We start from the raw sequence: 72,089 nt of genomic DNA on the forward strand, positions 1-72,089 counted from the left end.
AACTCAGTCAGTATTAGAGAATTGTTTTTTCTTTTTATTTAAATTATTTGACAAGGTTGGGAAAAGCAGATACAGCTTCCAAATTTTGAAGAAAAGTAAACTTGATACATTAATGCTGCTGCTAAGTAGCTTCAGTCGTGTCCGACTCTGTGCGACCCCACAGATGGCAGCCCACCAGGCTCCCCTGTCCCTGGGATTCTCCAGGCACGAACACTGGAGTGGGTTGCCATTGCCTTCTCCAGTGCATGAAAGTGAACAGTGAAAGTGAAGTCGCTCAGTCGTGTCTGACTCTAGCGATCCCATGGACTGCAGCCCACCAGGCTGCCCCGTGCATGGGATTTTCCAGGCAAGAGTACTGGAGTGGGGTGCCATTGCCTTCTCCGTGATACATGAATACTACTTTCCAAATAACATTCGTTTTCTCCTTCTCTTCCTAAATCCTTCTTTTCCTTTTCATCTCACTGCGGTGAGAAGTTTGTGTCATTAGAATGAATGGGTTTATGGGGAGAAAATATACTCAGAGCAGCAATAAGTAACATTTATGGAACTCTTATTCACACTAGCCCTCTTTAAGCAATTTTTATGTTCTTAATAAATTAATCCTCATAACTTTAAGAATCTAAGTACTGCCATTTTGTCCCTTTCAAAGATGAGGAGACTGAGGCTTTACATAAGTGGGTATTTCATTCAGACTACACAAGCATAACATGACTCAAAGTGTCTCTGTTTTTAGAAATGGCTTCCGGAAATAGAAATTCAAAATTAGGTGTATATGTATAGCTATCCAAAGCTTCTTGGGGATATTATTAAAAATAACATCCCAAGCTTCCTTTCTCTGCTGTTTTTCTTTTTCTATTTGTGAAATTCTTATTATATTCCATAGACAGATAGTTCCCATATATTACCTCATTTGATAGGCATGAATAAATTATATCAGAACTACACCATTCACAGATAACTGAAACATGCCCAGGCTTATTAAGAGACAGTATCAGGAGGAACTTCCCTGGTGATTCAGTGGTTAGTACTCTGCACTCCCAATGCTGGAGGCCCAGGTTCAATCCCTGATCAGGGAACTGAATCCCACATGCTGCAACTAAGATCCTATGTGCTGTGATGAAGACCCATGGCAGCCAAATAAATAAATTATTTAAAAAAGAAAAAAAACCAATTATTTTTATAAAAAGATAGACAGTATCAGAATTCCTACAACATCTCCCTGCTTGCTGATGTTACCTGGTACATAAGTGAAGAATGAGATTGAAATGCTGTTCACTGTTCTTCCATGACATGACATTGGGGTACAATGGAGAAAACATTGCCAAATTCATTAATTCATGGAAAACAAAAGAGCATAGTAAGATGGGGGTTAAACTGGTGGTGGTGGTTTAGTCGATAACTTGTGTCCAACTCTTGAGATCCCGTGGACGATAGACTGAAATTAAAAGATGCTTGCTCCTTGGAAGAAAAACTATGCCAACTGTGTATTACAAAGCAGACATTACTTTGCCAACAAAGGTCTGTATAGTTGAAGCTATGGTTTTTCCAGTAGTCATGCCAGTGTGAGAGCTGGACAATAAAAAATGCTGAACACCGAAGAACTGATGCTTTCAAACTGTGGTGCTGGAGAAGACTCCTGAGAGTTCCTTGGACAGCAAGGAGATCAAACCAGTCAATCCTAAAGGAAATTAACCCTGAATGTTCATTGGAAGCACTGATGCTGAAGCTGAATCTCCAATACTTTGGCCACCTGATGCCAATTGCCAACTCATTGGAAAAGACCCTGATGCTGGGAAAGACTGGAGGCAGGAGAAGCGGGTAACACAGGTTGAGACGGTTGGATGGTATCATGGACTCAATGGACATGAATTTGAACAAACCCCACGAGATGATGAAGGACAGAAAAGCCTGGCATGATGCAGTCCATGGGGTTGCAAACAGTCGGACACGACTGAGCAACTGAACAACACAGTGGCTCCCCTGTCCTTGGGATTTCCCAGACAAGAATACTGTAACGGGTTGCCATTCCCTTTTCCATGGGATCTTAATCCAGGGATTGAACCCACATCTCTGGCATTGCAAGTGAATTATTTACCCCTGAGGCACCACAGAAGCCCGGTTAAATTGGTAGCTACTGTAATTGTTATTATAATTCTTATGCTAATTTCTAGGCCTGAAAACAATTACTTTTCCATCAAAATGCACCACTAGAGAAGCAGATTTAAGTGCCTAGTTTCATGTCTCTGCACAGTGTCACCTGTTTCTATCTCTGACTTTACCTTCCTTTTCTATTAGATTGGATTCAAATATTGCTACAGGGAGATAGATTCTCAGTGGCTTATTATCTTCCCTTTCTCCAATGCCCTTAAGGGTGCTGTGGAACAAGCCCTGCCACCTCCTCGTTACCTCCACAGGCCTTCTGTGATTAGGAGCTATAGCACATTCACATGCAACCTGCAGCACACACATCCACACACACACACACACTTGTGCATGCATTTGCTATTCTTTTTTTTTTTTAACTGGGCAAGATAACATAAAGAAATTTTACTTCTAAAAATGACTGCAGATTCCACTTTTATCATATAAAATGAAAGAAGAGATGTTTGATAAAACGTCTTCCTGTTTCCTTGGATTTTCTGTCATTTTCACCTTGACCTAAATTCTATAATCCTTTACCACTTGACTCATCCCTGTTGATATACTGTCTAGTAGATAATTCCCTCAAAAGTGTCAAAAATATCTAGTGCCTAGTGTTTTATTTCCTTGTTCTTGTCAAGAAAAACAAAGGTCACTCTTACTTACCACCAGATCTTATAACTCACATTTTATAGTCTGAAGCTTTATCAAATTTAGATTTCATTTTAGAGTCTTTACTACTGAGCTTAATAATTGCATTTAACATACTTAAAAGGTATTCCTTGTTTGTAAATGTCACATAATATCAATCGGCTTTCTGTTATAAAATATTAAAAAAAGAAATAATTAAATCCTCATATTTCTTACCGGATTCACTTTCCTAAGCTTGTCATTATAGTCTTCTAAATTTCTTATTTTAATCCTTTAAAAACAATTTAATTGTATTTGTCCATCAAATATGCTTGCACCACTTTAAATTGATTTGCAAAATTTAGATAAAATCTATTAATTGTATATTAGAAACCTACACACTATTCATACAAACTCATTAATTAATATTATCTCAAGTTTCACCTTTTAATTTTCTTTTTGGGTAGTTATCTTACTTGTGGTCATTGCAGTTTTCTGGCTAAATGTATTTCATATGACACAAGAATCTGTGATATAACTTTTTCCTGCCCCTTGGCCCAGTTATCCACAGGTCAAGTTTTCACTTAGAAAAATTTTACTCTTCTTTAGCAATTCTTGTTCTGCTCTATCCTTGAGATGGATGTGGAAACTATTTCACCCATGTTTATTCTTCATGGAATTTCCCAGACCTTATGTGAACCCCATAAAAACTTTAAATGGTTTGCAATTATAATTTTTATTACTAAAAATATCAGTAAAATTGTTGTGACTCTCGAATCCTAGAGCAGCTTATCCTTTATTGTATGTGTGTGTGTGTGAATGTGTGTGTCTTTAGTTGCTAAATCAGGTCCAACTTTTTACAACATCATAGACTGCAATATGCCAGGCCTCCCTGTCCTTCACTATCTCCCAGAGTTTGCTCAAATTCATATTCATTGAGTCCTTTACTAGACAGTTACTAGTTAGTATAATGTTTCTGATAAAAAATATTTTTAAAATTATCCATATGTTAATATGAGCAGACTATAAAATGGCAGTGCCTTTTCCTTACGTCTCTTAATTTGAGGCACTTAAATCAAAGCAAGTAAATGACAGGGTTTTTGAAATGGCTTATTGTTATTGCAATCTAATCCCAGAACTTATTTGGTTAGAAATTTTTGTTTCTATTTTGGGGAGTGTTTCATAGCAAATGCTCAATAAATCTCAGCTGTAATTTTTATCTTGGCAGAAGGAATAATTATGCTGCAATGAAAAATGCCACAATGGTGGGCAACATAGGGAACTTCCAAGCATTTTTCTGTGCTAACCAGATTATAGTTAGTCTTTCTCTACCAACAGAAAGGCAATGATTCATAATAAAGATTCAATCTTCACCTCACATAAGTGGAATGGTTGAATAGGTAATCTGGATAATCACTTCCCTCTCTTTTCATCAGAGGTAGAAGCTGATCTGAGTACTGTGTTAGACTCATTGGTCAAGTTTTCCCCAAATCATATCACCTTACCACATATATGTTTTAGAACTTTTGAAAAAGTGTCTAGCAAGATACTGAGTTGGTATAAATCAGTAGAGACAAGAAGTGTATCAGCAAGAAGGTTATACAGGTGTTTTCTATTTTGAACATATGTGTAGGGGTTTTACACTGTCAGTGTTTTCATTGATGATTAGGTTAGAGAGACTGCAATTTATACCAGGAATTGTACATGTTATTGGAAAGATGTAAGAAAGATGCTTCATACACTTTGTGAAACTTGGCCAGACACATTTTATCTCAGGATGCTAGAAATGATTATCATTTTCTGAATTTGCCTTTTGTGTAAAATGCAAGATGAAGTTCATTTCCCTACTATCTACAAGATACTGATAGATACAATTTGCCTTTCTAAACTGGGTATAAATTAACAAGGGTTCTTTTTTTAAGATGTATTACTCATTTAATATAGGCTCTTAAGTTGTATGACTTAGTGATTTTCTGTGGTGGGCAAAGCAAAGGGTCAGCAAACATCTATGCCTCTACTTACAAGAAAAGTATAAAAGCAAAATGCAAATAATTAGTCTTAAATTGATGTATTTCTTAGCCTGAATGTAAACAAAAGTAATATACTTCCATCAACATTTTTATCAAGATATATATAATGTGAAGCAGAATTTAAAAGTTAACAAACATATTTTAATAATTCTCTATGAATTTCTTATTAAAACAAAAAAAAATTACTGAACATAGAACTCCAAAATTATCCATTCCTATTATTTACACAAATTTTGAAGGCAGTATTAAATAAAATACATAAATGTCCAGAAAATAGTCTGATATTCAGTTTTGCCAAGAGCTATAAATTAATGCTACAGAAGGATAGACTTCTTTTTTTCCCCTTAGGTAAGAAAAGTAGGCCAGTGAGAAGATGTGAAAAACATGAACCAGGAAAACAAAACTTGAATATCTGACATATTTGGGACAAGGTATTCTTGATGGATCACTGTCTTGGCTTGCTTGCTGACCCACATAGTACCTAATATCAATCAGAGATAAAGTCATCTACTACAACCCCACTTACAAGCACTTCTCTCCAGTACTCTGGCAATGGTTAGGAAAGCTTTGATTTATTCACTCAGCATTATAGTCTATTCTATCATTCTTTCCCTGTTCAAATCATGTATTTGGTCTTCCCACAAACACAAATTTAAATTGCAAATAGGGACTTGAAAGTACTGGCCTGGATATGGGTATATATTCTGTATAGATCCAATCTACTGGCAAAAATTACAGTTTTCACAGGAATTCAGCATAAATATACCATAAACATAGATCTACATTAAGACATTCTGATACAAGACAGATCTCTAGTCACCTGATGCCAGCTAAACCTGTGAGATAATGAAACTGCTGACCCAACAGAGCATTTCAACATATTTAACCATTTAGTTTTAGCCAAATAATTGAAAAATTGTTTCTATTCATGTGGGAAATTTGATATCATTTGAATATATTCTATATTATAGTCAATTCTGAACATTGTCAAGGCTGTGTGGTACAAAAAGGTTCAGATAAAAATTTTAAAATATCAATAAATTACTAGATGTTTCATCTGCATAAATCTAAGAATGCTTATATTTATAAGTATTTGGTCAATAGTTCTATTTTTAAATTTTCATGTAGATATTTAATGTTAATTACTGAAACTTTAATCAAACATTCTATGCTAGGCTCTTTAAAAAGAGAAAATGGATTAAATAATAGTTATTTAGAACTATTTTCATTAAATACTTTTTATTTTAAATTACTTTGTATATTATTTGAAATGTTATAAATGAAGAGTAATTATTTTACCTTTAAATATATATCTTTCTGTAGACAAGTTTTTGTGTATTCATATTACTAGTAAAGATAATCCTGAAGGATGAATCTTTGGTTCCATGTATCATAGTTTTCCTTTAACTTCAATGTGAAAGACCAACACTGCATCTGTAATACAGGACCTGACAAGAAAAGATAAACTTGTACGATGATTTTATTTGTGATTCTATTTTCTAAATTGTGTTAGATGCAACATAAAACCACTTGTACAAAACATCAAAAGAACTTTAACAATTAAACTTTTAATGAAATAAAGCATTCCCAGAATGAAACCGGGTTGCATTTCCAACAAACTGTCTGTGTTTATTTTATCTACAAGAAACATTTGCATCTCTAGATTAAGTAGTTTTGCTAATCAGTTTACATCTCCAAGAAGGCTGCTGTTCCTTAAATATTTATATAGCTTTAATGTACATCATGCTGGTTTTATTAATTTTAACCCCAAAGCCTATTCTACCAATTACCACTTAATGACTACATCGCTTTTCCTTCTGATCGCCTTTGTTCTTTGGTAAGGTATCAAAGAGGGGGGCAGGGACATCAGACTGAAATAAAACAGCTAAATAAAATGTTACTCTGATTCACCATGAAGGACTTTGCTTCTCTGACTCACCTGTCTGTTTCAGACAAATTTCTTGTTTGGGGTTTGTTTTATTTTTCTTAATCCAGAGTCATATGCTTTCTTTTTATCCTAAGAAAACATTTAAAAAAAGCTTTCTGTTTGATGGAGTTGATTTTAGTCTTTATGTAGCTTGATAAAAGCATATTAAAGTCCTTGAATCATCCTATATCTTCTGACTGATCAGCAAAAGAAAACGTTTAAGCCCTTTAGGAGCTTAGTAAGATCATTCAGCCAAAACAATGTAAGATATTATCCTGGTGAAACTTACTTACTATTTTACTTTATGAAATATATTTGTCAAAGAGATTTTTTGTAAAATTTTTAGTAAAAACATTTCTTTGTGACCATTTTGGCAAAAGTTTAAACAAATAAACATATTAATTATATTTAGAGATACTATTCCATATATAGTTAGACGCTCTAAAATGAAATATACTTCTAATCATAACTGGGTGTTATTTTTTTGGACTTCCCTGGTGGCTCAGACGGTAAAGCGGTAAAGCGTCTGTCTACCCTGTGGGAGACCTGGGTTCGATCCCTGGGTCGGGAAGATCTGCTGGAGAAGGAAATGGCAATCCACTCCAGTACTATTGCCTAGAAAATTCCATGGACAGAGGAGCTTGGTAGGCTACAGTCCATGGGGTCACAAAGAGTCGGACACGACTGAGCGACTTCACTTTCACTTTTAGTGATGTTTCATATACTTATATAAATATATCAATTTTATCTTTCTCTCTCTTTATATTTTAATCTATGATGTGTGATATGTGGCATATACATATGACAATTTATATAAAATTTATATTTAAGTACTACTTTAAAATATTTCTTATATTTCTTATTTAACTGTGGCAGTGGAGGAACAGTCTGACATGGAAAAAATTGCAAACAGATCAATTTGTACTTTACTTTTTTAAATCTTGATTTATTATTCAACTTAACTGTGCTGTTAGGATTTACTGGTTGACATAGTTATCAGAGCTGTGAGACAATTTGTTTGCTTTCAAACTGATTTATACTCATTGTCCCTTCTATTATTTTAGTTCTTTATAATTGTAGCTATCTTTCTTTTGGGTGGTGGTTCTATTTAGCAGGCAACCAACTCAAAACTGGATGAAAAAACAAATTTATAAATTATATATAAGAAATCTACCTTAGGTTTAGTATTTAGTCCTAAAACTTCTAGAATATATATTTAAGTATTTACATTGTCTTTCAGAAATGGGGGGGGGGAAGCATTGCACACAATATGTACTATGTTTTTAACATAAACTTTTTAAATAGCTTTTAAATATAAACCTTACATAAAATTCGTATCAGTGCCTGACACATAGTAGACGCTAAAATATATGATGCACATATAAATAAATCAATAACTAAATTCCCTAGTATAAGTTTTCAGTTTATCTTGATCAACTAAGCACTGGGACAAATTTCAGTTTTAATACTGATAGATATGTTGCTAATATTTTCTCTTTCTAGTTATCTTGCTAGGATTTCTGTATTGTATTTTTCTTGTACTTAAGTTGTACACCAACCGCAGCCTGTTCAGCTTTCTAGTGTCACAGGGCATTCAGGACTCTTTCTAGTCTTTCCCAAATGAACTTTCTAACCCTTTCTTCCACCATCCCCTGGCCTAGGGCATGAACTCTCCTCATTCTTACAAGAATAATCAACCAGTGCTTCCTCAAACATATCTAATTTACTTTAAACTTTACGTCTTTGTTGCCACTGAAGCCATTATGCTCTGGCTTTTTACACAAATCATATGCATTCTTTAAGCCCCAAAACTAATCCTTCCACTCCCAGGAAGCTTTCTCAATCACTGTTTTCTTCACTTTTCTCTGAATTCCTGCACTATGCTATGAGGCAATCATTCCTTTGTTTGGAGCTGTGATACATGTTTCTCTTTTTCTCTCTGGAGACACAAACCCTGTATTATTGCAGAAAAACTACTTCAGTATTTGTATATAAATGTTTAGTACATTTTAGTGAGTCGAGCCAACTGGCTCTCTGAGTAATTAACTCATAATCCCTCACATCTCTACTTACTGAAGCAGAGTGAGGGACTATCATGTAAAAATTGCATAGACACTACAGAGATTTGATCTTGTCATACGAAGCAGAGCAATCTTTCCCCACTGCGTCAATCATTTCCAGACCCAGTTCCATGCCAAAGAAGATTCCTGAATTATCTTTTTGTGTCTTCAGAATTACAGGTGGCTGAACTCTACCTGGTCCCAATTAACCTAATGAGTGAATATACATCATTATACCAGCACCAAGCCACAACCTGCTAGGTTAATGTAAGATTTTAAAAAAACACATACAAAATAAAATGAAATGCAATTTGCTTTCTCTTTTCAGTTTTACTTTTTTTTTTTTTTTTTTTTTTAAGGCAGATATCGCCAGTGCAAGTGCTATTCTAGTCTGCATTTTGGAACCAAAAAAAATCAAGATTACATTATAAAAACTGTAAAGCACTTCTTATTTTGAAAACTGACAGTCTTAATTTCTTTACAAGGATTTCAAGAGATCAATCATCTATTTTTATATTCTAGAATTCTGCTGTACACAGAGGACCTCATTGCTTGAACTTTCCTTCCCTTTATACATAGGCATTTTTATAAAATATTCATAAGAAATTGTTGACTATAGAACTATGGCAATTCTCTTGAGTGATCCTGGGAGTTTTTCAGTCAATGAGCTCCATGTGGCTCTGGCAGCATGAGCCACGCTTCATAAATCAGACTAAAACCATTTTATGCTGCTTTTAAAATTACTGCTATCAACGAAACCCATGAGCCTGAATTACTTAATCTATGCAGATGTTGTTAACTGCATTAATTATTTAATTCTGACAATAAAACAGCAGTTCTATTTACCTTATACAGACGATTCACGCTGCTAATTTCTGAAAGGACATTTAACCACATGACCACTAGGTGGGAGTAGACAACTTTTTAAGCGTCATAAAGCAAGGGATGAAAATGGCAGCTGCTAAACTTAGATGTAAGGTAATTCTAGGTTACAGTACTGCATTTCTAACCAAAGCTCATGAAATACCTTTTGTTAACTAGTGCAGTTACATTAAAATTGAATTACTTTCCTGGAGAACCGAATTGATTCAAAGGAAGTTCCTTCTTTATTGCCAGCGGAGTCATCTTTATGATTTCATAAGAAATAAATTATATAGAAACTTTTCCTATATTTCTATTGATATAAAAACCAATTTTACATACCAGTTAGATAGCCACTAGCTTGATGAATTAAGTGGTCCCATTTGAAATAGGATTGTATTTTTTAATAATCATATTAACTAGAAATTAACAAAAAGGAATTGCATGGATTATTATCCTCTTTAGACTGCTGGTTAATTGATTACTTCTTGCACATGTGTTGAATATTAAGATTCCCCAATCAGACATGTGCATAAAGCAAAATTATCTTTTTTTTTTTTTTTTTCACCAGGACATAGTGAGCCGTGGCAGGTCAATGAAATTATAATTGGTTCTAATTAGCACTCTTCAAGCTGTTAATTTTTTTTTAAATCTGCATCTAAATCACACAAAAAGAAAGGTAAAAACTGTCTTAGGAAATCACAAAAGTGCCCCAAATACTTGGATCTTTCAATTTGAGTGACATCTCCAAAGCTTAGATTCTTTTTTTCTTTTTTGGTATGTCTTTTTGGTGATTTCTGGGGAAAAAAAAGTTCATTAAATTGCAATATTTTTTCCAAGAAAAAGCACATAAGGATGTCATTGTAACAGTCATGCTCTTTTTGTTATTGTTATTATTTATAGCTACACAGAAAGTGAGGTCATTAACTGGAGGCAAATGTCACATTTTTTATATAAGCTTTCAGCTTTTTTACTTTGCTTTGTTTCAAGGAATGTTGGAAATCTGATTCTAGTTCTAGTTGCCACACAAGGTAAACACAAACGAAACTGATTATGTTCTTTGTGCAATGCAACTTGACATAAAAAATTCAGATTTCTGCTCCTTTTACACATGTCAAATATAAAAAAAAAAAAGATGCACGGTCAGAATGTCTAATAAATTGAAATCTCTGTGAGTTTTTTCTATGTACTAAGGTTCACCTCTATTTTTAAATGTGAATGCTTCAATGTCAAAACTTTGCAAAATTTCTGAATAGATATGTGAATTGGAGCTGTTCTCTCAGGGTTATTTTCTCTCTAATGCCAATATACTTTTTAGAAATCACTTTTGAATCATTTATTTTTATATAATGTGTTTTATTTCCCATTGCTTCATACAGATTTCATCACAAAATTAGTTTCTAATAATGTCTTCTTTGATTAAGAAATTACTCATAAATTTAATCTTGCTCAATGTTTCTTCCATTTGATTCTTTAACCACAAATTTCCTATTTTAATTTTATATCACAGTTATCATTTTAATAAATTTACACTAAATCTGCAAAATAATTGTATTTGCAACAAATGTTAAATTTTATCATATTTACTATTTTTTCTAAGATTAAGTATCACATTTAAACTATAGGAAAATGCTTATATAATATATAAAAACCTGCTTTTATGGCAATTGTGGAAACAAATAATATTTGTAGTAACTATTAAATGTGTCTGTTATCCCCTTAACTAACAGTAATGTGTTTGTCAAATGATGAGCAAGACAATGTAGTCTTTGTAGTATAAGATACAATATGAGGCTTTAGAAAAATGTTCTAATCAGATTTCTCTAATATTTCACCTAATAAAGTTGAATTACGTGACATTTTTTAATAGCAAAATTAACACTATGTTTCTTCAACATGTTTTTAAAGTAAACATTTTTAATCATACATGTAATATAAAAATACATATTAAATCAGCTTAGACTATCAAATATGATTTCATTTTGGGTTTAAAACCTAATAAATTTATTTCAGAGAAACAAATGTAACATCATAAGACAAGCTAAAAAGAACATATCAGTTCCAAAACAGATCTGATATAATTTTCTTGTTTAAATGATCTTGATGTTATAATGGCTTGTGAAAATGTTAACCTACAACTAATAAACCTGAATAGAATAACTAGAAAGTGAAAGAATCCTATTAAATGATAATTTTTTCCTCTTAGTCTTTTCTTGCTTTACAAAAATTAAAGCAATTATATTTTCTTGTGAAGTCCTATTTGTGTAAATTTCCAATTTTGACATTTAAATTAACAATTTAAGCTATTTGAGTATTAGTAAGAATTGGATTTGTTTACAATTTCCTAATCATTTTGTTGAAAGAAATTTTGTCAAAAGTCTACATAATTGGTCAGGAGAAATGATATTTTAGATTACTATTTATTATCTTGTGTAAGATCTTCCTTGGTATTAAAATCTTTGATAGTAGCATGCTTTTGGCACATATGTAACATTCTATATTTTCCAGTTGATTTTTATTATTGCTCCTTAGTTGCATATATTAATGAGACAGATAAATATATTTTAACATGGCTGAAATTAACAGAATATATATTTTAATTTCTATATAGATTTTTTGCATTTATATAAAAATTGAGATGTCTTAATAGAAACCCTCTATTCATGTGTTCTAATTCATAGCTCTGTAGTCAATCATAAATACAGCAGAAAACACCAAATTGACCCTGCTGGGGACAATGGAGCCAGGTTACACAGAATTTGGCTCCAGTTTTTGTTATTTTCAAAAATGTCCGGTTAGAAAAATATACTAATACTGGAGACAGCAAGCCATCTTCAGTTTAAAGATGTAGGGTCCAAGTGCAGCCAAGTAATACATGTATGTACAAAAGGAAAAAAGAAACTAGATATGAGAGCTAACTGAATTTTTGCTTTACATTATTCACAAAATTTATTTACACTTTGTTTTCTTGAAATAAAAAATTTGTTATTGCCTGGGAACAGATCAAACACTTAAGCCACAGGCAGGAGATTCGGCTCCACCCTTTACCTGCTGTGAAACCATCTGCAATCTCCTTAATCTTCTGAATACCTCAGTTTCTCCATTTATCAAGTGACAAGAGAACACCACCTGCCCTCTATGCCACTTTTTTTTAAATTACAGAAATGTTAGAATTAATGAAATCTGTTTTGCAAAATCACACTGAGCTCTGAAAAAGTGGAGAGGGTAATGTCCTAAGGAAGTATAACATGACGATAGCAAAGAAAATGCCTTTTAACAAAGATACTACAGATACTTGTGATAGGTTGTCAGAACTAACAGTATGTGTTCAAAGAAAGCAGTATTTTAGAGTATTCAGCTTTTCTGCACACAAACCTGGAGCTCTGGGTTTGCCAGTTAATGCTGTCTGAGGATTATACAAATTCAATAACTAAATAGCTTAATTGCTATAAATATTTTTGGCTAAAGCTTAAAATGAATCTATTTATTTTCATTTAAATTGTTAGCAAAATTGTAGGTCATGAAGAGGTAAAATAAACATTGTCTTTTGCATTTGCTGCTGGTGGTGGTGGTAGCAGATGTTATATTCTATTTGCCACTTGTGTTTAATGATAGTTAAAATGTATAAATTTAGGTACTTGAATATAGCTAAAAGGTGACCTATAAGGATTCCTACTGGGCATTTTGAAAATTAGTAAATTTATACAAAATTAGATTTTTCAAAATGGAGTATGTGAACAAAAATGTAGTGCAGCTATAGCTATTGAAATTGACAACTTCAATTAATGTAAAACATCAAATATATATAGCCTGAAAGAATATCACATTGGGAAAAGATGCACATGTTGGTCTTACTAGCCATTTCATTTTACCTAGCTTAGACATAATCTCAAACTCTCTTCCGTTAAACACACAATAAATAGTAAAAGAGATTGTCTCTCATCTCCAAAATGGAATATGCATATAATGTTAAATAGTTCAATTTTTAAATAAATGCATATTATGTAGTGCATTATATTCTATAGTCACATTAAAAATATCTCACAGAAAAATCTTATTCAGATTATGGAGTTAAGTGTGAATCAAAGTATGGAACATATTATAAAAATCAAAGAGGACCAAGGTGGAATAAAGTTGTGGCTTTGGCATTGGCATAAAATGTAGAGCATACCTCTCTAAATAAGCTTATTTGATTTGGGAATTTTCCAAGCTTGCTTAACATAAACTACATTTTAATTCCAGAATAATCAGCCAGAGGGAATGGTTTTATAGTTAACACATACGGTTTGAAATCCTTGGACTTCCTGCGACTACAGGTTCAAATCCCAGTAGTGCTCCATTCTACAGTGGTGGCTAAGTACCACGCACGTGTATATACATCTGTGAGGGGATTTTTACAGATGAAACGTCCTAAACGAGAGCATTGCTTGCACTGAGTGAAGATCCCAATGCAGTTTTCCTAAGAACCGAGTGTGTGGCTCATGAATGACTGCAGCTTCTGGGAATCTTGCCAAAAACCTAGGGCAACCGAGAGTGTGGCTTTGCTCTAAAGGAGATTAAACTCCCTATTTAAAAGCTCCCTATACTCCACCATTGTGAGGGTTACACTCATTATTTTTTCCATGTTAGATGGTGAGTTAATACACATGCCTAAAATGCAATATCTTAATTTTCCTCTGCCTCCCTGTCTGACCGAGTTGGTAGACTTGCCACACACAGTATTCAAGGTTACTGATTTTCAACAGCACTCACAAAATGCTATTATAGGGGAAATATCGTATGCACTGGATGGATAACCACAAAAAAGGTGAAAAGTGACCGACAGCAGTTAGCTCAGTAAGAATATAAAAATAAATATGTTTTAAAAGCTAAGGCAATGAGGTTAAATTTCCTGTGAATCACACACTTCTATATTTTCTAACTATAATCTGTGGTCCCTATATATCACTATTTGTTGTATGATTAGGTAGAAAATATGAAGGAATTAACACTTAGTGCCTTTTTAAGTTTATTTCCTAAAGTTTATTGCTTTGGTCAATATAGTTTTATTTATATTTTATGAGGAATTAGATAAACAAAATACCTCTCATAAACTTATCTCCTATTTAGTATTGGTCAATATAGTCCATATTTATTTAGGAGATATTCATTTTAAAGGAACATCTAAAATTTCTGAAATTAATCAGTCATAAAGAATGTAAGATGGGGCATGAGGAAGAAAAAAACATGTTTTTACTACTGTTGCTTTCCATTAAGAAAACATCTTCATTCTTTAAATTTTTCACTATTATAATTTAATCACAATGTAATATTACATATGTTTAACATGGAATAAATATGATACAGGTTTCCAATATCTTTTCTACTTTTTTAAAATTCACTAAATCATTTCTCCTTAAAATAATCCAATAACATCTCAATTTTTAGAATCCATGTGATCGACTGACAAAACATATTTAAACGCTCTCTGAAAAACATAAGATACCTTGAAACTACATGACATTATTATTTTCTAATCTTAGGAAGTGTTAAAATTAGCAGTTTTTGAAAAGACTAATTAAAGGAACACACAAAATATTAAATATACAAGTATTACAAATATATCATTAAATTTTAAAACTAATTATGGTAAATATAATTAGATTAAGTTAAGCATTGGAGGTCTTACTAAGAATTATTGATACAATTGGTTTTCCAGCATGCTCAAGGTTTTTCTTTTTAAATTCTTGGACATAGACTTTAAGGTGTTTTATTTTATCATTAACAACAAACAAATAATAAAAACTTTAGTTTGCTGTAGGTTAATAACTCAGAGTATGATAGCTAGGTTGTCAATTTCTGTTTTGCCCTTTCATTCATATGTGAAAGGTTGAGGATATAAGTATTCACAGATGGCATGATTATCTACATAGAAAGAAACAAAAACATACAAATAAGCCATGATTTCCAACAAAAGAGTTTACTGTTTTCTGTATTAAAAATCTTAATATAAAACTAACTTGAATTTCTATACATCAGCAGCAACAATCAAAAACTCCTGTTAGACAATGTGATTTTTAAAGTATGCCATTGTAGTATATCAGAAATAAAGTAGTTACAGAATATTAACATGCTACCTATGAAGAAAGTTAGTGTTTCACCAGAGATATTAGAAAAGACTAACAAATTAAGATATATATCAGTAATAAGTTCACAGATGAGAAGATACTAGAGTGGGTACCCTATCCCTTCTCCAGCAGATCTTCCCGACCCAAGAATCAAACAGGGGTTTCCTGTGTTGGAGGTGGATTCTTTACCAATGGAGCTATCAGGGAAGCTGATATGTAAATGTCAATACTCTTCAAAATGATTTGTAAATTTGATACATTTTACATCAAAATCCCTACAGTTTATCTTCTTGTGCAGATAACTCTAAAGTTTGTATGCTTGAGAAAATGACAAAAATTTCCAAGACATATGTGTGAATAACAAGGAAATAGAATTCTTCATGAGATATCAGAAATTACTATAGACCTATGATAAATGAGAGAGTGGTACTGGTGTATGAACTAAGAAGACATCAAGAAGTAGAACAGAAAAGCCAGAAACAATCCACAAATACATGGATTTTTGATTTGCTGCAAAGCTGGCTTTGGTTGTTCATGAATTGATAAACTTTTAAATAAGCGATGCTAGTATGTTAGGCTATATTCACTTTTATGGATATAAGTAAAGCTGAAGTTTTATTTTATGCTATACACAAAAAATCATTTGCAGGTGGATTAAAAAAATTGATTTAAAAGGAAAACAAACTTTTAGAAGACAATATTTTTAAATACTTGAACAATTAAACTTTTAGAAGACAATATAATTGAATATTTTGAGGGCTCAGTAGAAACTAACTTATTAAGAATCAAATAGCAAAAGTAAAATAGAGATTAATTTTAAAATGGTAATATTAAAATTTCTATTATTCAAAACATCAAATAGAAAATAAAATGACAAGATAGAAACAGAATATTTGCTATATATATACCTAGGCCCTCCAAATTATGATGAATAAAAAGAATGACTGTTTAAAAGATAGTCAAAAGTCCTGAATAATCATATGAAAAATTGACACATGGACATACAGATATTCTAAAACTATCTAAAAATCAGAGAAATGCAATTTAAAACTAATGAAATATAATTTTTCACATAGGACTTTTATAGAACATTTTTTAAAGTTTTGACAATAGCAAGTAAAAATGAAGCTATGGAAAAACTTGAATGTTATACTGGTGGTGAGTTTTAGCCAGTAACACTAATTTAGAAAAACATATTGTCATGATCTCATAAAGCTGAGGATAAGTATATCAATGACATAGGAAATACTTTCTTTGGCATTCACCCTGGAGAAAGATGTGTACCTGGAGACACAGCAGAATGTACATGGCAGCACTATTTGTCCAAAAATAGGAGATAAATCAACTGTCCATCAGCAGTAGCACCCATAAATAAATGATGATCTATAAAGGAATTCTATACATCAGTAAAAATGAATAAATGATAGCTCAAAATAAATGAATCTCAGGAATAAAACATAAGGCATTAAAAATAAATTACAAAGGAATATATAGATTTGATTCAATTTATATAAATTTACAAAATAAGAAAAAAATAAGTTATTAAGGGTGAAATATCACTTTAGTAGAATAATAAATAAAAGCAAGAAAATGATAAACATGAAATTCAGGAAATAATTTACCTTCTTTAAAAAATGGGATGAGGAAAAGTCATGTAAGGCATTTCAAAGTAATGAAAATATGTATTTTATTTCTTATATAGCTTGACTAATAATGGGTATTAGGCTATATGATTAAATATATTTCATATAGTATATATAGAAATATATGAATGCCAATAATCTTTTGAATCTTTCATTACTTAACAAATGTCCTTCATGTTTCATGATAAAAAGAAAAATTATATTAAATAGTCATAAAATTATTTTTCACTAAAGACATTTTAATTAGGCTGTCACAACGCTAATAAAACTAGATCGTTTGCACTTGCACAGCATTTTAACTAAATTCTGTACTTGGGAAACATTCTGAGTACATTCTGGTCTTCTTTTCCTGACTTTTGAACTGAAACTGGGACAATGGATTTTCTTGATACATAAGAGGAAGTGATTGTGATATATTCATGGTATTCAAAGTTCAGACTTTCTTAAATACAGTATTCACTATCTCATACATTATTCTTTCACCAGGACTAACAAACAAATTTGCTTCAGCACTAAGCTTTAAAAAAATGTATTTCCTGAATAAATGTCTTAAATTAATGGTATGGACCTGGGAAACTCTTTGGACATTGTTTAACTTAGCTCTGACACTTTCATTTCTAGATTTAAGGCCTCACTGACCTTATGAAAGGCCAAATTTTGGTCACCAAATAAGAATTTTATAGTAAGGTTTTTTTTCATGTTTATCCTATATTTTACATTATTGTCCAGCACTTATTTTCCATTTATTTCCTGAAATTAGTATACCTTACTTTTGTTCCCTACTGCATATATACATTCCTTAGCTGTTGTACATTCTTATCTGAAGGAATCAGTGTATAAATAATTCTCTTAAAATTTCTCAGTGTTTAAATCTTATGACTCTAGCGTTATTACTTAAAATTCAGAATTTGAACTTTTGAGGATGTTCTCCTGCACAAATGATATTGAAAAAATCATGCCAGTTTCAATACTGAATAATCCAGAATATAGGCAAAATTTTTAAGTCATTTATAAAAATTACATGATAAAAAAACTCTGTAGAAACATATTATATACATTTGCTTTTTTTTAAGAGACAAATATCAAGAAGTCATATTTTAAATACAAGGAATACTAACATAATGTATACAGCATGTCCACTATGGAAAAAAGAGAAAATAAATAAAAATACTTAGCACCCCTTTTGTTTCTTCTTTTAATTGCTAAGTCACGTCTGACTTTTGTGACCCATTGACTGTAACCCTCAAGGCTCCTCTGGCCATTGAATTTACCAGGCAAGAATAATAGAGTGGGTTGCCATTTCCTTCTCCATGGTATCTTCCTGACCTAGGGATCAAACTCATGTCTCCTGAATTAGCAGGCAGATTCTTTACCACTGAGCCACAAAGGCTAGCCTTAAAACGGTTTAGGTAAGAACAAAAACGATATCCATTGTTATCTGAAAAAAGACTTGAGAGCTGTCTTTAAAACTGGGTTAAATTTTTGACTGGAACCTCAAATCACCTTTCTGAAAACAAAGCAAATTTCTCCTAAATATTTTTGAAACTGACTCAGTGGCTTAAGCCGCACAAGTGCATCAACAATTTTCACAGGAAAGCACAACCAAGCTTCACAATGTTTGGCGACTGGTAGAGGGTGAATTTCAGCATGGGTCTTTCCTTTCTTCAGGGGTCATCAGGAAAGTGTACCCACTCTTCCTGCCTCAGTTACAAAAGGAGTTATCTACAAAGGACTTCAATATCCATTATTTTGGTAAAGAAAGTGAGCAACTGACTTTACATATAGTTAAGTACTATGCTTCCCATACCATATCATCACCTTTTCACCAATAACATGACAGATCAAAGCTATGCAATAGCTCAGACATACCAGGAGTGGACCTTAATTTACAGTCTCCCAGGCATTTTTATAATGTTTTGGCATTTTTTCTTTTTGGGCACTTTTTGCAGTATTTTCAATAATACAGTCTTTCCCCCCCTCTATTTCTCTTTTCTCCTTATTTTTCATTAGTTTCATTTTTATCCTTAACATCATTTTATTGGTGATAATCACCATTATACATTGTGTTAACAATTATCACATTCCACACTAAATCAAAAGCTATTTCAAGCATATTTACCTTTAATAATGAGTGATATTAACAAAGGATTGGTATGTTCTAGTTATCTTTTCCAGGTTTAGAGTTTTTCTTAATTGATTTCAGTCACACAATTTTCATTCCAATTATTTGCAAAATAAATGAATCTTAATTAAACCATACAGAAATATAACAGATTCAAGAGTGACGTCCATCAAATGGCTGGGAAAATTTTAGAAGTATGCACAGTGCCCCTAATCTGAAATTTTCTAGACCAAATGAACTCAAGCTTCATCTACTTATCTCTGGAGTCATTAGATCAATGATAGTTGATTAAAAAATGTGTGTATACATACACACACATATTCTTTGGATGCTGTTCTTTTTTTCAGTAGTACAGTATTTACTTATTAAAAATGTATATATCCTAGATACTTTTAACTTTCAAGAATGTATGAATGTAGAAAAATTCTGACTTCATTTAGCTTGCATTTTATCAGAGGGAAAATTAATTATTTAATTATTTTCATGTGCTAAACACTTGGCATTTTACATTCAAAAATATGTTCAAATCTTAAATCTAATCTGTGAGTTTGTATTATATCCTCATTTATTTAGCCAATAAGTATTTCTTGCAATTATATATCATACACAGTTGCTGCCCTTTTTTTATTTAGAGTTTAGTGGGAGAGGTACATATTAGAAATCATAAAAACAAATATTGAATGTTTGTGGGATTTATCTTAGACAGGAAGGTTTTCTTGAAAATTGAAATGAAAACTGATTAAATAATAGAAGTTAAATAGAGGCCATGCTGAGCTTTCCAGATAGAGGGCACAGAGTGTGTGAAAGCTCCATTCTGCAAATATTATTTCCAGAACAAAGTATACCATTTCATAGTCGGTATGTATTTCATCATTTTTTTCAAAATGAAGGAGTATGGGATAGTCAAGTCTTGTTTAGTTAACAAATGATGCAGAGTATGGATGGGTTGGAAGCATATTTATTGTTACAAGAAAATATTTGGTTTGGGCACATGTGAACAACCCAAGCATTTGTTTCAGTCAAAAACATTTGTTTCAGAAGAAAATTTGGCTTTCACAGTTGTATGCAAGTTTCCAAATTGGTTTCCAATTGTAGTGAAGCAAGCATTTGGTTGGTGGCAGTTAGGATAGCCAAATGCTTCTGCACATGTTTATAGAGACCTGGGGACTCTTCTGAGGTCCAAGGCCTTTTATTTTGTTTTTACTGGTTTTCTGATTAATGATTTATCACATAATTGTGCAATTAGATTCATCCAAACTTTCATTTAAAGGAAAAAAAATTTACAAAAGCTCATCAGAAGTTAAGAAGGCCTCCCCCATCTTAGAACTTTTATTCTTTCCTTAGATTATAAAACTTTTAAGAAACAGAAGGCATGGCACAGACAATAATTATGCTATATTATTTTTGTATTTATTTACGTATTTATTTACCCATGAAAGTGTTTTTTTTTTTTTTAATATACTCTAAAATTTTAAATTTAAATTGGCTCAGACAGTAAAGCATCTGCCTGCAGTGCAGGAGACCTGGGTTCGATCCCTGGGTTGGAAAGATCCCCCGGAGAAGGAAATGGCAACCCACTCGTGTTCTTGCCTGGAAAATTCCATGGACTGAGGGGCCTGGTAGGCTACAGTCTATGGAGTTGCAAAGAGTTGGACATGACTGAGTGACTTCACTAAAATTTTAAAGATTTTTGAAGATTTTTTGAAGATTACCTTAGAGATAAGAATCAATCATGACAAAACTGGAGTTATTTGTTGAGATTAATTGCAAAATACCCTGTGTTTCTCCTACTGTTTACTGATAAGATATTCAAGTTTTCAGTTTACTTAAGAGAAACCTAGAGTAAAATTTTGAGACACTGTGGAAAGCTACAGCTTTATCTTCCCAATCTAGTCTCAATTGTTCTGTAGCATATAAATGCTCAGTCGCTTCATTCCCAATTCTCCAGGCTGCCTCTGGCAAGGTCTGGCCATGAAATTAGGTGATTACTAAAATGATGTGAAAAGAAGAAATTAAACTTCTACCTGACCAACTTTTTAGAAAATTTCTTGTCCTGGAGTTTCTGCTTCTTTTTCCCCTTACCCACAAGTTGAAACATGGATGTAACACCAATCCAGTATCACTGTGAAGCCAAAACCATTGCCATACATGGGTGGGTCACAGTAGAGTGGATGGTTTCATAAGAGGGAAGTTCTTTCTTTTAGCAAAGTTATTATATATAGCTCAACACTTACATGAGCTATTATAATGAATATCCATTCAACCAGATTATCAAAGTGATAATTTTACAATGATGAAAGTGTTTCTTATACTGATATTGAAAATTATTAGTTGTTTCCAAAAATAACTAATAGTATTAAAGGATGAACATGTTGCTTTTGTCAGTTCCTACTATTTAGGTAACTAAACCTCAGGGCTACATATATATCAACATGGACTTTTACTCAGGACCCCAACTGAATGTATGTTTTTAATTTTTTAACTTTAACTAAATGAAAATAAAATTGCCAAAAACGATGAGTATATAGAAACCATATTGGCCAGGATATTAAAATACTATATAAGAAATTTAATCAAAGAAACTTATTAAGACAAAATAGAGATATCAAATTTTGTCTTAAAAAGAACCTGGAAATTAATAGATCATATATTCATATACCTTCCATAAGCAAGAAGCATAGAATGAAAATAAAAATACACCTAAAATATAATCTTTTATGTAGGAAATACCATATTATGTGGAATATCAACAAATAAGCAAGCCAGTTCAACTCAGTTATAAAGAAGCAATATGCTTTGAAAGCTAACTAAAGATTTAAAAAATTTAAATACTTGAAAAAAAATTTTTGAAACAAGTTCTCTATCATAGGCTATATCAAAAATTAGTCATGGAACATTTTAATTTTTTCACATATATAAGGAAAAGAGACAACATTAATTTTATAAATCAATAAAAAATTTACAAAATTTAGATTATACACTGTCCATATGAATGAATATGCCTACAATGATGGGTGATAGATGCTAGAACTTAGTGTTTTATTTTGTAAAATGTGAATACCTTTGGTTAACTCCATGATGATATCAACAATAATAATACCAGTCCAATTGTTTTTCACTTTAATATTTGCTTTTACATTATCATATTATCTGATCTGATGAGTAGACACTGTTCCTGTCAGGTGAGTGTATGCTCCTCGGCTCTGTCTCATCACAACAAAGGTTTGGAGTGACAGATATTAAAGCTCTCGGTGTGTCACAGATCTTGGGTTTTGGACAGACCGTGTTATAGCTCTTAGACAGGTCAGTGTTACAGCTCTATTTTATTCAGAAAATAGCAGGAAAATCCATCCTTGAGGTTTGAGGGCATGCCAACCCAAAGATGCAAAGAGAAGAGAGTGGGGGAGTGTGCCAGTGCACGGGAGAGAGAGAGACCCCCAGCCCTTTGGCTCCTCGTTTTACATGTCTCTTCCTCTCCCTGGGCCTGCCCTATGTAAACTGGGCTAGCCAGGACTGTTGTTTGTTCTACCTGAGGTCCTCACTCTGGTCCTCAGACCTTCTTTTGTTCTATTTTCATAGGCTTTTCCCTTCCACATCTTTTAGCCACCACCATTTTGGACTCCTATTTCCTATTCTAACTACCTAACAGCCCTATTCATAATTGCTCATGTTTGCAGCAATATTTTTTAAACATTCAAAACAATCTTGTCAAGTTTTAAGCCAACTTTCTCTACTCTCCTCTTTCACTATCATCAAGAGGCTCTTTAGTTCTCCTTCACTTTCTGCCATAAAGGTGGTGCCATCTGTGTATCTGAGGTTATTGATATTTCTCTTGGCAATCTTGATTCCTGCTTGTGCTTCATTCAGCCCAGCATTTCACATGATATATTCTGCATAGAAGTTGAATAAGCAGGGTTACAATCTACAGACTTTATTCACTCCTTTCCCGAATTGAGACCAGTCTATTGTTCCATGTCTGGTTCTAACTGTTGCTTCTTGACCTGCATACAGATTTCTCAGGAGAAAAGTCATGTGGTCTGATATTTCCATCTCTTTAAGAATTTTCCACAGTTTGTTGTGATCCACACAGTCAAAGACTTTGGCATAATCAACAAAGCAAAAGTAGAAGTTTTTAGGGAACTCTCTTGCTTTTTTGATGATCCAGCAGATGTTGGCAATTTGATCCTAAATCCAGCTTGAACATCTGAAGTTCATGGTTCATATACTGTTGAAGCCTGGCTTGGAGAATTTTGAGCATTACTTCACTAGCATGTAAGATGAGTTCAATTGTGTAGTAGTTTGAACATTCTTTGGCATTGCATTTCTTTGGGACTGGAATGAAAATGGACATTTTCCAGTCCTGTGGCCATTGCTGAGTTTTCCAGATTTGCTGGCATATTGAGTGCAGCGCTTTCACAGCATCATCTTCTAAGATTTGAAATAGCTCAACTGGAGTTCCATCACCTCCAGTAGTTGGTGGAGGAACATTATTGGGAGACACTTTCTTCCCCACAAATTCATCAAAAGGTCATTTGTATGCTGAGCTACTTCCATAAAACAACTTCTGAACACTGGTGGAGAACACTCGGCACCCAGAAAGACAGCCCATTCTCTTTGAAAGGAGGTAGGAAAAAATATAAAAGACAAAAAAAGAGACAAAAGAGTTAAGGATGGAGACCTGTCCTGGGGAGGGAATTGTGAAGCAGGAGAAGTTTCATACAGTAGGAAACCCTCTCACAGGTGGGTCTGTGAGGAGTTTTGGAATCTCAGAAGGTAACACTGTATACAATATTTCACTATAAAAAATAGATAAATTTCACTATAAAAATAAAAAAAAATGAGCTTGGATTGTCATCTACTTTCATTATGCACTAGTGCAAGAAATATTCAATTTGTCTCTTTCATTCTTTAAATATTTCTGTGTACATTTTCCCCTTAGGACAGCTCTCTTCAGTCACCTACTCAAAGCTAAATTCTTGGAGAAGCAAGGTGAAAACCAATGGAAACTAAGTTGGAGGGTTTTACAAATACTGAATATATGTAGAAGTTTAAATGATTCCTATTTGACAATAATGAATAAAAAATCACTGGTAGTCACAAAACCCTTTGGTGGAAGGCAACCTGAAAAGTACACAAACCTTTAAGTATCTTTCTTTTTTTTATTATTATTGGTTTATAATTGCTTTACAATGCTGCATTAGTTTTTGCTGTATAATGAAGTGAACCAGCTACATGTATACATATATTATGTCCCTTTTGGACTTCCTTCCCATTCACCCTCAAGTATCTTTTTAAGATACAAACAGTTCAGAGAACATTTTGTGTTCCTTTTCTTAAATCTTGAAAACATCAGTACTGAAATGTTCAAGATAGTTATGACCTATACTTTGATTAGTTGACCAAGATATTTAAACGATAAGATATTTCTCAAGTTTAGGTGGATTAGAGAGTAAGTGCTGTGGACTCCTGAGGTCTTCACCAGAAGTATCAAGGACATTTACTTGTCTATATTTCTGGTTGGAAAATAAGCACTATACTTCAAGGGCTGCATGGTTATTTGTACAACAAGTTGGAATGACTATTTGTGGAATCACATTCCAAGTATCCAAATTCTGATATATTTGTGCTGGAAAAAAATAGAGTAAGTAAAACAATAAAAAGGAAGTAAGAAAAATGTCCTTTTTGGTATATTGCTGGGAATTGTTAAATGTCTAGGAATCATGCCTTAAGATTGCCTAGCAAATGGGTAAATACTTATCATATTAGCACAAAGAAAAGAAAGATAATAAAATAAAATTCCAAATCCTAATTCAATGCAAGAATTTCTGAAAATGAGTAAATGTCAACTTGGCATCTTCCATTACCCTTTAAATTGTCAATTCTTATTGCATAATGAATATTTTAGCATTAGATTTGATTAAATTAAAAATTATTTTATATTTAAATTTATGTAACCATAATCTTAAACTTCCATGTGGACTGAAAACAAAATACTGATGAAGTAAATAATAAATTCATGGCATTAACAACTAAAGTATAATTGTGACTTGTAGCTTTTTCCATGGAGAAGGCAATGGCACCCCACTCCAGTACTCTTGCCTGGAAAATCCCATGGATGGAGGAGCCTGGTGGGCTGCAGTCCATGGGGTCACCAAGAGTCGGACACAACTGAGTGACTTCACTTTTACTTTTCACTTTCATGCATTGGAGAAGGAAATGGCGAATGGCAACCCACTCCAGTATTCTTGCCTAGAGAATCCCAGGGATGGGGGAGCCTGGTGGGCTGCCATCTATGGGGTCGCACAGAATCGAACATGACTGAAGCGACTTAGCAGTAGCAGCAGCAGCTTTTTCAGAATGTGATTATCTAGTTAGCAGAAGTAATCCAAAAGATTATATTCTTCAGTATCTGCTTGCCCCTTCTTGCATTGCAATAGAAGTTTTCATTGGTTGACAATGTCCCAGAATAAAAATGACATTTTCCAGCTTTTTTCTCAGGTAGAAGTGACCATGAGACTAAAGAAATTTCTGGCGATCTTTTTTTAAGGAAAGAAGCTGTGAGAGCCTTTTGCTTCTTTTTTACCCTGCCCTACATCCTGCTGATTAGACTGAGTATGAAATTACTGAAACTCCATCTTGAACCTTAAAGATGGAAGGCATACTCTAAGAACTGCATGTGTACACGCTCAGTAGTGTTGGCCTGTTTGTGATCCTATGGACTGTAGCTCACCAGGATCTCTGTCTATGGAAGTTTTCGGCAAGAATACTGGAGCAGCTGCCATTTCCTCCACCAGGGAATCTTCCCCACTCAGGAAATGAACCCCCGTCTCATGACTCCTTCGTAGCAGGCAGATTCTTTACCACTGTGCCACCTAGGAAAAGTGAAAGTGAAAGTAGCACAGTTGTGTCCGACTCTTTGCAATTAAACAGTCCATGGAATTCTCCAGGCCAGAATACTGGAGTGGATAACCTTTCCCTTCTCCAGGAGATCTTCCCAACGCAGGGACTGAACTCCAGACTCCTGCATTGCAGGAGAATTCTTTACCAGCTGAGTCACAAGGGAAGCCCCATCCACCCTAAGAACTGTTTAGCCAGAAATCAGGGGTAGTCTAGATCCCACGTGACAGCTGAACAGTCAAGGACTCAATATATATGACTTATACAAAATAATGAAATGAATTTCTATTTTGTTTTTATTGCTTCTTTTGAGAACACTTGCTCACAATTAAATTTAGTCCTTTTTAGTTCTTATTGCTGTGGGACAGTGTGGGAGTAGGGTGTCGTTGTTTAAAATTTACATAACAAAGACAAATTTAAGCCTAATGGAAAGTTAGATTGTTCATAATATATTAATTTAAAATATTTAAAAATCTTATTCACAGTATCTTTCTTATTCACAGAAAATATACTGTGCATTTAATATTTATCATATTTTAATAAAAACAATGGTAGCAAAAAAAAAAGAAAACTTGGTTCTTTAAAAACATTTTCTTTTCCTTTAATGAACATGTTATATATAGCTGACATATTTCATTAATACAAGTATAAATATTCCTTAATTATGAGTATAAATATTATTATATACAGCTGACCATAGCCTCAAAATCTTAATCTCTCTTAACATTGTAAAAGATATTGTGACATGAACACTTAAAAATAAAAAGGTATATTCTCTTACAATGGAGTAAAGACAATCTTTTTAACAAGTGGTACTGGGAAAACTGGTCAACCACTTGTAAAAGAATGAAACTAGAAAACTTTCTAACGCCATACATAAAAATAAACTCAAAATGGATTAAAGATCTAAAAGTAAGACCAGAAACTATAAAACTCCTAGAGGAGAACATAGGCAAAACACTCTCCGACATAAATCACAGCAAGATCCTCTATGACCCACCTCTGAGAATACTGAAAATAAAAGCAAAAATAAACAAATGGGATCTAATTAAAATTAAAAGCTTCTGCGCAACAAAGGAAACTATAAGCAAGGTGAAAAGACAGCCTTCGGAATGGGAGAAAACAATAGCAAATGAAGCAACTGACAAACAACTAATCTCAAAAATATACAAGCAACTCATGCAGCTCAATTCCAGAAAAATAAACGACCCAATCAAAAAATGGGCCAAAGAACTAAATAGACATTTCTCCAAAGAAGACATACAGATGGCTAACAAACACATGAAAAGATGCTCAACATCACTCAATATCAGAGAAATCCAAATCAAGACCATAATGAGGTACGATTTCACAACAGTCAGAATGGCTGTGATCCAAAAGTCTACAAGCAATAAATGCTGGAGAGGGTGTGGAGAAAAGGGATCCCTCATACACTGTGGGAAAGCATAATAGTACAGCCACTATGGAGAACAGGGTGGAGATTCCTTAAAAAACTGCAAATAGAACTGCCTTATGACCCAGCAATCCCACTGCTGGACATATACACTGAGGAAATCAGAATTGAAAGATACACGTGTACCCCAATGTTCACTGCAGCACTGTTTATAATGGCCAGGACATGGAAACAACTTAGATGTCCATCAGCAGATGAATGGATAAGAAAGCTGTGGCACATATACACAATGGAATATTACTCAGCCATTAAAAAGAATACATTTGAATCAGTTCTAATGAGGTGGATGAAACTGGAGCCAATTATAGAGTGAAGTAAGCCAGAAAGAAAAACACCAATACAGCATACTAACACATATATATGGAATTTAGAAAGATGGTAATGATAACCCTGTACGTGAGACAGCAAAAGAGACACAGATGTATAGAAAGGACGTTTGGACTCTGAGGGAGAGGGAGAGGGTGGGATGATTTGGGAGAATGGCATTGAAACATGTATAATATCATGTAAGAAATGAATTTCCAGTCTATGTTCGATACAGGATACAGTATGCTTGGGGCTGGTGCACTGGAATAACCCAGAGAGATGGTATGGGGAGGGAGGTGGGAGGGGGGTTCAGGATTGGGAACTCAGGTACACCCGTGGCAGATTCATGTTGATGTATGGCAAAACCAATACAGTACTGTAAAGTAAAATAAAGAAAAAAAACAAAAAACAAAAAAAAATCCCATGATAGAAAATAAAAATAAATAAATTTAAAAAAAGGTATATTCTCAACATTATTTAATCTGTCCATAGTTACATTTTTTTTCTACTTGGGTGGTTCTCTTGTATAATGTTGTTTTGAGTTGGATAAATAGTGTTTATACTCCATTTCCACTCAAAGATGATAAGCAGGCCCTTGGTGATATTATCTGTTTGATAAAGGAGTTTAATCTTAGATTGATAGAATATAAATTCTAAGTGTATAATTCTGCCTTTGTAGGTTGTATTTGCTTCGGTGGAATATATTCATTCTATCATTTATGTAGTTTTTATAATTCTATATACTAGATATTAAAGAGAAAGATTTGTCCTCATCTGATCCATGTGTTTGCAACTATTAATATGTTTTCCTTATGGCTTTTTCTCACCTTATCAATATTTTATATAAACAATATTCAGTGTTCTTGTAACAAGTATCAAAAATAGCTTTACTAGTCTAGTAATAGAATTAAATTATGTTTTATTCCTACTCAATCCTACAGTCCATTAGGTAATGGCCTATTCTTAAATTTTTTATAAATTGTTATCATTTTTTTCCAGATTATTTACAATAAGACATCATAGTTTACATAACTAAATAGATGAATAAGATTTGTTTTGATAGTATATGCCCACATAACGTCCATAGTACTCTGTAAACACACTAAATAGTTTTTCAAAGCAGAGTCTAAAATTAATTAATTATAAGATTGAATGGTAACTTAACTACATTACCTTTTCTCTAAAGCACAATATAGTAGAAAAATATCTACATGGCTTTGTGATTACAATTGATTTAATTTCCCAACTATATTGATTATAGGAGATTATATATAAAAACATTTTCCTCATATCTTTTAATTATGTTTCTCACTGCGGGCAAACTTAACATGTATTTAAAGCAACAACAACAAAAATATGCAGAGTTCTGTAAGTTCTTCGCACTCCCCTTTACCTATTGCTGATTTCCAAAAATAACTACTTCCAACTGGTTTAGCTATTTTTCTCAAATTTCCTTCATTCCTCTATATAACAAATGTATGCTTCTATGTGTTGATTGTTCAACAGGAGGCATTATCTAATTCACCTTTCACAATGATTGTTAACAGCAAGCTCCCACAGTATTTACATTTACACAGTCCTACACTTTTGTACTATTATTTAGTGGGTTTTGGTTTGTTTGTTTTATTTCAGTAAATTAATGCTCAGATCAGTATTTTAGAGTCTTCAACAATGCTGTAAAGTTTGTGATTATTTTTGCTTTCTTGTATAATATTTTGCTTTCTTTGCTGTAAATAATTGCATTGTAATCCCCCCCCCCTAGTTTTCTTTGTGCCTATCACTAATTCAATATCAAACTCTTTTTGTAAATCTTCCCTGTGTATGTTCACAAATGTCAAATATTTGACCAATTTTGCTTTCTTGATGAAATCTCTGCTAGAACTGATCCAGTCTGTATCCTTTTTACATGGTGTACTATTGTTATCCTGTAATCTTGCACCACTTTACTGAGGAGGTACAGCATTAACATATGACAGCAAAAGGCAAGAAGACAAAACAGAGGCACACTGGTTTATGTCTTCTTCCCTCCTTCTCCCGAGGCTGGTTCCTGGGAACAGACCCAAGGAAGAAGCTAGGAAGCCATCCACACCCTGGGTCTCAGGGAACACCATTTTCAGCAGAGGATTACTTGGTGTCCTACCAAGAGCATACTGGCTCTCTGGGAAGATGCTGTGTGTTTCAAATTCAGTATTTTAGAAATTACTTTGCTGAAGTCTACTTTCAACCATATCTGGTATCACAAGCTAGAGATTTACTTCTTTTCCTCCACTTTTCTTCTGAGATAAGACAAGTCACCTATTTCTCAGAGTGAAAGAGGACCCCTAAGGTTAAGGTTCTGCCTTTTAAATACATATTTATCCCATACTATTTCTGGACCTATCTTAAATCTTATTTTCAGAGATTCTAGGTATCAACTATTCCAAAGCCCTTAAGGGGGTTACATGATACATCTCTCTGAGTCTTTCATTTTCACTGTTGTCTCGTAACAACATTGTAGTATTACCTTATACATTTTCTCTCTGCTCCAATCATGGTGAATTTCTCCCAGTTCTTTAAAGAGTGTTTGAAAATGTTTTTATTTCTGCTTTCACATACACATTTCTCTCTGCTTAGAACTCTTTATCCACATGTGTGCTGTGTCCTTAGTTGCTCAGTTGTGTCCGACTCCTTGCCACTGTATCAACTGTCGCCCACCAGGCTCCTCTATACATGGGGATTCTCCAGGCAAGAACACTGGAGTAGGTTGCCATGCCCTTCTCCAAGGAATCTTCCCAACCCAGGGATCAAACACAGGTCTCCTGCATTGCAAGTGAATCCTTTACCATCTGAGAAACTAGGGATGCTCCTTTATTCACATCAGTTCAGTTCAGTTGCTCAGTTGTGTCCGACACTTTGCAACCCCATGAATCGCAGTATGCCAGGCCTCCCTATCCATCACTGACTTCCGGAGTTCACTCAAACTCATGTCGATCCAGTCGGTGATGCCATCCAACCATCACATCCTCTGTCATCCCCTTCTCCTCCTGCTTTCAATTTTTCCCAGCATCAGGGTCTTTTCCAATGAGTCAGTTCTTCCTATCAGATGGCCAAAATATTGAAGTTTTAGCTTCAGCATCAGTCCTTCCAATGAATATTCAGGACTGATTTCCTTTAGGATGGACTGGTTGATTTTCTTACAATCCAAAGGACTCTGAAGAGTCTTCTCCAACACCACAGTTCAAAAACATCAATTCTTCAGTGCTCAGCTTTCTTAAAGTCCAACTCTCACATCCATATATGACTACAGGAAAAATCAGTTTTGACTAGATGGACTTATGTAGGCAAAGTAATATCTCTTCTTTTTAATATGTTGTCTAGGTGGGTCATAGCTTTTCTTCCAAGGAGCAAGTGTCTTGTTTTCATGGCTGTAATCATCATCTGCAGTGATTTTGGAGCCCAAGAAAATAACGTGTCTCACTGTTTCCATTGTTTCCCAATCTATTTGTCATGAAGTGATGGGACTGGATGCCATGATCTTAGTTTTCTGAATGTTGAGGTTTATGTCAACTTTTTAACTCTCTTCTTTCACTTTCATCAAGAGGCTCTTTAGTTCTTCACTTTCTGCCATAAAGGTGGTGTCATTTGCATATCTGAGGTTATTGATATTTCTCCCAGCAATCTTGATTCCAGCTTGTGCTTCATCCAGTTCAGCGTTTCTCATGATGTACTCTGCAAATAAGTTAAATAAGCAGGGTGACAATATATAGCCTTGACATACTCCTTTCCCAATTTGGAACCAGTCCATTTTCCATGTCCAATTCTAGCTGTTGCTTCCTGACCTGCATACAGATTTCTCAGGAGATAGGTAATGTAGTCTGGTGTTCCCATCTCTTGAAGAATTTTCCAGTTTGTTGTGATCCACACAGTCAATGGCTTTCACATAGTCAATAAAGCACTTTGGTAGCACTTGGTGCGCTTGTTATTCTGTACTTGTGTGCATGCATGCTAAGTTGCTTCAGTTGAGTCTGAGTCTTTACAACCCTACGGAATGCTGCCCTCCATCCTACTCTGTCCATGGGATTCTCCAGGCAAGAATACTGGAGTGGGTTGACATGCCTTCCTCTAGGGGATCTTTCTGACCCAGGAATGGAACTCGCGTCTTTTGTGTCTCCTGTATTGGCAAGCAGGTTCTTTACCACTAGTGCCACCTGGAAAACCCCATTCTGTACTTAATGATCTATAATGATTTGTTTATTGTTTTGTTTCCTCATAGAGCATGTTACTACAAGCCTAAGTACTATGTGTTTTGGACACAACCTTTCTAAATCTTAGTTTAGTGTTTATATAGTTTAATGTTTATACTAGTTTCCTGTGTCTGCTGTCACAAGATGCCACAGACTGGATTGCTTGAAATGAGACAAATCTATTCTCTCAGCTTTGGAGGCTAGAAGTCCAAAATCTAGAAGGGCCATCTCCCTCTGTGGCCCTTGGGAAAACAGGTCCATTGCCTCTTCTGGGCACATAAATGCATCAGTCCAGTTTCTGCATCTGCAATCATATTGCCTACTCATTGTCTGTCCCTCTAATCTCCCTCTACCTAACTTACATAGGAATACTAGAAATTGGATTTAAGACACACCATAATAAACCATTTGACTTCCTCATCTTCAGATCCATAACTTAATTCCATCTTCAAAGACCTTTTCTATAATTAAGGTACCATTCACAGGTTCCAAGAATCAGGACTTGGACATACTTTTGGGAGGCCATCATTCAACTCACTGTAGTGCCTAATCTTAAATGTGTGGTGGTAGCACATTTTTGAGAGATAGTCCAAGTCTTTTTAAAGTGTCAAAATTTTAGTTGTATTATATTTTTGTTTTGAAAAATGTTAAGGATGAAGACAAGAGTCATCCTTAGTTGTTTGCCACCTGGGTTTTTTGACAGACTCAATCAAAATATGATAGTAAGTTTCCTTTACAGCAAGACACAGTGTAAGAAAGTGCCCAAGACAACATCCACAGGATCAGAGAGACCATTTATGTGGCTACTGCAGTAATTATCAAAGCTGACCAGAGGTAATGTTAGCTTCTATCAGAGGACAGCAGTGGAAGTGCCAATAATTTGTTGAGTTCTAGAAAAGAATTCAAAAAGTATGCCAACACAATTTCTTAGTGGATAAGAAGTGGGTGTAAAAGAAGAGAGTATTGTAAAAGCAGAAAAGCAATGTCTTCCTCCTTAAATACTTTACTCTGTGCAAGAACAATTTTTCTTTTCTCCACCACTTTATTTCCAATATTTTGAAAGTAGTTAATAATCAGAATAAATGAGTCTATCAATGGATAATTTGATCAATTTAGCAAAATTGACAGATGTGGAAGTATGAAGTATATCAAATGAGAGTCAACCTACATATTCTATAACTGTGCTACAAAGAAAAATATTGGTCATAATTATAACAGTAGTAAAGCATCAAGGGCTTTAATACAATATATTGTCAGAAAATGTAACTTATAGGGTAACGTGATGATAGGGACATATAATGTGAATACACACAATAGGCATATCAATGAACAACAATTATAAAAAATAAAATTTTTGAGAATGAAAGTTCTTCAGAATCACTGTGATTCAACATACCTTACTTACTTAATTAAAACTCATAATAGAGTGGTCACCAGGATTGATTGAGCAACTAATTCAACATTTTCATTTTAAATTAGGAAATGTATAAATCTTTGAAGCAACATTATATGGTAAATTTTGTATTATATTCCATATGTAGATTGGTAAGTTACAAAATTAATTTCAGTTATTACCACACTTGATGAGAAAAAAAAAATGCTTGTCTCTTACTATAGGTAGGGTGAAGTTTAGTATTTTGTGTCAACTTGGCTAGGCTATAGCCCTGAGGCTGATTAGCTATCTAATCAGATATTAATCTAGTATTTCTATAAAGGGATTTTGTACATGCAGCTAACATCTACAATAAATTGACTTTAAGTAAGGTCCATCTAGTCAAAGCTATGGTTTTTCAGTAGTCATGTATGGATGTGAGAGTTGAAACATAAAGCTAAGTATTGAACTGTGGTGTTGGAAAAGACTCATGAGAGTCCCTTGGACTGCCATATCAAACCAGTCAATCCTAAAGGAAACCAATCCTGAATATTCATTGGAAGGACTGATACTGAAGCTGAAACTCCAATACTTTGGCCACCTGATGCAAAGAGCTGATTTCTTAGAAAAGACCATGATGCTGAGAAAGACTGAAGTCATGAGGAGAGGGGGATGACAGAGGATGAGATGGTTGGATGGCATCAACGACTCAATGGGCATGAATTTGACAAAGCTTTGACCAAGCTTTCAGGGAAGTCTGGTGTGCTACAGTCCATGCGGTCGCAAAGAGTCAGACAGGACTGAGCGACTGAACTTAACTGAAAAGGAAATACCCTCAATAATGTGAGTGGGCCTCGTCAAATCAGTTGATAAGACCTAAAGCACAATCGGAGGTTCCCTGAAGAAGAAGAAATTATGCCTAAAGATAACCGCAGTAACTCTAACCTGAGTGTTTGATCTGTCATTCTATTTTATGGATCCACCAGTCCCTATAATCTTGTGAACCAATTCCTCAATATAAATTTTTATCTAGCTATGTGTGTAGGTCATATATGTCCGTATAGTTATACCTGTATGTCTATTTACATATCTCCTATTCTATTTCTGTATATTTTTTAAACATTGGATTTTATCCATGGTGATTATGAAAAAAAAAATAATAAAAAACGTTAGGGATATTTGCCAGGAGACTACAGCAAGAGAGAAATCATAGGATAGCTAAATTTGAACTTCTGACAAAAGAGAAAAGTCAAAGAAAATCATTAGCATACACTTGGTGAAATGGTGCCAAGTTCAAGCTCTAAAATCAGTCAGCCTCTGTCCAAATTCAGGTCCTGCCAATTATAGGGGCTCTTGGACAAGCTACTGACTTCTTATAATTCCAGCTTCCCATGTGCATAATGACATTATTAATGATTTCTACCTCATTGAGTGTTATGAAGATTTAATGAGATCCTGAATATAAAATGTTAGCACAATGTCTTAACTATAGTGAACACATAATAAAGTTAATGATAATTATTGTTTCTCAGTTTTAAAATAGGGAATTATGCCAATTGTAAGTACAAAGAGAAATAAAAGGATAACAATCGGGTTGAGGATATCATATTGACCTTAAAGAGAAAAATAAATGCCAGAAATTTGCATAAAATTCCTATTTCTAATCAATAAAGACATTCTAATACAAAGGGGGGGGGGACTCTTTTGAAGTAAATATAAGCATTCCGCAAATGAGAACAACTTCAAAATCCAAATAGTCTGCCAAGTCAAGTGCAAAATAGAAACCGAAGAAGCAAAAATGAATTTAAGAAATGCTCTACAAAGGATTCTGAAGGCAAGATAAAAGAGAAAAGGTCAAATAGAGTATCACAGGAACCTTTGCTTTCAGTTTACTTTGTGTCACAAGTATGTGTGTTTTTTGTTTTTTCTTTTTTTGGCGGCATGTAACGACCTTGCCACTAAAATAACAGTAAAGCTATGGTTTGCTCTCTGACACATTCGTTCACTATTATGACACAATTTGTTATTCTTTTATGGCAGTTACTGGGAACATATCATGAGTATAAGTAGAATACAGGCAGTCGAGAGCCCAACGGTATGTGGGTGTGGTGGTTTGGTTTGGATGGAACAAAAATGTATTGCCTGAGAGTCAGTTTCCCATGACTGGTACAGCTCCCTATTAACAGAATCCTTGGGAAAGAAGAGATAAAGCATCTCTCTTACCCTGCTCCCCCTTTTCTACAAACGTCGCATGAAGCTACTGTTGTCACAACCACTGGAATGGAAATACAGTAAAGTAATATTTAGATTGGGTATGTTAATGACTTTCTAAGATTATAGCTGTCTTCAAGGAATTCAGTTCAGTTCAGTTGCTCAGTCCTGTCTGACTCTTTGCAACCCCATGGACTGCAGCATGCTAGGCTTCCGTGTCCAACACCAACTCCTGGAGTTCACTCAAACTCATGTCCATAAATTTGGTGATGCCATCCAACCATCTCATCTTCTGTTGTCCCCTTCTCCTCATGCCTTCAAACTTTCTCAGCATCAGGATCTTTTTTTCAGAGTCAGTTCTTTGCATTAGGTGGCCAAAGTATTAGAGTTTCAGCTTCAGCATCAGTCCTTCCAATGAATATTTAGGACTGATTTCCTTTAGGATTGACTGGTTTCATCTCCTTGTTGTCCAAGGAATTATGGATTCAGTATTTTATATTTTCATTTAAGGTTTATAAAAAGTTTTCTATGAATAACATGAATGAAAATTAAACGCTTTTACTTTTCTTTTAAACTCCTTCAGGTTTTCTGCTCTACATATAAACTTCCCAGTGAAATCATCTAAAAATCAAGTCTATATTTTTATATTTATTTTTATAATTAAATATAACAAATTGTTTTATCATCATGGAGTCTTTTTCTATACTGACTTCTGCTAATAAGAACAGTCATAGAATGAATATATAAATTAACTTCAAATCAAGCTGTAGTTGGAATTTTTTGTTTCTAAAGACTGCTCATGTCAACCCCCCAAATATTTCGGTTCTGGCAGGTTTTACTAAAGAAAAAATAATGTTAACTACAATTAGCAATTTGACATACATAAAAGGAATATTATGCTAAGGCTGTCTGAGTCCATTAATAAAAAAAAAAATATTTTGTTGGCGCATTTACAAAGTGTTAAGAGGATCTGCCATGATGTAGAGAAAACCTTGTTTAACGACTCAAAACACTAGAGATAATTTCAACCTGCTCTGGCTTCAAGACCCTTACCAAGTTGCTGCCTATTCCCACTCTGCACATTCTCTCTCCCCATCACACTTGGTTCCAAGCACCATAACAGATGCTACCATGACCTCCCACTGCAAATATATATATTTCCCCATGTTCCTAGCGGCTTTTTTTGTGAATTATCTGAAAGGAAAGTAATAGCTAATAGGAGAATTCTGGTCACTTTAATGACAATCTGAGTATAGCATAGTGGCTATCACTTGCATGTCAGCACAATCTCAAATCTTTATTCTAGAGAGGCAGAGGGCCTTACAGAAAGCAACCATACAAAATAAAATAATATTCCACTAAACTAATATGACTAGTTCACTAAGTAATCCTGGATATGAACAGCACTGTTTAAATCTCCTTCAAATTTGCAATACAAGCAGCAGAGAGTTGTTTTCCCATCACACCAAACACACATGTTCTCCAAGGCCAAAAACATCCCAGTTAAATTTTTTTTTTTTCCTTTCCTGAAGTCTAAAGTGTATTCTAAGTTCTAAAGTCACCTTCTAAAGAGAAGATGGTAGAATTAATGGCTTTTGGTATAAACTAATTCATGAATATTTGTATTTTTAAAAAACAATGTGGGGATCTGTCCTTTCATCTTAAAGACAGTCTATATTCTTTAGAATTTCCTTGATTAATTCTCTGTTAATGGAGTTGTACTATTCATCTATTGCTGTGACTCTGCTGGATAACAAACAAGCCCAAAATTTCAGTGACTTTTGAGAAGTAGCGCTTGGTTTGTTCTTACAAAAGTGTGCGAGTTAGCATGGATAGTTCTATTTTACACAGCAGGTCTATTTCAGCACAGCCTCATGTTTCTCCTCCTCTCCCAGAAGGAGAAACAAGTAGGAGGCAAGCTTCTATCATAGTGAATGGCAGGAACACAAGTAGACAAGAAAAATCTTGCAAATACACTGAGCCTTCTTCTAATATCCCTCTGTCTAATATGGTAGGAATGTATATTTTACCTACAATGTATAATGGAAAAAATGGAGAGTGCTGAAAGAATAGTGGAAAAAAAATAATGCAATTTATTTGCATTTGTCTTCAAGTTGCATTCAGCTATTTTGATCTATTTAAAATCCTAAAAGATGATGCTGTTAAAGTACTGAACTCAGTATAACAGCAAATATGGAAAACTTAGCAGTGGGCACAGGACTGAAAAAGGTCTTCTTTCATTCCAATCCCAAAGAAGGGCAATGTCAAAGAATGTTCAAGCTACTATATAATTGTGCTCATTTCACAATTAAGGTTATGTTCAAAATCATTCAAGTTAGGCTTCAGTAGTACATGAACTGAGAACTTCCAGATGTACAAGTTGGGTTTCAAAAAGGCAGACAAATGAGAAAGCAAATTGCCAACATTTGTTGAATCATGGAGAAAGGAAAGGAGTCCCAAAAACATCTACATCTGCTTCATTGACTATGCTAAAGCTTTTCACCATATGCATCACAACAAACTTGTGGAAAATTCTTAAAGTGATGGGAGTGCCAGATCATCTTACCTGTCTCCTGAGAAACCTGTATGTGGGTCAAGAAGAAACAGAACTGGACATAGAACAACTGACTGGTTCCAAATTGGGAAAGGAGTATGGCAAGGCTGTATATTGTCACCCTGGTTACTTAACTTGTATGCAGAGTACAAGCACAACATGCAAATGCCAGACTATATGAATCACAAGCTGGAATCAAGTTTGCCTTGGGACAACTTCAACAACTTCAGAAATGCAGATGATATCACTCTAATGAAAGAAAGTGTAAAGTAACTACAGAGCCTCCTGATAAGGGTTAAAGAAGAGAGTGAAAAAGCTGCCTTGCAACTCAACATTTAAAAAACTAAGATCATGGCATCTGGTCCCATTACTTCACAGCAAACAGAAGGGGAAAAAGTGGAAACAGTGGCTTATTTTCTTGGGCTCCAAAATCACTGCCAACAGTGACTGCAGCCATGAAATTAAAAGGTGCTTGCTCCTTGGAAGGAAAGCTACGACAAACCTAGACAGTGTGTTAAAAAGCAGAGACATCACTTTGCCAGCAAAGTCCCATATATTCAAAGCTATGGTTTTTCCAGTAGTCACGTAGGGATGTGGGAACTGGACCATACAGAAGTCTGAGAGCAGAAGAATTGATGTTTTTGAATTGTGGTACTACAGAATACCCTTTTTTTTAAATTAAAAAGTTATTCTTTTATTTTAATTTTTTTTAATTAATATTTCTGGAGTATAATTGCTTTACAGTGTTGTGTTGGTTTTCTCTGTGCATCAAAATGAGCAAAATGAATCCGTGATACATATACATATATCCCCTCCCATTCAGATTTCCTTCCCATTTAGGACACCACAGAGCATTAAGTAGAGCTCCCTGGGAGATACAGCACGTTCTCATTATTTATCTGTTTTATGTGTGCTGTCCTTTCAGTCATGTCCAACTCTTTGCAACCCCATGGACTGCAGCCTGCCACGCTCCTCTTATCCATGGAATTCTCCAGACAAGAATACTGGAGTGAGTTGCCTTGCCCTCCTGCAGAGGATCTTCCTGATCAAAGAATCAAACCTGTGTCTCCTGTCTCTACTGCATTGCAGTCAGATTCTTTACCCACTGAGTCACCTCAGAAGCCCCATCTTATACATAGCATCAGTAGTATAATAGCCAGGACAGGGAAGCCTGATGTGCTGCAGTCCGTGGGGTTGCAAAAAGTTGGACACGACTGAGCAACTGAACAATGAACAAAATCAATAATATATAGGTGTCAATTCCAATCTCCCAATTCCTCCCATCAGAATTAAAGATTTTAAAATTAAAAAAAAATAAAAAAAATAAATATAGAATACTCTTGAGAGTGCATTGGATTTTTAAGGAGATCAAACCAGTCAATCCTAAAGTAAATCAGCCCTGAATATTTATAGGAAGGACTGTTGCTGAAGTGGAAGCTCCAATACTATGACAACCTGATGCAAACAGCCAACTCATTGGAAAAGACCCTTTTACTGTGAAAGATTGAAGGCAAAAGAAAAAGGGGATAGCAGAGGATGAGATGGTTAGATAATCTTAAAGACTCATTGGACATGAATTTGAGCAAATTCCAGGAGGTAACAGAGAACAGAGGAGTCTAGTGTGCTACAGTCCATGGGGTTGCAAAGAGTGGGATACAACTTAGCTACTGAACAACAACAATTATAATACCTACAAATGGCTAAATCTTTCAACAAATAATTTACCCTAGGCTTTACATATAACATAATTGCTATATAAAAATATTTTCATTTTAGAGGAAATAATGAAACTCAAGTATGACAACAGTAACTTTTAATCAAAGTAGTGTTCTGCCTTGATGAAGAACTGTAAATTTTACATCAAGAGGTCTAAACACTTCCTTAAGCTCTCAGGCAACAATATACAGTATACATTTTTATCTATGTTTATATAAACATACACTCAATAAACATTACAGACTAAAGTAGAAAGACTCCTAAATTATCATTTTGCTAAAAGCAAAAATATTACATATTCAGAGATGTGGGATAGTATGGTATTGTTTAGTGATGTCATGATTGCTTATCACTTTGAAGAAAGTGGCTCACTAGCTGTGGAATCATATGTGTGCCAAAAATAATTTATTCTGAAATGTCTAAACATGGTATGCTAAGATAAACTGTTAATAGATTTATTACAACTAATATATTTTTTAATATAAGTCAGAAAAATTCAAGGTAGAGAAATAAAAGCTAAATCCAAACATTTAAGGAGTGCAATATGGCCAAGAAATTTGACCTGAGAAGAGCATGAAATTGCATTGGACTAAATACAGAAATAGTGGTTAAGAATTCCGTGGTATCTCGGTGGTAAAGAAGCAGCTTGCCAATGCAGGAGACACAGGTGGGATCCCTCATACAGGAAGATCCCACGTGCCATGGAGCAACTAAGCCTGTGCACCACAACTGTTGAGCCTGCAATCTAGAACCCCAGAGCAGCAACTATTGAGCGCACATGCTGCAGTTACTGAAAGCTGTGCACACGGCAGCCTGTGATCTGCAGCAAGAGAAGCCACCATGATGAGAAGCCTACGCACGGCAGCTAGAGAGGAGCTGCTGATCTCTACAGCTAGAGAAAAGCCCAGGCAGCCAAGAAGACCCAGCACAGCCAAAAACAAATAAATACAATTATTAAAAAAAAATAAAACATTCTGATGAAAAATGGGAAAAAAAATAGTGGCTCATGAATGGTGAAAAGGAAATATGTGAGATGTTACATGAAAGTTATTGTTAGTATTATTATCTAAATCTTCGCAAAGTCTTATGTCATAAACACCACTTTTTTGGTTTCTTATACTCTGTTTTAATGTTAGTGTGTCTTTGTTTTTCTTTTTTTTTTGGAGAGTGGATTACCCCATACCAGTAAGCAATTCTCAGATGCCAGGAGGGTGTTAAAAAATTCAACTGAATTCTGATGCCTCTCTACATGGAGATAGCATGGGACACCACAGGTTAAGAGTGCCATCCTACATGTGTATTCCTATGGCTGACTTATGTTGATGTATGGCAGAAACCAACACAACATTGTAAAACAAATATCCTGTTTAAAAATAAATAGATTACAAAAACAGTAATGCAAAACAATTAAAAAAAATAACAGAGTGCAGTCCTAGAAAATCATCTCCCTCCCACTTTCAGAAACCAGTGGGATGTCAAGTCAACCTGCATTCTGGGTTGCCCTGCATTCTGGCACTAATTTAGCAGTTTCCACAATCCCCTCCTTGGGTTCAATGAATTTTCTAGAGTAGTTCACAGAACTCAGGAAACTACCAATTAATTATAAGTTAGAACAGGCAGAATGCTAGATATAACCAGAGAGAGGGGGCATGGACCAGATGGCAGAAAACCATACATCTTGTAAACAATAGGGGTCCCTGGGAAGACAAAGGTTTTCATAAAACTGCTCAGCTACAGCTTCTTCAGCATTACTGGTTCAGGCATAGACTTGGATAGCTGTGATATTGAATGATTTGCCCTGAAGATGAACAGAGATCATTCTGTCGTTTTTGAGATTGCATCCAAGTACTGCATTTCGGACTCTTTGGTTGACCATGATGGCTACTCCATTTCTTCTGAGGGATTCCTGCCCACAGTAGTAGATATTATGGTCATCTGAGTTAAATTCACCCATTCCAGTCCATTTTAGTTTGCTGATTCCTAGAATGTCAACGTTCACCCTTGTCATCTCTTGTTTGACCACTTCCAATTTGCCTTGATTCATGGACCTGACATTCCAGGTTCCTATGCAATATTGCTCTTTACAGCATTGGATCTTACTTCTATCACCAGTCACATCCACAACTGGGTATTGTTTTTGCTTTGGCTCCATCCCTTCATTCTTTCTGGAGTTATTTTTCCACTGATCTCCAGTAGCATATTGGGCACCTAATGACCTGGGGAGTTCCTCTTTGGTATCCTATCATTTTGCCTTTTCATACTGTTCATGGGGTTCTCAAGGCAAGAATACTGAAGTGGCTTGCCATTCCCTTCTCCAGTGGACCACACACTGTCAGACCTCTCCACCATGACCCGCCCGTCTTGGGTTGCCCTGCAGGCATGGCTTGGTTTCACTGAATTAGACAAGGCTGTGGTCCTCGTGTGATTAAATTGACTAGTTTTCCGTGAGTATGGTTTCAGTGTGTCTGCCCTCTGATGCTCTCTTGTGGACAGAGGAGCCTGGTGGGCTACGGTCCATGGGGCAAAGAGTCGGACATGGCTGAGTGACTTAGCATAGCACAACACAGTCACTCAGTACATGTATGTTATTATTGTTCTGTATTTTTATCATTATTATTTATTTTATTTTGTATTACATTAAAAAATAGCACAGAAATATATAGAGTAAAAAGTTTCCCCCAACTATTATTAACTGATTGATTTGCAGTTATATTATTTATTGCTGTGTAACAAATGATCCCCTAACCTTGCAGCTTAAAACAGTCATACATTTCTGGGGGTCAGGAATTTAGAAAGAAAAAAGATGTCCTTTTCATTATAGGGGACTGGAACGCAAAAGTAGGAAGTCAAGAAACACCTGGAGTAACAGGCAAATTTGGCCTTGGAATGCAGAATGAAGCAGGGCAAAGATTAATAGAGTTTTGCCAAGAAAATGCACTGGTCATAGCAAACACCCTCTTCCAACAACACAAGAGAAGACTCTCCACACGGACATCACCAAATGGTCAACACCGAAATCAGATTGATTATATTCTTTGCAGCCAAAGATGAGAAGCTCTATACGGTCAACAGAAACAAGACCAGGAGCTGACTGTGGCTCAGATCATGAGCTCCTTATTGCCAAATTCAGACTGAAACTGAAGAAAGTAGGGAAAACTGCTAGACCATTCAGGTATGACCTAAATCAAATCCCTTATGATTATACAATGGAAGTGAGAAATAGATTAAAGGGCCTAGATCTGATAGATAGAGAGTCTGATGAACTATGGAATGAGGTTCGTGACATTGTACAGGAGACAGGGATCAAGACCATCCCCATGGAAAAGAAATGCAAAATAGCAAAACGGCTGTCTGGAGAGGCCTTACAAATAGCTGTGAAAAGAAGAGAGGTGAAAAGCAAAGGAGAGAAGGAAAGATATATAAGCATCTGAATGCAGATTTCCAAAGAATAGCAAGAAGAGATAAGAAAGCCTTCTTCAGCGATCAATACAAAGAAATAGAGGAAAACACAGAATGGGAAAGACTAGAGATCTCTTCAAGAAAATCAGAAAAACCAAGCGAACATTTCATGCAAAGATGAGCTCGATAAAGGACAGAAATAGTATGGACCTAACAGAAGCAGAAGGTATTAAGAAGAGGTGGCAAGAATACACAGAAGAACTGTGCAAAAAAGATCTTCACAACCCAGATAATCATGATGATGTGATCACTAATCTAGAGCCAGACATCTTGGAATGTGAAGTCAAGTGGGCCTTAGAAAGCATCACTACAAACAAAGCTAGTAGAGGTGAGGGAATTCCAGTGGAGCTGTTTCAAATCCTGAAAGATGATGCTGTGAAAGTGCTGCACTCAATATGCTAGCAAATGTGGAAACTTCAGCAGTGGCCACAGGACTGGAAAAGGTCAGTTTTCATTCCAATCCCAAAGAAAGGCAATGCCAAAGATTGCTCAACTACCGCCCAATTGCACTCATCTCACATGCTAGTAAAGTAATGCTCAAAATTCTCCAAGCCAGGCTTTAGCAATACGTGAACCATGAACTCCCTGATGTTCAAGTTGGTTTTAGAAAAGGCAGAGGAACCAGAGATCAAATTGCCAACATCCCCCGGATCATGGAAAAAGCAAGGGAGTTCCAGAAAAAAACATCTATTTCTGCTTTATTGACTATTCCAAAGCCTTTGATTGTGTGGATCACAATAAACTGTGGAAAATTCTGCAAGAGATGGGAATACCAGACTACCTAACCTGCCTCTTGAGAAATCTATATGCAGGTCAGGAAGCAACAGTTAGAACTGGACATGGAACAACAGACTGGTTCCAAATAGGAAAAGGAGTACGTCAAGGCTGTATATTGTCACCCTGCTTATTTAACTTATATGCAGAGTACATCTTGAGAAACGCTGGGCTGGAAGAAGCACAAGCTGGAATTAAGATAGCCAGGAGAAATATCAATCACCTCAGATATGCAGATGACACTGCCCTTATGGCAGAAAGTGAAGAGGAACTAAAAAGCCTCTTGATGAAAGTGAAAGAGGAGAGTGAAAAAGTTGGCTTAAAGCTCAACATTCAGAAAATGAAGATCATGGCATCTGGTCCCATCACTTCATGGGAAATAGATGGGGAAACAGTGGAAACAGTGTCAGACTTTATTTTGGGGGGCTCCAAAATCACTGCAGATGGTGACTGCAGCCATGAAATTAAAAGACGCTTACTCCTTGGAAGAAAAGTTATGACCAACCTAGATAGCATATTCAAAAGCAGAGACATTACTTTGCCGACTAAGGTCCGTCTAGTCACGCCTTGGTTGTTCCTGTGGTCATGTATGGATGTGAGAGTTGGACTGTGAAGAAGGCTGAGCGCCAAAGAATTGATGATTTTGAACTGTGGTGTTCGAGAAGACTCTTGAGAGTCCCTTGGACTGCAAGGAGATCCAACCAGTCCATTCTAAACGAGATCAGCCCTGAGATTTCTTTGGAAGGAATGATGCTAAAGCTGAAACTCCAGTACTTTGGCCACCTCATGCGAAGAGTTGACTCATTGGAAAAGACTCTGATGCTGGGAGGGACTAGGGGCAGGAGGAGAAGGGGACGACCGAGGATGAGATGGCTGGATGGCATCACGGACTCGATGGACGTGAGTCTGAGTGAACTCCGGGAGATGGTGATGAACAGGGAGGCCTGGCGTGCTGCGATTCATGGGGTCACAAAGAATCAGACACGCCTGAGTGACTGAAGTGAACTGAACTGGGAAGACAAAGAAAAATAGTAAACTATAGGCTGACAGGGTGGAGAAGGAAATGGCAACCCACTCCAGTACTCTTGCCTGGAGAATTCTAGGGACAGGGGAACCTGGTGGGCTGCCGTGTATGGGGTCACACAGAATCGGACATGACTGAAGTGACTTAGCAGCTGCAGCAGCAGCAGCAGCAGCAGCAGGCTGACAGGGAGTCAAACATTTTGTGATAGGGGTCCTAGAGGCAGACAAAAAAAGGCAGGAATATCTCGAATGTAACCTTTTGTTCATTATCCCCTCATTACAATTAAATTAGCTTTGTCAGATAAGAAGTACCCATCATATACAAATGGCATCACACTTCTGATCAAGAATAAGTAGGGACAAAAATCCCTCTTCCCCTTGGCAAGAAGGATCTTGGATGAAAATCAAAAAATATCAACCCAAACTCCTTCCTTCTCATCGTTTCTACACTCCCTAATAATCAGCCTGCAAAAGAATCTCTGGGCAGCTGTTTGCCTAAGTCTGCCCACTCTCCCCTTAAAAGTGTACTATCACTTAATAAACCCTCACTTTGCTTTCTTGACCTCCATGTCTCCTCTCTGAATTCTTTCTGCAATGAAACAAGAACCTGATCTCTGATAACAAAAGGATTCAACTCAGGAACAACCAGATGAAGACATGCATATAGCAAGGTATACAGGAAGGGAAACAGAGCCTTCAAGCCCTTTCTAGCTGCACAGTTCTCCCAAAATATCCATGTATTTACTAACCTGAAAGCCCTCTGAACTCTTTTAAGGGTTTTATGGAGGCTCCATTATGTAGGCTCCATTATGTAGGCACTATTGAGTAAATCATTGGTTGCTTGTGTTTGAGCTAAATCCCCAGCCTCTCTCCCCTCTCCAGAGGGCAGGGGGTGAGGTTGAAAGTTTCAGTTCTCTAATCACAAGATTTGTTCTCCTGGAAAACCAGTTCCCATCCTTAGGAGAGATCGAAAGTCATTCATTAAGATAAAAAATGCTTTGGTTACTTTCATCATTTAGGAACTTAAAAGGGTTTAAAACCCTCTCACCAAAAATAAGGATAAAGACCCAATATGCATTTCTTATTATAAGTTACAACACACATTCTATATCTATTTATACTTGTACTTTATCATTAATACCTTATTACTGAAGAGATACATGCTTATCTTAGAACTTTTTATCCTAATTTTTTGGAAATGCATTATGGATCTGAGATAGATTTAAAAAAACTGCAGAAACAAAATGAAAAAGTAATTTTGAGACTAACTTAAACTTCTGCACAATTGCACTCATCTCACATGTTAGCAAGGTCATGCTTAAAATGCTCAAAGCTAGGCTTTGACAGTACATAAACTGAGAACTTCCAGAGGTACAAGTTGGATTTAGAAAAGGCAGAGGAACAGGGATCAAACTGCTAACATCCACTGGATCATAGAGAAGTAAGAGAATTCCAGGAAAAAACATCTACTTCTGCCTCATTGATTATGCTAAAGCCTGTGACTGTATGGATCACAACAAACTGGAAAATTCTTAAAGAGATGGGAATACCAGACCACCTTACCTGCATCCTGAGAAATGTATGTGCAGGTCAAGAAGCAACAGTTAGAACGAAACATGGAACAATAACTGGTTCCAAATTTGGAAAGGAGTAGATCAAGGCTTTATATTGTCACTCTGCTTATTTAACTTATATGCAGAGAACATCATGGGAAATGCTGGGCTGGATGAAGCACAAGCTGGAATCAGGATTGCTGGGAGAAATATTAACAATCTCAGAATGCAGATGACAACGCCCTTATGGCAGAAAGCAAAGAGGAAGTAAAGAGCCTCTTAATGAAGGTAAAAGAGGAGAATCAAAAAGTTGGCTTAAAGCTCAACATTCAGAAAACGAAGATCATGGCATCTGTCCCATCATTTCATGGCAAAAAGATGGGGAAATAATGGAAACAGTGACAGACTTTATTTTCTTGGGCTCCAAAATCACTGCAGATGGTGACTGTGGCCATGAAATTAAAAGACACTTGCTCCTTTGAAGAAAGGCTATGACCAACCTAGACAGCATATTAAAAAGCAGAGACACTACTTTGCTAAGGAAGCTCCATATAGTCAAAGCTTTGTTTATTCCAGCAGTCATGTATGGATGTGAGAGTTGGACCATAAAAAAGGCTGAGCACGGAAGAACTGATGCTTTAAATTGTGGTGTTGGAGAAGATTCTTGAGAGTCCCTTGGACTGCATGGAGATCAAACAAGTCAATTCCAAAGGAAATCAACCCTGAATATTCATTGGAAAGACTGATGCTGAAGCTGAAGCTGAAATACTTTGGCCACCTGATGAGAAGAGCTGACTCATTGGAAAAGATACTGATGCTGGGAAAGACTGAAGGAGAAGGGGGCAAGAGAGGGTGAGATAATTGGATGGCATCATCAACTGGATGGACATGAGTTTCAGCAAGCTCTGGGAAATGGTGAAGGACAAGAAAGCCTGGCGTACTGCAGCCCATGGGGTTACAAAGAGTTGGACACAACTGAGCAGCTCAACAACAACAACGAATTACTCCTTACAACAGGGTACTACAAGAAAGAAAATTTATTGATATTCAAAATGAATAGATTTTAAGTGTGAAATAAGGTTTACATATTTGTTGAAAGATAAAAATTTGAACATAAAAACAGATCTTCTCTGCCTTTGGCCTCCCTTCTCCCCACTATGTGCCTTGTGTACCTGCATTATGTATTGAGAAAACTTTCCCCATCTTAAAAAACTTATATAACAGTCTTTGGTCCTTACCTTCTAATGGTCAGAGCAGTTCACAGAGCTTCCTGAGATGTTCTTCCTGCGTTATAATCCTCAAATTTGGCCCAAGTAAATTTTTAAATTTATTTCTTAGATTGATAATTTTTCATCAATCTAAGGAAGAGAGGACTTAGAGATATGTGAGGGCAGCATAAAGAGAGCAGACATGCAAAGAAAGGCTAGCGAGTGAGAGCAGTAAGTCTTAGTGGCTGTTAGGATAGAAGAATCAAAGGGAGCAAGCAATGCTGCTGGTGAAATGTGGTTCTGCAAGAAGTACACTGCAAAAAGAAATAGAAGGAAGAGAAGAAGCATTCTTACTTGACTTATTTCCCAGTCGTCAAACATCTGCTGGTTTTTCCAGTTTGTCCAGATGTTCAAGCTGGTTTTAGAGAAGACCAGAGATCAAATTGCCAACATCCACTGGATCACTGAAAAAGCAAGAGAGTTGCAGAAAAACATCTATTTCTGCTTTATTGACTATGCCAAAGCCTTTGACTGTGTGGATCACAACAACTGTGGAAAATTCTGAAAAAGATGGAAATACCTGACCACCTGACCTGCCTCTTGAGAAATCTGTATGCAGGTCAGGAAGCAACAGTTAGAACTGGGCATGGAACAACAGACTGGTTCCAAATAGGAAAAGGAGTACGTCAAGGCTGTATATTGTCACCCTGCTTATTTAACTTTTATGCAGAGTACATCATGAGAAACGCTGGGCTGGCTGGAAGAAACACAAGCTGGAATCAAGATTTCAGGGAGAAATATCAATAACCTCAGATATGCAGATGACACCACCCTTATGACAGAAAATGAAGAGGAACTAAAAAGTCTCTTGATGAAAGTGAAAGAGGAGAGTGAAAAAGTTGGCTTAAAGCTCAACATTCAGAAAACGAAGATCATGGCATCTGGTCCCATCACTTCATGGGAAATAGATGGGGAAACAGTGGAAACAGTGTCAGACTTCCTTTTTTGGGGCTCCAAAATCACTGCAGATGGTGATTGTAGCCATGAAATTAAAAGACGCTTACTCCTTGGAAGGAAAGTTATGACCAACTTAGATAGCATATTGAAAAGCAGAGACATTACTTTGCCAACAAAGCTCCATCTAATCAAGGCTATGGTTTTTCCAGTGGTCATGTATGGATGTGAGGGTTGGACTGTGAAGAAAGCTGAGCACCAAATTGATGCTTTTGAACTGTGGTGTTGGAGAAGACTCTTGAGAGTCCCTTGGACTGCAAGGAGATCCAACTAGTCCATTCTGAAGGAGATCAGTCCTGGGTGTTCTTTGGAAGGACTGATGCTGAAGCTGAAATTCCAATACTTTGGCCACCTGATGTGAAGAGTTGACTCATTGGAAAAGACTTTGATGCTGGGAGGGATTGGGGGCAGGTGGAAAAGGGGATGACAGAGGATGAGATGGCTGGATGGCATCACCGACTTGATGCACATGAGTTTGGGTGAACCCCTGGAGTTGGTGATGGACAGGGAGGCCTGGTGTGCTGCAATTCATGTGGTCACAAAGAGTCAGACAGAACTGAGTGACTGAACTAAACTAAACTGATACCTAACTAGGTAGAGTTCCCTGTGCTATACAGAAGGTTCACGTTAGCTATCCATTTTATACATAGTATCAACAGTGTATATATGTCAATCCAATCACCCAATTCATATCATCCATTCTACTCAAAGCTCTGTGGTGACCTAAATAGGAAAGAACTCCAAAAATGAGTGGAGGTATGCATACACATAGATTATTCACTTTGCTGTACAGTAGAAACTAACAGCATTGTAAAGCAACTATACTCCAATAAAAATTAAAAACAATAACAAAATACATAAAATTAATATATTAAAAAGAAAAAAAAATAACTGGAATCCAGCTAGCAAGAAGGCCCTAGTGTTGCAGTGGACAGAGATCAAACTCAGAGAGTATAAATCAGGGTGGAGAAGGATGAGGAATGGATTTAGAGAGGGGAAAATACAGCATATGCCTTCCTGTGTAAGAGTGATTACTGGAATAGAGAGATAATAAAGAATCAGGTCAGTGGTGAAAATACAGGGGCACACAGCCCTGCAAAGCAAATTGACAGTGACCAGCCTGCAAGAGCAAAGTGTAAAGCAATGAAAGTGGAAGTATTGATTCTCTATCAAGAAAACATATGTGACATCCTGGGACAGTATCAGAGGAAGAGAGGAAAGCAAGTTGTGGTAACTTAACTGTGAGGACTCATTTACAGAGAATAAATCTGCCATCTAGGAGGTAAAACCTGGGGGACATAATCTTAAAAATTATAAATTGTGCATGCTAAGTCACTTCATTCATGTCCAACTCTCTGCAACTGTATGGACTTTAGCCCACCAGGCTTGTCTGTCCATGGGATTCTCCAGGCAAGAATACTGGAGTGGGTTGCCATGCTCTCCTCCAGGGTATCTTCCCTGAAAAATATAAAGAAAGCCTACCTTAATTTATGAGAAATCCTATAGCTGAAAATACTATCTACTAAAAAAAAAAAAAAAAGTGCAACCTGAAATTAAAGAATTCCATTTAATTCACTGTAGTTTCTGAAAACTTAAGCTTGGAAGAGAGCTTCTTAGACGATTTTGAGGGACAGTTCCAAAAAGTAAGGGATAAACTAGGATAGATAGGAGTTTTTGCACCATAAAACAGGCAACTGCAACATTAAAAGATTCAGTTCAGTCAGTTCAGTCATTTCAGTCGCTCAGTCGTGTCCAACTCTTTGTGACCAAAGAGTATCTTTCAGTATACCATGCTTCCTTGTCCATCACCAATTCTCAGAGCTTACTTAAACTCATGTCTGTTACATCAGTTAAGCCATCCAACCATCTCATCCTCTGTCGTCCCCTTTTCCTCCCACCTTCAATCTTTCCCGGCATCAGGGTGTTTTTCCAATGAGTCAGTTCTTTGCATCAGGTGGCCAAAGTATTGGAGTTTCAGCTTCAGCATCAGTTCTTCCAATGAATATTCAGGACTGATTTCCTTTAGGATGGACTGGTTAGATTTCCTCACAGTCCAAGGGACTCTCAAAAGTCACTTACAACACCACAGTTCAACAGCATCAATTCTTTGCTGCTCAGCTTTCTTTATAGTCCAAATATCAAATCCATACATGACTACTGGAAAAAACCATAGCTTTGACTAGATGAACCTTTGTTCACAAAGTAATGCCTCTGCTTTTTAATATGCTGTCAAAGTTGGTCATAGCTTTTTTTCCAAGGAGCAAGTGTCTTGTTTTCATGGCTGCAGTTACCATCTGCAGTGACTTTGGAGCCAAAAAAATAAAGCCTGTCACTGTTTCCATTGTTTCCCCATCTATTTGCCATGAAGTGATGGGAATGGATGCCATGATCTTCGTTTTCTCAATGTTGAGTTTTAAGCCAACTTTTCCACTCTCTTCTTTCACTTCCATCAAGAGTCTCTTTAGCTCTTCTTCACTTTCTGCCATAAGGGTAGTGTCATCTGTGTATCTGAGGTTATTGATATTTCTCCCTGAAATCTTGATTCCCGGTTGTGCTTCATCCACCCTGACATTTCACATGATGTACTCTGCATATAAGTTAAATTAGCAGGGTGACCATATACAGCCTTGATGTACTCCTTTCCCGATTTGGAATCAGTCTGTTGTTCCATGTGAAAAGATTACTGTAGATTAAATAATAATTAAAAGGCATCTCAAGTTAAAGGATTCAGCACTTTTCCATCTTCTGGAAGATGCAAGAGTGTTGTTGTTGTTTAGTCATAAAGTTATGTCTGACCTTTTCCAACTCTATGGGTTTTCCCAGGCAAGGATACTGGAGTAGGGTACCATTTCCTTCTCCAAGGGATCTTCCTGACCCAGGGATCCAGCCCACGTCTCCTGCATTGGCAGGCAGATTCTTAACCTCTGAGCCACTAGCGAAGCCCTCCTTTAATATGCACATTAACTACCTAGGAGCAGTATCTTGCTCTTCTTCATCCTTATCCCCTCAGGGTACTCAGTTGGGGGCAGTTGCTGTGACTGATGTCTTGATGGTCTCAACATCCTTTGTTTACTTATATGACAGTAATCCACAATACTGATATTCTTAAACGTTCACAGAATATTTTTCTAAAAACAAATAGTTTCTTAGTGCCTTCTATCTTATCTAATATCTCTTTCATCATTACAGGTTAAATGCTCTATCATAAGAATTTTATCAAAACATTTATGAAGAATTCATTTTACATGAAGAAGTGAAGTGAAGTCACTCAGTCGTGTCCAACTCTTTGCGACCCCATGGACTATAGCCTACCAGGCTCCTCCCTCCATGGGATTCTCCAGGCAAGAGTACTGGAGTGGGTTGCCATTTTCTTAAATATCAAATATAGATATTAGTTTAAACATATTATATTATGGATTTTGTATAGCAAGTTAATTTACACACTACAGATTTTATTTTCACATTTATAGCAGAGTATATAGTCTTGTGGAGAAAGCGATGGCACCCTACTCCAGTACTCTCGCCTGGAAAATCTCATGGAGGGAGAAGCCTGGTGGGCTGCCGTCTATGTGGTCGCAGAGTTGGACATGACTGAAGGGACTTAGCAGCAGCAGCATATAGTCTTGAGTCATTTTTTCATCTTGTTCAGGAATTTGAGATTGGAGCTTCCTTTTTTCGTCTCTTGGATCTTTGGAACATTAGAAACAAATAACATATATAAACTTAAAAATATTCTGAATTACACCTTACTCTGGAGTTGTATTTATTAACACATATTCCTTTTTAGTTGTGAATATCTATTGGTTAAATTGAAGAAGGTAAAAACTATCCTGCTAGTTTCATCTTCTCTTGAATAATTTGAAATAGTATTCTGAGTTGAGAACAAGCAGTGAAGTTTTTTGTTTTTGTTTTTTTTTTTTAGTTAAAGTAATAGTAGCTTGAAATCCCTTAAGCCTTTATATTATCTCATTGAGGTTCTTAAAACTATGTTCTGAAGGCCAAGTCCTGCCCACTGTCTGTTTTTGTAATTAAAGTGTCATTGGAACACAACATGTTAACTCATTTATATATTATTTATGGGGTTGCAGTGCACCCTGCAGACCTGCTGGGCCTGTACTTGCCCAGCTTCACCTCTGAAGAAAGAGCTCAAAGTCAGCAACAGAGATATCACAAGTTTAATGGATATGGGGAGCCTGAAGCAAGGTCCATGTAAGGTGGACGGCAGAGGTCTTTGCTCCCAGAAGGAAGAGGAGATTCCCCTGTATAGGGGGAACTGATGTCAGGTTGGCTCATTGGTTACCAGGGAAAATAGCAGAGAGGTATGAGAGTTATGACTCTCAAAGGCCTATTGATAAGAACTGTCACTTACTTGAGGCCGCAGCAAGTCTGTGGGAAGATCAGTCTTGTGAGTAGGGTGTCTGTGAAGTAGGTACTGGTTGAGCAGGGGATGTGCAGGGAGCAAGAGAACAGCCATCTTCCAGGGGACTGACAATACACGTGGCTTAGCGAAAAACAGCCAAATTACATTGTTATAACAGGGAATTTATGGCCCACAGTTTAAAATATTTACTGACACAGAAAAAAGTTTGCCCACCTCTGGCATGTAGTGATATCCCCCACTGATATTAAGAAAGCAATACATTTTTGCCTAGCATATTTCTGATGTAGCAATAATAACATGTAATTCTAAGGAAGTAGCTGCTTGTTTGCAATTCTTTCACTGACAGATGGAATTAGTACACAAAAACCTTTGGGAAAATAAAATCCTAGTTATAAAACTATGTTAGGCCAGCACATAATAGGCACACCATGAATTTCTATTGCACTGAATGCAATTAACTACACATTGAAGAGTTGCTCTATAAATATATTTTTAGTATGAATGACAATTAAATTAATTAATTAATGTAGCTATAAAATCTGCCTTCATCCAATAAAGCCCTTTCATATTAGGTCCCGATTTTTGGAAAATAAAATACATGTAGCATTCTACTTCATAAAAGCTTCTCTAATTCTATGATTAATATTAATTGGTCTAAACATCTCTATAAAAATATATAACAATAATTCCTGAGGTATCACAAAGACCATCTTAGAAGTGAGATTGTTTCAGGCAAAGATTGAGAATCACACCTTTTTGTAGCTTCCCTTTTCTAGCAGTATTTTAGAAATTATTCAACTCACTAGACCAAATACAGAAATACATAAATAAAACTTGAAAACAAAAATAAACAGGGATTATCTACTAGAAAATATACAGAACCTTGAAAGCATGCAAGCAGACAGTATGGGATTGATGAAGGAAACAGCAAGATAAAATATGTGCAGAAACGGCTACTTGAGAGGGTGATGTAACTCTAGTGTGATCCATGGAGATGGAAGTTTTAAAGGCAGGAGTGTGCCAAGAGGTCAATATCAAGGTTTCTAGGGATGGAGATCCTACATACAAAGGAAAGGCATGACAAAAAATATACAGAAATAACTTATAATAGAAGTATTCAATAGAGAAAACTAAGCAAAAAAAATGGAATACAGGGGTAATATATTTAATACAATTAGGGAGCTGCACTAAGGTACACACAAGGAATAAAACTGAGCAGGACACTGCAGAACCCTCCTGGGTGCAAAAGCCTTTCCATGTCCCTCATTTCTTCTTTGTAGGGAAAGGGTTTCGGCATCCTAGACCTTCTCTGATTTTCAAAGGGCAGACTCATACAGTTGGTGACTGGAACAAGAGAGCTACAGGACACTGAGTTCTTCTTGAAGGAATATACAGAAGAATCTGATACACATCTTTAAATACTGCTACAGGAACTCAAGCCCCACCCAGGTGGAGGATGGTGAATGCAAGCTGAGCACAAGCATGGGGACCGGAAGCTGGTTAGAACCAGGTCTAGTGATTCAGATTCGTGGAGCACCACACTGTTACCTCACCATCAACCAATCAGAAGAGAACCACACATTCTGCAGCCCTTATCCCAAATTTTTCTTTAAAAATTCGTCCCTGAACCCATCAGGGGATCAGGCTTTCGAGCATGATCCATTCACTATCCTTGTTTGGCCTTGCAATAAACATTTTTTTGCTCCCAAATCCAAGGTTTTGATTTGTTCAGCCTCACTGTGCATGAGACACAGAACTTGAGTTTTACAAAAATTCCAAAAGATATTATGACAAATAAATTTTTGGTCATTCAAAAGAAACAAAACATAAAAGATAATCATAGACGGCTAAAGATGATAACTGTGATATAAGATACTAACTAAAGATTAGGAGCTGTTGCTGCTATCCAGATACTAAGTTGAGTCCAACTATTTGTGACCCCATGGACTGTAGCCTACCTCTGTCTATGGAATTTTCCAGGCAATAAGACTGGAGTGGGTTTCCATTTCTTTCTTGAGGGGATCTTCCCAACTCGAGGAGCAAATCCAAATCTCCCTGTCTCATGCATTGGCAGGTGGGTTCTATACTACTGAGCCACAGGGAAGCCCAGAAATTAGGAAAGGAAGTAGTAAAGCTTGATTAAAGTAGAATATAGATCTAGTGATCCTTCCACCTTTTAAGTTCAGTTTAGTCGCTCAGTCATGTCTGACTCTTTGCGACCCCATGAATCGTAGCACGCCAGGCCTCCCTGTCCATCACCAACTCCCGGAGTCCACCCAAACCCATGTCCATCAAGTCAGTGATGCCAGCCAACCATCTCATCCTCTGTCATCCCCTTCTCCTCCTGCCCTCAGTCTTTCCCAGCATCAGGGTCTTTTAAAATGAGTCAGCTCTTCTCATCAAGTGGCCAAAGTATTGGAGTTGCAGTTTCAACATCAGTCCCTCCAATGAAAACCCAGGACTGATCTCCATTAGGATGGACTGGTTGGATCTCCTTGCAGTCCAAGGGACTCTCAAGAGTCTTCTTCAATACCACAGTTCAAAAGCATCAATTCTTCAGTGTTCAGCCTTCTTTATAGTCCAACTCTCACATGCATACATGACCACTGGAAAAACCATAGCCTTGACTAGATGGACCTTTGTTGGCAAAGTAATGTCTCTGTTTTCTTAATATGCTGTCTAGATTGGTCCACATTTTAAAAGAAATTCCAAAAAGAGTGACTAGAATAGATGAAAACAATCTTCAAAGAATTCATACTAAGTTTACAAAGACAGGGGTTAAAAAAAGAATATAAATTTGAAGTGTCCAACGAGGACTGACCCACTAAGACAATTGAATAGCAATGAAAGTAAAATAACAACAACTGTAACTATCCAAAAGTATTATTAAGGCAAATGTATTAATAGATAGGGAAAAATTAAAATTGTCTATTAATTAATAAAACTCAGATTTATCTCAGATTTCTCATTGGCAAAACAAACTACTTCTATTAGTACAAGTTACAACATCTACTACTGTTAATAATAATAACAATGAAATGGATAATATTTTTAAATCTCTAAGGAAATCAACATTACAGCTACGATTCTATAGCCAGTGCCAATTTATTATAAAAGGGCACTATAGGGTCCTTACTGGTGGTCTAGTAGCTAAGACTCTGGGCTCCCAACACAGGGGTCTGGGTTTGAACCCTGGTCAGAGTTATAGATCCCATGTGCTTCAACTAAAACATCCTATACATTACAACTGAAACCCAGAATAGCCAAATAAATAAATACATTTTTTTTCCTTAAAAAAGGTGATATAAGTATACTTTTAAACAAACTATAGACAATCTACCTTCTCAGATCTTCTATGAAAAAATTATTATATAATTTATCCCACTAAAAAGACCATATAATTCTGGAGAAAATGGGAAACTAAGAAAGCTGTTTGTACAGCAAAAGTACAAGTTCCCACACATTAAGTCTAAATATTAATAAAAGTTACATATACATTTATTAAAGAAAATACATAATGGTGTGGAATAAAATCCCAAATAATGACAACTTTAAATTGGTTAGGGAAGAAATATCAGGAGAAAACTGAAAATATGAATACTTATAAAGCATTTTTAATGTTCACTCACTCTTCTGTTCAAATGTTAACTCTCTGCAATGTTAACTCTGTGCAATGACAAACATTGCAGAGAGTTATCCCTTATTGTTATAATATGCTATCCCTTATTGTCCTAAGAGCATATTTTGTCATCCTATATCCCATTGCTCTGCTTTTTAAATCTATTTCTGAAATAAATATCACTGCTAGGAATTCAATATTTACTCATCAAGTAGTCTATTATTTGTCTCAACTGAAAAGTATATTAGCTCCATGAGATCTGAGATTTCATTTTATTCACTATTACACAATGAGCACTGAGAGTGATAGTAAATATAATGAAGGTACTCAATACACATCTTTTATCAGTGAATAAATGATCGAGTAATTTTACATTCATACAATAAATAAAAAGAATGTTATAGTTCTAAAATAATCATTATGGAGTAATTTAAAACTGATATTAAGTAAGATTATCAAGGAACACTAGTTTAAACTGAATGATCTCACTTACTCAGTTTATTAACTTAAACAAGCCATTAGAATGAAAACAGACCAGAAAATGAACTTTAGATTGGGAGACTGAGAAAAATAATATCAAAATTATAAGTATACTAAACAAAAAGAAGAAACTTGACTATATTGGGTTTACTCAAAAGTTCAGGTATAGATTAGCATTTAAAAACATATTATATGTAACAACAACTGTACTATTAATTGAGGAAAGGAGGAAGGCATAAGACAATTATCTCAGTAGGCCAGAAAACATGTATTCAATAAATTAAGTTCAATAGGTTTTAAAAAGAAATAGAAAGTTTAATTAAACAATATTATAATAAATTATAATGAGGACAAGCTTTCTTACACAGGAAAAGTGTGCACAAAAATAAATAGTAAAGATAATGTATGATGTCTAAATATTAGAAATACTTTTATCAGAAATAGACCAGATTCGGGCTCTCACACTCACACTAACATTGTAAGAGAGGTTGAAGCCAATGTAATGATAAATAAATAAATAAATAAATAAATAAATGGTAAGAGGGTTCCCTTTTCTCCACATCCTCTCCAGCATTTATTGCTTGTAGACTTTTGGATCACAGCCATTCTGACTGGTGTGAAATGGTACCTCATTGTGGTCTTGATTTGCATTTCTCTGATAATGAGTGATGTTGAGCATCTTTTCATGTGTTTGTTAGCCATCCGTATGTCTTCTTTGGAGAAATGCCTATTTAGTTCTTTGGCCCATTTTTTGATTGGGTTGTTTATTTTTCTGGAGTTGAGCTGCACAAGTTGCTTGTATATTTTTGAGATTAGTTGTTTATCAGTTGCTTCATTTGCTATTAATTTCTCCCATTCCGAAGGCTGTCTTTTCACCTTGCTTATAGTTTCCTTTGTTGTGCAGAAGCTTTTAATTTTAATTAGATCCCACTTGTTTATTTTTACTTTTATTTCCAGAATTCTGGGAGGTGGATCATAGAGGATCCTGCTGTGATTTATATCGGAGAGTGTTTTGCCTATGTTCTCCTCTAGGAATTTTATAGTTTCTGGTCTTACGTTTAGATCTTTAATCCATTTTGAGTTTATTTTTGTGTGTGGTGTTAGAAAGTGAATTGAAAGAGACACATGTACCCCAATGTTCATCGCAGCACTGTTTATAATAGCCAGGACATGGAAGTAACCTAGATGTCCATCAATACATGAATGGATAAGAAAGCTGTGGTACATATACACAATGGAGTATTACTCAGCCATTAAAAAGAATACATTTGAATCAGTTCTAATGAGATGGATGAAACTGGAGCTGATTATACAGAGTGAAGTAAGCCATAAAGAAAAACACCAATACAGTATACTGACATATATATATACAGAATTTAGAAAGAGGGTAACAATGACCCCATATGCAAGACAGCAAAAGAGACACAGATGTATAGAATGGACTTTTGGACTCTGAGGGAGAGGGAGAGGGTGGGATGATTTGGGAGAATGGCATTGAAACATGTATACTATCATGTGAGAAACGAAGTGCCAGTCTATGTTCGATACAGGATACAGGATGTTTGGGGCTGGTGCATGGGGATGATCCAAGAGAGATGATATGGGGTGGGAGGTGGGAGGGGGATTCAGGATTGGGAGCTTGTATACACCCGTGGTGGATTCATGTCAATGTATGGCAAAACCAATACAGTATTGTAAAGTAAAATAAACTAAAAATAAATAAACAAATAAAAAAAAATAAAAAATACTCCACAAGTGATTCAAAAAAAAAAAAAAAAAAGAAAGAAAGAAAGAAAGAAATGGAATGTTTGTTGAGAGGAAGAAATATAAGTCATTATTCTAGACTATATGGTTGTACACCTAACATCCAGGTTTAAATCAAACAAGAATCATAAAAAAAAATAAGTGTCTTCATAAAACAGGATAACATTTACTGATTATATTAAAGATGTCAAGTAGTATTAGAGATTCTTTTCATGTATTACCTCATTTAATTGTAATTTTTAAGCTTGATAACTTTTCAAAATAAATGCTATTATTTTCTTCACTTTTAAATGAGGAAAACTGAGACACAAAAAAATTAAAATTAATTTCTTCACTGTTATAGCGCTAATAAGTGACAAAACAAGGCTTCACTGTGGCTCTGAAGCCCACTGATTGAACCTCTAAGTTTTACTGCCTCTCCTAATTTAGTCATGGACAGTTAGGAATATAAGTTCAATACCAATTGCAACTGTAAACTACAAAATGTGTGTGTGTTTAGGTGTGTGTTTGGTTGCTCGGTTATGTCCAACTCCTTGGAACCCCATGGACTGCAGCCCATCAAGTTCCTCTGTCCACAGGATTTTTCAGGCAAGAATACTGGAGTGGGTTGCCATTTCCTATTGCAGGGGATCTTTCTAACCCAGGAATTGAACACACATTGCTTGTTTCTCTAGCATTGGCAGGCAGATTCCTTACCAATGAGTCACCTAGGAAGCCTCAAAACACAAAGTACTTAGGAATAAATCTCAGAAGAATCCATAACATATCGGAATAAAATACTGAAACTTTGTATAAGCACAATAATAAAAATATGAATAAATTATATATGATATAACCTGATTTAAAGACAGGGAGAATCAACAGTATAAAGATGCTAGACATTCTAAACTAAGTCATAATTCTAATCCAATCTAAAATTCCTATATAATTATTTTAAAATTTGTTGAACAAATTTTCAACTTCATCAAGCAAAGTTAACATGAAAGAATAATGAAGATAAAATTGAAAAAACAGAAGAAGAAACAGACTTTACCATATAAAGTACCAAATTACAAGTAGTAATAAAATAGTAATGTAATCAATAATAAATTATTAGATTAATAGAGCAGCTTTTACAAATTATTCATGTGTATTTGGAAAATATTACATATAAAAATGACTCCCAATTTGTAAGAAATCAACGTCATCTACATAATGAATCTCAAAATAAAAGGACTTCAACTTAAAAATTATAATGACTATAAAATTACAAATATATCTAATATTAGATGTACTTTTCTAGATTCAGAAGAGAATATAGGAGAATATCTTTTAAACCTTGAGAAAGAAAGCCATATTTTAAAAAGACAAGAAAAAAAAAAAAAGAAGGAAAATGTTAGTAAACATTTTACTATAACCAAAGCATCATTTCTAAAGTCTACATATGAGTAGTTTAGAGGAAGAAAATATTTGGTGCATACACTTTAGAGGATTAATAGTTAATATTAATAATTTTAACAAATCAACAACAGCAATTGAGAATGGAAAGACAGAAAAGACAAAAACACAAAAAGATGATCAATATAATTGTTATCAGAAAAATCCATATTAAATATACAAAGTGCATTTTCCATTCATCATATTGCCAAAATTAAGAAGTTTAATAAGGTACTACAAATTTTTGCTGTCTCAAACAAAGAAAAGTCTGAGATTTTACCTACTTTCAAAGCTAAAATTTTAGCTTGCCATAATTTCATAGATGTTGGCAGAATACACAAACTCTTGGTTCAGAAACTGCTTGTATTATTCATAGCTCCAGATGCAGAATAAGATTCATGTTCACACTAGTTCTTCTTACACCTGAAGACCCATAGGGAAAAGGCAGACACTGTTTTTAATAGATCAAACCAGGTGGAAGATGGAGATCCAGCAGCCAGTGAGTTTAAGGAAACTGCAATGGTTTGGGAGAACAATACCCTGACATTTTCCTTCTGGAGAAAGGCTTACCAGGCAGTTATGAAAAACAAAAGATAACAAATGACTCCCTAACATTTTTCCCTACACACAGGGAATTGTCTTCTAACTTCTGTTAGCTTATTAATATGAGTCAACAGCAATGTTCTCAAGAGCCAAACAGGAAACTTATTAAGCCCCTAAAGTGGTACACAAAATCTCACCATATTTCAGACTCTAGTCTCTTATTAAATATGTTCTTAAGCTAGTGGAACAGTAGCAGGAAACTCTCGCAATTAAAGAGCCCTGAGGATAATGTACTGTCCTGGAGAAGGAAAACACAAGTGATATAGTACTAAGGAAGAAGTAGAACATCTTAGGCTGAAGAGGCTATACAAAAAGCCAGAATTAGGCTCCTCCCCTGGGATGATATGTAAACTCCATTCCAATCCAAGATCTGCAGACTCAGGGAAGAGTTTGGCTGCCATGAGAAGGAGGCACAAAAATGCTAAAGAAAGCTTTGTCCCTGAGGCCCAGGATCTGCAACAATGCCAGGAAAACTGGAAACTATCCTGTCCCTAACACTAAACACATGTTTAGTAAAACATAGTAATCTACAGCTGGAAGGGGGGACAAGAATGTGGAAGAAGAGCACTGTGATTCAGGTCGACAGGCACTACAGTAGCAGAGGGTGAGATGCTAAGGATGAGTTAGCATTCTGCCTCTGACGGAATTCGAAGTTTGTGGTTCTTGTGTGCTAAATCACTTCAGTCGTGTCTGACTCTTTGCGACCCCATGGACTTTAGCCTGCCAGACTCCTCTGTACATGGGATTCTCCGGGCAAGAATACTGGAGTGGGTTGCCATGTCCATCAGGGGATCTTCCCAACCCAGGGATCAAACCCACCTCTCTTGTGTCTCCTGCATTAGCAGCTGAGTTCTTTACCACTAGCACCAACTGGGAAGCTGTAAGTTTGTGGCGTCTTGAGGTTATTACATAATAACAAAACTCAAACCTGCTCAAATGTGGACTGAATTTAATCTTCACACCAAGAGCCTGAGAAAGAAAAATGCATAACTCTGTTTAGTATAGTTTCCAATGTTCTCCAACTCTTTGTGATCCCAAGGACTATACAGACCATGGAATTCTACAGGCCAGAATACTAGAGTGGGTAGGCATTTGCACTCTCCAGGGTATTTTCCCAACCCAGAGATCGAACCCAGGTCTCCTGCATTGCAAGTGGATTCTTTACCAGCTGAGTCACAAGGAAAGCCCAAGAATACTGGAGTGGATAGCCTATCCCTTCTCCAGCAGCTCTTCCCTACCCAGAAATCCAACCAGGGTCTCCTGCATCACAGGCAGATTCTTTACCAACTGAGCTATGAGGGAAGGGAAGCCCATAAAATACTCATTGTTTTATATATATATATATATATATATATATATATATATCACTAAAAGATGAAATTAAGAAGAAACAACAAATTGTCAGGAAAAGACATGGTTCACAGAACCAGGCATAGAGATAATCAAGTTGTTACAGCTATCATATAAGGACTTTTTAAAAACTATGACTAATGTTTCAAGTGAGCTACTTCAAAAAAGTACAACATGAAAATACATATGAAGAACTTTGCTAGAAAAACGAAAAAAAGAAAAAGAGTCACATGACAATGGTACCAGTAATATAGCAAATTCAAGTTAAACCATGTAAATAGTGTAAGTGCCCCAAATATGTTATAGATTGTTAGACTGGATAATGGAGCAAGAAATTTATGGGCCAAATATGAAGTCATAAGGAGAAGATACAGTAATTTGAAATAAATAAAAATAAAATACAGTAAATTAAAGATTATGGGATCAGATAGAGAAATGCTGATAGGCAAATATACAGGATTCAGTATTTATATTAGAAAAGAAGCAAAATCTCAAACCAATACCCTACATTTCCTTTTTAAACAAAGCAGCAGAAATAGAGAAATTACAATCAATTAGAATTATTAAAATAATAAACACAGGATTAGAAATGAATGAAATGAAAACAGAAAAAAGTACAAAAATCAAGGATATTAAATAAATGTTCTTGGAACGATCAATAAATCCATAAAACTCTGGTAAAACTGACAACTATAAAAGAGAGAAAATACAGATGAATGATATTAAGAATAAAAATGATTACTGACTTCTATGCATGAAAGCCATGAAAATAATAAATGAATACTTTAAACAACTCTATGTAAGCCAATTTACCAACATACATGCAGTTCATAACTTATATCAAATACAAACAACCAACCTTCATCAACATGAAATTTATAGACTGAATATCTTTAACTTTATTAAAGAAAAACTGAATTTTTAGTTCACCTCCTAAAAATCTTCCTATATGTTTATGCTTAATAATTTTATAAACATTTAGGAAGAAATAATACCAACCCTGTATAATCTCTTCTAAAAAAGAGACATGAAAGAGATATTTCTCACTTATCATTTGAGGCCAATATTACCTACTAAAAAAGAAAAAGATAGTGCAACTAAAGAAAATCAAAGGGGTAATATATTTTTTGAATACGTACATAGAATTTTTCAAGAATCTTAGCAAACTCCATATAGCAATATACAAAGGAAAGATGCATTATAAACAAATATGGGATATCACAGTAATGCCAGGCTGTCTCAATATTCTAAAATAAATCAATAAAATCCACCACATTAGCCAAAAAAGGGGGGAAATATGTGATTGATGTAATTGAGGCAAAAAAAAAAGAATCTGACAAAATAATACATCTATTATTAATGACAAAAAACTTAGGCTAACATCACACTTCAGTTCAGTTCAGTTCAGTTCAATTGCTTAGTCGTGTCCGACTCTTTGCGACTCCATGAATTGCAGCACGCCAGGGCTCCCTGTCCATCACCAACTCCCAGAGTTCACTCAAACTCACGTCCATTGAGTCAGTGATGCCATTTAGCCATCTCATCCTCTGTCGTCCCCTTCTTCTCCTGCCCCCATTCCCTCCCAGCATCAGAGTCTTTTCCAACGAGTCAACTCTTCGCATGAGGTGGCCAAAGTACTGGAGTTTCAGCTTCAGCATTATTCTTTCCAAAGAACACCCAGGGCTGATCTTTAGAATGGACTGGTTGGATCTCCTTGCAGTCCAAGGGACTCTCAAGAATCTTCTCCAACACCACAGTTCAAAAGCAACAATTCTTCAGTGCTCAGCTTTCTTCACAGTCCAACCCTCGCATCCATACATGACAACTGGAAAAACCATAGCCTTGACTAGAGGGACCTTTGTTGCCAAAGTAAGGCCTCTGCTTTTCAATACGCTATCTAGGTTGGTCATAACTTTTCTTCCAAGGAGTAAGCGTCTTGTAATTTCATGGAGGCAGTCACCATCTGCAGTGATTTTGGAGCCCAAAAAGATAAAGTCTGACAGTGTTTCCACTGATTCCCCATCTATGTCCCATAAAGTGATGGGACCAGATGCCATGATCTTTGTTTTCTGAATGTTGAGCTTAAAGCCAACTTTTTCACTCTCCTCTTTCACTTTCATCAAGAGGCTTTTTAGTTCCTCTTCACTTTCTGCCATCTGGGTGGTGTCATCTGCATATCTGAGGTGATTGATATTTCTCCTGGCAATCTTGATTCCAGCTTGTGCTTCTTCCAGCCCAGCGTTTCTCATGATGTACTCTGCATATAAGTTAAATAAGCAGGGTGATAATAAACAGCCTTGACGTACTCCTTTTTCTATTTGGAACCAGTCTGTTGTTCCATGCCCAGTTCTAACTGTTGCTTCCTGAGCTGCATACAGGTTTCTCAAGAGGCAGGTTAGGTGGTCTGGTATTCCCATCTCTCAGAATTGTCCACAGTTTCTCGTGATCCACACAGTCAAAGGCTTTGACATAGTCAATAAAGCAGAAATGGTAAAAAATTGAAATCTTCCCAGTTTAGGAATGAGGCAAGGTTATCTATTCAGCCAGTGCATTAAAGCAACACATTTTAAAAAGGTAGAGCTTGAAAAGAAGAAATAGATAACTGTCCCTATGGATACAGGACATGATTGTTTACATAGAAGATCCCAAATATTCTGGAAAAAAAATATCCTAAAACTAAAAATAAGCTTGCAATGTCACCATATAAAAAGCAATAAGATTTCTAAGACCCATGTACTACAGTGTTTATTGCAGGATTACTTACAATGGCTGCAATGGCCATAGGACTGGAGAAGTTCAGTTTTCATTCCAATCCCCCAAAAAAATGCAATGTCAAAGAATGCTCAAACTACCAACAGTTGCACTCATCTTAAATGCTAGCAAAGTAATGTTCAAAATTCTCTAAGTCAGGCTTCAGTAGTTTGTGAGATCAAATTGCCAACATCTGCTGGATCAGAGAAAACATGAGAGTTCCAGAAAAACACCTAATTCTGCTTTATTGACTACACCAAAACCTTTGACTGTGTTCAGTTCAGTCACTCAGTCATGTCCGACTTTTTGCAACCCCATGAATCGCAGCACACCAGGCCTCCCTGTCCATCACCAACTCCCACAGTTTACCCAAACTCATATCCATTGAGTTGGTGATGCCATCCAACCATCTCATCCTCTGTCGTCCCCTTCTCCTGCTCTCAATCTTTCCCAGCATCAAGATCAAGAGTCAGCTCTTTGCATCATTTGGCCAAAGTTTGGAGTTTTAGCTTCAATATCAGTCCTTCCTATGAACACCCAGGACTGATCTCCTTTAGGAATGACTGGCTGGATCTGCTTGCAGTCTAAGGGACTTTCAAGAGTCTTCTCCAATACCACATTTCAAAAGCATCAATTCTTCTGTGCTCAGCTTTCTTTATAGTCCAACTGTCACATCCATACATGACAACTGGAAAAACCATAGCCTTACTACATGCACTTTGCTGACAAAGTAATGTCTCTGCTTTTTAATATGCTGTTTAGGTTGGTCATAACGTTCCTTCCAAGGAGTAAGAGAGTCTTTTAATTTCCTGGCTTCAATGACCAACTGCAGTGATTTTGGAGCCCCTTGAAAAAAAATTCAGCCACTGTTTCCACTGTTTCCCCATCTATTTGCCATGAAGTGATGGGACTGGATGTCATGATTTTAGTTTTCTGAATGTTGAGCTTTAAGCCAACTTTTTCACTCTCCTCTTTTACTTTCATCAAGTGGTTCTTTAGTTCTTCTTCACTTTTCTGCCATAAAGTGGTATCATCTGCATATCTGAGGTTAACGATATTTCTCCCAGCAATCTTGATTTTGGCTTGTGCTTCATCCAGTCCAGTATATCTCATGATCTACTATGCATACAAATTAAATAAACAGGATGACAATATACAGCTTTGACGTCCTCCTTTTCCTACTTGGAACCAGTCTGTTGTTCCATGTCCAGTTCTAACTGTTGCTTCTGGACCTGTATACAGCTTTCTCAAGAGGCAGGTCAGGTTGTCTGGTATTCCCATCTCTTTCAGAATATTCCACAGTTTATTGTGATCCACACAGTCAAAAGCTTTGGCATAGTAAATAAAGCAGAAATAGAACTCTCTTGCTTCTTTGATGATCCAGCAGATGTTGGAAATTTAATCTCTGGTTCCTCTGTCTTTTGTAAAACCAGCTTGAACATCTGGAAGTCCGCACTTCATGTGTTGCTGAAGCCAGCTTGGAGAATTTTGAGCATTACTTTACTAGCGTGTGAGATGAGTACAATTGTATGGTAGTTTGAACATTCTTTAGCATTGCCTTTCTTTGGGATTGGAACGAATACTGACCTTTTCCAGTCCTGTGACCACTACTGAGTTTTCCAAACTTGTTGGCATATTGAGTGCAGCACTCTCACAGCATCGTCTTTTAGGATTTGAAATAGCTCAACTGAAATTCCATCACCTCCACTAGCTTTGTTCATAGTGATGCTTCTTAAGGCCCACTTGACTTCACATTCCACGGTGTCTGGCTCTAGGGTGAGTGATCACACCATCTTAATTATCTGGATCGTGAAGATCTTTTTTGTACAGTTCTTCTGTGTATTCTTGCCACCTCTTCTTAATATCTTCTGCTTCTTTAGGTCCATACCATTTCTGTCCTTTATTGAGCATATGTTTGCATGAAATGTTTCCTTGGTATTTCTAATTTTCTTAAAGAGATCTCTAGTCTTTGACTGTGTGGACCACAACAAACTGTGGAAAATTCTTCAAGAGATGGGAATACCAGACCACCTGACCTGCCTCCTGGGAAATCTGTATGAAGGTCAAGAATCAACAGTTAGATCTGGACATGGGACAACAGACTGATTTCAAATCTGGAAAGGAGTACCTCAAGGCTGTAGATTGTCACTCTGCTTATTTAACATATATGCAGAGTATATCAAGCGAAATGCCAGGCTGGATGGATGCAGCTCAAGCTGGAGTCAAGATTGTTGGGAGACTCAGAAATACAGATGATACCACCCAGATGGCAGAAAGTGAAGAAAAACTGAAGATCCTCTTGATGAAAGTGAAAGAGGAGAGTGAAAAAGTTGGCTTAAAACTCAACATTCAGAAAACTAAGACCATGGCATCCAGTCCCATCATGTCATGGCAAATAGATGGGGAAACAGAGGAAACAGTGGCTGACTTTATTTTGAGGGGCTCCAAAATCACTGCAGATGGTGATTGCAGCCGTGAAATTAAAAGATGCTTGCTTCTTGGAAGAAAAGCTGTGACCAACCTAAACAGCATATTAAAAGTAGAGATATTATTTTGCCAACAAAAAATTTATCTAATCAAAGCTGTTTTTTTTTCCAGTAGTCTTGTAATGGATATGAGATTTGGACTATAAAGAAAGCTGAGCACTGAAGAATTGATGCTTTTGAACTGTGGTGTTGGAGAAGACTCCTGAGAGTCACTTGGACTGCAAGGAGATCCAACCAGTCCATCCTAAACGAGATGAGTCCTGAATAATCATTGGAAGGATGGATGCTGAACCTGAAATTCCAATACTTTGGCCTGCTTATGCGAATAACTGACTCATTGGGAAAGAACCTGATGCTGGGAAAGATTGAAGGTGGGAGGAGAAAGGGACAACAGAGGACGGAATGGTTGGATAGTATCACTGACTTGATGGACATGAGTTTGAGTAAGCTCTGGGATTTCGTGATGGCCAGGGAAGCCTGGTGTGCTGCAGTCCATGAGTTGCAAAGTTTTGGACATGACTGTGTGACTAAACTGAACTGAGCTGAATGTACAATGGCTAGGACATGGAAACAACCTAGATGTCCATCAATGGATGAATGGATAAAGAAACTCTGGCACATATTATATATAAAATTGAATATTACTCAGTCATAAAATGGAACACATTTGAGTCAATTCTAATGAGGTGGATGAACCTAGTGCCTATTATTCATAGTGCAGTAAGTCAGAAAGAGAAAAACAAATATTGTTATTTAATACCTATATATGGAATCTAGAAAGATAATATTAATGAACTTATTTGCTGGGCAGCAATGGAGATGTAGACATAGAGAATAGACTTATGGACATAACAGGGGAAGGAGAGGTTGGGACGAAATCAGAAAGTAGCATGGAAACATATATATTACCATATATAAAATAGATAGCCAGTGGGAATTTGCTGTATGATGTAGAAGTTTAAACTGGGTGCTCTGTGACAACCTAGAGGGGTGGGAGGTGGGAGGGTGGTTTCAGAGGAAGTGGTCATATGTATACCTATGGCTAATTCATGTTGATGTATGGCAGAAACTAACACAATATCATAGGAAGGACAAATGAGTTAGCCTAATTTTAAAAAATTGAAAAAGAACAATGCCCCACTTAACTAAATTTAAGTGATAGGTAGTTCACTGTACCTGACTTTATGGCTTAGTATTTAGTTATAATAATCAAGACACTATAGTTATAAGAAAATTTACATACTTGTTGATTAGAATAAATGGTCTAGAGTAAGATTCACAGAAATATGGTCAATTGCTGTGACAAAGGAGCAAAAGCAAGTCAAGGAAATAGGGTAGATTTTTCTTAACAAATGGTATACAAACAACTAAATATTCATATGCAAAACAAACATGAATCTCTATACTTCATGCTGCATACAGATTAAATTACTCTGCATAAATTATACCTTCAAAACACCTGACAAAAGTGTATAAGAACCAAACAATATTCTTCATTTTTGCAATTATATTCTGTACAGATGAATAAGAGTAAACACATGGAGTAGTCTAGAAATATACTTAATAAATATATGATTTTAAGCATATTGTGATTGGCAGTGAGGGTCAAGGTTTTCTATAAATATTTAACAATATTAATTCAGTGCCTGTTGTGTGCTAGTACTGTTCTATAGCTTTGCACATATTAACTCATTTAATTTTTGAAGAACCTATAAAAGGTAGATACTATGATTAACTTCATACCTAAAACAAATTAAGGAACAAAGGAAAAAAATAACTGACAAGTAGACATTTATTGCACATGGTAGATCAGTCATTCAAACCCAGGCAGTTTTAATCTAGGTTACATGCCCCTAGCTGTGAAGCCAGGTTGCATTTCTGCTACAGTTGCATTTCTGCTGTAGTTCACTTGCACTCACTTGTACAAAAGTGAAATTGTAAATACTCTATTGCAGGAGATTTCTGGAGATTACGAGTGAAATGACATAACACATACAGGACATACAAGACATACAAGAGACAGACAGACTCTGGCCAGAGGAAAAATAATAACTACACAAGCAAGCAAGCTCGTGGTTTATTTTTATATAGCCCCCCTGGGCAGAATTCCAGACTGTATGACCAAACTTGTTCAGTACAGCGCATGTGCATAAATGTTATCGTACAGCAAAAGGCAGTGAAATTCCAGCTTACTGCAGAGTCTGTCCAGAGCCCTTATCACAAGAAGGGAATGTTCCCTTATTAGCAAGGGACCGTTAATCTCAAGGCTGTGTCCATCTCCTTGGCAGAACATCCTGTTTGCAAGCAGCACATCTCCACTTTCCCTATTGTGGCTGCATTAACCCTTCACTTTATGAAGTCAAAAAATAACCTGATAAATGGGTGGAAAAAGATAAGTCACAATGTCTCAAAATCTCTGCATGGGCTTTTAAAATAAGTTATCAAAGATATATCATTAAAAAACTTGGGCAGGAACCATACACAAGTTCTTACCAGGTCTACTGCTAAGCAGTTTGGGAGCAAAAAAATAAAATGTACTGCATCAGAACTATTGATATTTCATTTCTTTTCAAAAGCCTCAGTTTCTTTTGGAAGCTTCTTACAAACAAACAAAACACAGTAATTATGATCTCTGCTAGAACATAAGAAAATTTTACTTAGAAGAGTATACATTCATATATAGGCAGCTGAACAAGTTGCAGCTCTCTGCATATTACCACAACAGCTTGAATATCCATGAATTAGTAGATATGTGTTGAACACCTAGTTAAGCTCTTAGGACCCAGCTCTTGAATGCAATAAATAGGCAAATATTTCCAATCTAGACATCTATTTCTGACATTAAAGTGAGGAGGGGAAAATTTTAATGACTTAATCTTTATGATTGGAGAAGGAAGTGGCAACCCACTCCAGTATTCTTGCCTGGAAAATCCCATAGACAGAGGAACCTCAGGCTACAATGCATGGGGACGCAAAGAGTCAAACACAACTGAGTGACTTCACTTTCACTTATGATACTGGTCAACGTCCTCTAGCTAAATATCTATAGGAATGTATCTATTCAAAGTTGGCTTATTGTGTGACACAATGATAGAGACCTCATGCTGAAGGAGATGGAAATACCATAAGGAACTTCTAGGATTTTGGTTTGTGTTAGGCAACCTCCCCAATGTCTCAGCAGTAAAGAATCCACCTGCAATGTAGAAGTCAGAGATGTTGGTTTGGTCCCTGGCTCAGGAAGATCCCCTGCAAGAGGAAATGGCAACCCATTCTAATATTCTTGCCTGAAAAATCCCATGAACAGAGGAGCCTGGCAGACTACAGTCCATGGTGTCGCAAAGAATGGGACACGACTCAGGACCCACACATTTAGGTAGCTTATGAGTGGAGTCAAGGAAAAGAGGCTTTGTTTTGGTCTCTATCTGGTCAGGAAGAAGCAGCAGTGTGTATATATCAATGTGTGTATACACACACACACACACACACACACATATCTGTCTTTCACAGAATGATAGGATGCTAGGATAGGTAGATGGTTGGTGTATTTGTGGTTTAGACAATGTTCTGCTTCTGTTTTGAGGAAATGATTGCAGAGTGGTCTTATTTTATCTCTTTCAATCACAGTCACAGAGTGGCCTGGTCTTGATGTTGCGTTCTGTAAAATGGTTTATGTTCATTAGCTGTGAGCACCAGGACTAAGTCAGCAAAATGAAGCCAGGAGAGCTGATAGTTCCAGAACCACTCCCAGCTGTCAGGAGCTGCGTTTTTGTCTACTAATACCAGACAAACAATAGGTGTATCCATAATGATTTCTAATTCCCCACTCATTAAGGAACGGCTAAAGTCAATAACAAGAAGTGACAAACTAATGTTTTGTGTTCAGATTCTGTTTTTCTTCTCTTCTTTTAATCCCTTTTGATAATTCTTTTCTGCCTACGCACATATATAGTTTCTTAC

The sequence above is a fragment of the Capricornis sumatraensis genome, chromosome 13, assembly GCF_032405125.1.
Source record: "Capricornis sumatraensis isolate serow.1 chromosome 13, serow.2, whole genome shotgun sequence".
Taxonomy (NCBI): domain Eukaryota; kingdom Metazoa; phylum Chordata; class Mammalia; order Artiodactyla; family Bovidae; genus Capricornis; species Capricornis sumatraensis.